Source organism: Dendrobates tinctorius, unplaced genomic scaffold, assembly GCF_039654945.1.
Source record: "Dendrobates tinctorius isolate UK_male_01 unplaced genomic scaffold, ASM3965494v1 ptg000060l, whole genome shotgun sequence".
Classification (NCBI taxonomy): Eukaryota; Metazoa; Chordata; class Amphibia; order Anura; family Dendrobatidae; genus Dendrobates; species Dendrobates tinctorius.
The window spans coordinates 57098497-57170585 of NW_027361728.1; the positions used below are offsets into that span (position 1 = coordinate 57098497).

The 72089-nt window shown below is 42.7% G+C and overlaps 1 protein-coding gene across 1 annotated transcript; it reads right to left on the bottom strand.

The window, feature by feature from the left end:
* Positions 1-19986: 19986 nt before the first annotated feature.
* LOC141092775 (interleukin-12 subunit alpha-like) lies at positions 19987-38051 on the bottom strand. The gene is made up of 5 exons (XM_073579134.1): positions 37888-38051; positions 35238-35348; positions 28664-28705; positions 25730-25831; positions 19987-20794 (listed from the first exon to the last, which is right to left on the bottom strand). The coding sequence occupies exons 1-5, from the start codon at positions 38017-38019 to the stop codon at positions 20609-20611; spliced, it is 573 nt and encodes a 190-aa protein (XP_073435235.1). The 5' UTR covers positions 38020-38051; the 3' UTR covers positions 19987-20608.
* Positions 38052-72089: the final 34038 nt, after the last annotated feature.

Here is a 72089-nt window from a genome sequence, read left to right on the forward strand (position 1 = left end):
TGGCCCATTCTCATGTCTTGGGTGGGCATCTGGGAGTAGACAAAACCCTAGAGCGTGTCCATCAAATGTTCTATTGGCCTGGGTGTCACCGAGAGATTGTTAATTATTGCTGGTCCTGTCCTACCTAATTGCTCACATTCCCCACTTCTCCAGTCTCCTAGTGGCATTAGCCATTATAGAGGTTCCATTTGACCAGATTACCATGGACCTTGCCAGTCCCTTAGTTAAGTTCATTAGTGGGCACCAATATAGCCTGGTGGTCATGGACTACGCAACATGGTACCCAGAGGTGGTACCACTGTGCAATTCCTCCGCCAGGAGTATAGCCCAAGAGCTAGTCCATATTTTCTCCCGGATGGGCCTGCCAAAGGAGATCCTGATGGACCAACAAACATCGTACATGTACAATGAGAGAGTTATGTAAAGCTTTCCAAACTGCACAACTCAGGATGTCAGTGTACCATCTGCAGATACCAGACAGGATCGTGAAGGTGATGCTGATTGTGAGGGAGAGCCTCCTTCAAGCACAAGAAGCCCAGGCAAGAGTCTACAATTGGTTGCCAAGGCTGAGACAATTTAGCCCAAGAGACAAGGTGTTTGTGTTGAGCCCCATGGTTGAAAATAAACTCCTGACCAAATGGAAGGGGTCATATGAGGTGGTCGAAAAGCTGAATGACGTCAACTACAAGGTCAACCAGCCATGGAGAAGATAGTTGTACTAGGTGTACCACATCAACCTGCTCAAACTGTGGGAGACAGGGAACTGGTGGAAGCTACGTGCCTGAGGGTCAATCCTGAAGCCAAGGTCCAGGATGTCGCAGTGGCAGAGACACTGTCATCATCCCAGAAACATCAGTGTTAAAAACTCCTTCAGCAGAACTGTGGCCTGTTTTCTGATTTGCCAGGATGTGCGCGGGTTGTTAAGCATGAAGCCTGACGGAACCGCATGTGCGGGTGAATCAAAAGCCATATTGAATTCCCACAGCCCCCCCACAAGGTGATTTGGATGAGTCAAAGAGCATCTGCTCCAGTCGCATTGACCTTGTAGCGAAGCCTGATGGAAAGTGGTGTTTCTGTAAGGACTTATAGGAAACAAAATGAGTTGTCCAAATTCTATGCATATCTGATCCCTGGGTCGATGAACTCATTGAGAGGCTACGGTCAGCCATATTCATCACCATCCTGGAGCTAATGAAAGGGTACTGGCGAATTCTCCGGTCCCAAAGTACCAAGGAGACGACGGCATTCTCTACAGTTGATGGTTTCTACTGGTATACCAGAATCCCATTTTGGCTGCAACGAGCGCCAGCTACCTTCCAGAAGGTCATGGACCGGATCCTAGTCCCTAACAAAAAGTATGCTGCAGCTTACCTGGACGATATTGTGATCTTCAGCCCGGATTGGGAAGTCATCTGCAGAAGGTCCAGGCGGTACTAGATGCACCAAGGAAGGCAGGGTTTACCATAAACCCAATGAAGTGTGCCATGGGAAAGAGGCGGCAAAATACTTGAGCTACATCGTTGAAAGTGGCGAAATAAAGCCACAAGTGAATAAGCTAGAGGCAATCCAAGATTGGCTGCAACCGGTCTCCAAGAAACAGGTTGGGGTGTTTCTGGGAATTGTAGGATACTATTAGAGATTTATCCAGAATTTTGCTATGATAGCCACACCCCTGACTGACCTTCCTAAGGGCACAAAGACATTGATGGCCAAATGGTCTTCTGAAGGAGAGATGGCGTTCCAATAGTTGAAGGTCGCCCTGTGTAAGCAGCTGGTCTTGATCGCACCGGATGTTAGTAAGAAATTTGTGGTCCAGATGGACGCCTCAGATGTCAGAATTGGAGTCTTGTTGTCTTAGGAAGTAAACAGGAAAGAACATCCAATCCCATATTTAAGTAGGAAACTTTCCTCTAGTAAGAAAAATTATGCTATTGAAGAAAAAGAATTCTTGGCCATCAAATGGGAAATGGACCCCCTGAGGTACTACCTGTTAGACCTGAAGTTCAGGCAAGTGTCAGATTATGCGCCCCTGAGATCGATGAGCGAAAGAAAGGGGAAGAATGCCCGGGTGACTAGGTGGTATCTAGAACTCCAGGACTGCAGCTTTCATGTGGAGCACAGGCCTGGGAAGCTGCATAGTAACAAAGATAATCTGTCTAGACTTCTTTGCTGGTGACTGAAGGTGCCTAATACCCCTGCTTTTGGCAGAGAGGGGGATATGTTACAAAGTCACTTGCAAAGTACTGGAGGGGAGATAAGAGTCACTGAAGTTATTAGCTTCAGTGCTGAGAGGGGTTAATCGGCCAAGTTAAGGGCTTAGCTTAGTGAACATCTGAAGAGTGGGTGTGAAGCTGTTCACCATATCTCCACCTCAGGGTTGGGTTTAGAAGGTAAATAGTCAGCATTCGGACTCTTTGGAGACAAGATTTCCAGAGCTGTGTTTATGTTAATGAGAGCTGAACCATGTGTTTATTTCCTGAGAGAGCGGATACCCGCAGCAGCATGGACTGTGCCATTTGTTATTTTTTTGGTTTCCCGTTCAGCCAGAAAGGCCACGTTTATTTTGCTAACTCTCTACTAGTTTATGCAGTACATTTAATTAAGAACTGGAAGATTTAAAGACATAGCGTTCTTGTGTCTACCTCTGTGTAGCCAAGTGACCCAATATCTCTCTCTCTCTCTCTCTATATATATAATTATACTCACCAACTGAATCCCCACAGCTTTTCCATACACTATACTTCAGTTTCCTGGCTTCCTATTCTGATGGGGCAATAAGTGACCTCTGCAGCAAATTCATGTTCAATGAATGGCTGCAGAGTTCAAGTTTTTTTTAAGGCAGAAGAAACAGTCTCCTGATTGTAAGTTGGGGGACCAGTATTTAAATCAGTGGCTGACACTAATAGCTTGGGGCCCCTGTGCAAGAAACGTGTCTGGGCCCCCCTCCCTGCCTGGTACACTGCTTATGGCAATCAGGCAATGCGACACTGGAGCCAGATCGTGCTCATTATTACTGCCCTGCAAGCAGGGGCGTATATAGCAATCACAGGGCCCCAAAGTAAAAGTTCTATTTGGGCCCCACACCTCTAAAAATATATAAATTTATATTTTTTCTTTGAGATGGAGATATATATACTGTATGTGTATGTGTAATAAATATATATACCTCCGTTAGCATTCGGTTCTGCTGGCTCCAGCACAGTCATACTTGCAGTCAGGTGACAACTAGTGTCCGCTATGTCAGTGAATAGAACCCTGCAGACGTGACTGACGCTTCAGTTGGCACATGACAGCAAGTGTGCAGAGCGCTTCCTCGTGGTTATGTGATAACTGCTGGAACTGGTAGAGCCCGACCGGTATTACAGCATATTATACATTATATGTCTGGCATCTGTATCATCTGGTATCTGCTCTATTCATTATCTACGAAACTGATGGAAATGGCCAAGCACAGTGCTCAGCAGCTCTATAGATAATGAATAGAGCAGAGGCCGACCACACACAACTTTGCTCCATCCTGGTTCTCAGAATCTCTGGGGGGCCCACAGTGGTCAAATCCCCAGTGATCACACATACACCGTACTTACATATACTGTACATAAAAACACACATACACCGTACATACATATACCATACACACATACCATACATACACACACAGATACACATACATATACCGATCATACATACACATATACCGTACATATATACACAAACATACCGTACATACACACATATACACATACATATACCGTACATGCATACATACATATACTGTACATTCAAACAGACACACATACCGAACATACACACACATACATATACCAAACATACATATACACATATACCGTATATACATACAATTATATACACTTATAGTATACACATACCATACACACATATACATACACATATACTGTACATACATGCATATACACATACATGTATACCATATATACATACAAATATATCACACACACAGATACACACATATAATGTACATACATATACATATACTGTACATGCATACACACAGACATACAAATATACCATACATACACATACCGTACATACATACACATACACACACAGAAACATACACAGATACACATACATACTGTACATACACAGATGCATACATTCACACACATACATATATAAAGCACATTCATACACACATACTAATCTGTGATGTTAGGTGTACAAATAAGCCACATAGTGCAGAGATCAGCTGGAGAGGACAGCAGACCCCACTGTGGGGGATGGAGACACAGCAGAGAGGACCGATATCAACTCCCTGCTGCTGCCATGCTGTCCCATACAGTGAGCCTCCTCCCCCGATCTCTTCTCTATGAGGAGATGCTGCTGGGTGCAGAAAAGTGGAGGGAGCAGAGGACACAGTGTAAGTTCTGCTCTTCCTCCACTGTTGTCCCCTGTGTGCTGTGTCGCCCTGTGCCCCATGACTACAGATGAGTAGTCACCATTGGAATGCTCCATGCAGGAGGACAGAGATGGCAGCCAGTGAGTGCTCTCTTCAATCTTGTGGGGAAAGCATTCATTGGCCAGGGTCTCTCCCTGCATGACACACCAACTTTTTGAACCCCTGCACTCAGCGCGCCGCTCTCTCCCCGGTTCCATGGGTATACTAAACACATGATTGTGGGAGGGAGTGAGAGTGGCTCAAATTGATGCTGCATGACACTGGGCCCCTCTCACTCCCGCCCATAATCTTGACTGAGTGGCCCCATAGCAGCTGCATTCTCTGGCACTATGGGTAGGAGCCCCCTCCACCTCTGGGCACCGGTTAGGTTGCACCGGTTGCATCGGTGGTATGTCCGCCCCTGATTTAAATATAACTTTTTTATTAACATTTTTGCACCACTCTGGGAACAGTATTCTCTTTTAGAGTAAATGAAAGCTACATTTACATTCTGTCTAGACCAGTGTTTCCTAAACTCCAGTCTTTACGGCCCCCAACACATCATGATTTCAGGATTTCCTTACTATTGCACAGGTGAGAGAATCTGTGGCAGTTTCTGATACTTTAATAATAATTCCATTTCCTGTGCAGTAGTGAGGATATCCTGAAAATGTGATCTATTGAGGGCCGTGAGGACTGGAGTTTGGGAAACACTAGTCTAGACAAACCTATGGGAAGTAAGTAAATCAGCAATGAAGATCTGTCTTCCATTCTGATTGTTTGTTACAATGCATGACTGTAGGTGGAATATATAAGACTATTTGGATCATAGCTTGCATGGACTGGATACAATGGAGCAAAATCTCAGAATGAGTATTAAGGATCTGATTTGACAAACAGGTAGCCCCAGAATTTTGGCATTTCATCATAATTTACATGTTAGCATAAATTATGAAAGAAATATACGCCAGTCACATGCTGGAGTGCATTTCTGATACTGGTGTTTGGCAGCTGAAATATTCACTTGTAATATGTTTGGTGCAACAACTCCATTCCTGTCTATGAGTGCTTGGTTTCTAGATTTGTATGCTGTTCATAAAGTTAAAAAAAAAAAACTACCAGAGGCTCACACAGGGAGAGCATGTGACTGTATTTCCTGTTTTTCCTGTGTCTGTGTATGAGAGAAGCAGCCCGCTGTAGATGCTGCACAGATAGAGACACATAATTGATTTATTCCTGATCTGTTAAGATTATCATATATTGTTCCTGATTGTTCCTGAATAAACAAGTTCTGTTGTCACATGCTTGGAGAGTATCCTGAATAATCCGCTGCCAACAGCACTGAATTTCAACAAAAATTCCACCCACAACTGCCAGGAAAATAGTTGGGGATGCAAAGAGAAACCCACAAATAACATCAGCTGAAATTCTGGACTCTCTGAAAACTAGCAGTGTGGCTGTTTCAAGATGCACTATAAGGAGGCACTTCAAGGAAAATAGGCTGCATGGCCAAGTCGCCAGAAGAAAGCCATTACTGTGCAAATGCCACAAAGTATCTCCCCTACAATACGCAAAACAGCACAGAGACAAGCCTCAAAACTTCTGGAACAAGGTAATTTGGAGTAATGAGACCAAAATTGAACTTTGTGGCCACAACCATAAACATTACATTTGAAGAGAGGTCAACAAGGCCAATGATGAAATGAACACCATTCCTACTGTAAAGCACAGAGCCACTCTGGGGAGATCTCAAGCTCGCAGTTCAGGCTAGACAGCCCAGGAATTTACAGGAACTGGAGGCTTTTTGCTAAGAAGAGTGGGCAGCTTTACCATCTGAGAAAATAAAGAACCTCATCCACAACTACCACAAAAGACTTCAAGCTGTCCTTGATGTTAGAGTCGGTTGTCATGATTTAAAAAGAGAAAACAGAGTAGTTTGACAACAAATGTCTTCACCCAACCACTAACCATGAGTGGAGAAAAAGTTATGGTGTTTTATCATTCATATTCTCTGAAAAAAGCCCAAGAAAGCAAAAATTCTGCCGGGGTATGTAAACTTTTGAGCACAACTGTATATATATATCACAAGACATTATAAAGGACTCTATTTCCTTGGGAGAATTTTTTTTATACATGTTCTCATGTTTTGTGACATACAGATGTCATTGTGCAGGAAGGGGGAAGAGGTGAACTGTGACACTACCTACCATGAATGGTGGATTCTGTTAACCCTCATTGTAATCCTGCTTGTTATGATAATACGGTGACTGCTGAAAAGGGACTTTTGCATTGACTGATAAGTCGTACAGTGAAAACTGACCTCCTGTTTCTTCATAGAGCTTAGAAAGAAGGATTCAGCTAGTCAGTTTTTAATCATGTGACGTTATAGACCTAATGGAAAACAAAATGAGCAATTGTAAGTACACATTGCTGTATAATATGGTGACTGCAATATATTAAGAGGATAGAAATTTTGATGGGAGGAGGCGTGCTTCTTTGAATAGGTTATTGAACAATAGTCAAATGTGTCCTTCTGGCATCGGAAAGATATATATCTTTGTACCATGTTAGCCAGTAGATAGAAAAATATTTAGAATTACAATTTACAAGAGCCACCAGAATGTCAAGGAATCACCTGCTACATTACAAAGCTAAATAAGAAAATAACCGGGTGCCTCTAATAGTCACCTACAACCCAAATCTGGAGGTGCTAAGAGGAGCTGCACGGAAATTACAACCTTTACTACAAAAAGATTCCCGATTACAATCCATATTTCCAGACCCCCCACTACTGTGCTTTAGGCAGCCCCCAAATCTAAGAAGTATTGTCAGAAGCTCCCTGTCCTCCCCGACAGCTGCAGGAACCTTTCCTTGCAATCAGAAAAAATGTAAAACCTGTCCATTTATAATGACCACGGACAAGATAAAGATCCCCAAGTCACATCAGGACTACAAGATCCCATGTATTTTCAGCTGCATCACATCTAATGTGGTGTACTTAATTATTTGTACTAAATGTCCAACTGGGGGTCTGTATGTGGGGGAGACAGGGCAAAAACTGAGAACAAGGATGAATTCTCATTACCACACAATAAGAGAAAAAAGAATGGATCTACCTGTGGCAAAACATTTTTGTATCAATGGCATAGCATGATGGACATTAAATTACTTGTATTAAAAGGGAACTTCAAGTCTCAGAGAGAGAGGAGTTTCTGAATACAAATTTATGAAAACTTTTGACCCTCTTAATGCAGGAATGAATATGTCTCATGGATTTATGTCTTTTTACATCAATTAAGGAATTTGCTCTTCAGACCTTCTGGGGTCATCACAACACAGAACCAGACCCCAATCAGAGGGCAATAAAACCTTCACACTGCTTATCTATGAACTGCTCCAATATTTATGCTTATCCCTCTCCCATAATGACTATTCCGCTTCTCAGCACATGTCTTATCTATTGCGTTATTTCTGTGTTGTCTTGTGTATAAATATGTAATTCTTCAGATTTTGTATTAGTCAATGCCTGATGAAGAGACCTGAGTAGTTTTGAAAGCTTGCAATGTGTTACCATCTTTTCAGTTAGCCATTAAAAGGTATCAACCACTGAGGACTCTCAATTCTAAATATTCTTCCTTCTGGCATCACAGCTCAGCGATAAGAGCCATGATGCCAGCAGCGTGACCATTGATTGGCTGCAGCAGTAACGGGCCAGTTGCAAGTTATACTTTTGCTATTATACAAAGCAATAAACTGTAGATTTTTTTCTGTATGATTTAGACAAAAACCCTTTGAGCTTACCTTAGGTAGGCAAGCATACACTGTCGGTACAGTAAAAACTATTTTCAGTGATTCAGTCTAATACATTCTTCACTGATCTTGGTGAAATTTTAGCTGGGTGCTGCTTAGTATCAAGTAAATCATAGCTAGAAGGTAATTTTCTTTCATGATGATCATTTTATGGAAAATTTTTATTGTGATTCAGTTCTTGTTGTAAATTTTTAGCATTACACTTTAATCAATTAACACATTTCTAATAGCATTTGCTATTCCTTATTCTCTAATCCTGTTTTATATGTTCATACTTATGTTCATGGCTTAGTTTTAGACATCTTAAGATGCTCAGGGCCGGCGTCAGCACCCGGCTCACCCAGGCAAGTGTTGGGGCCTTGAGCAGTCAGGGGACACACTCGCCATTGCTATGAGGGCCTGGTGCCAGCGCCCGCGAGTGGGCCTCCTACCGCTTAGTCAGGGCCCTGGTCCTTGCAATACTTACCTCTTCCCATTCCTGCGCTGCAGCTTCTTCTGACTCTGACATTTCAGGTCAGAGGGCGCGATGACCTCACGTCTTTGCGACCTCTGCCTGAACAGTCAGTGCAGAGAGCAGGAAGACAGCAACGCTGAGGAGTCTGGAGCAGAGAAGCAGCCAGCAAGGAAAGGTGAGGATTTCTTTTTTTTTTTTAAATATTTGAAGCATTATATGGAGCCCATTATACTGTATGGAGCATTATATGGGGCCCATTATATATGGAGCATCATATGGGGCCCATCATATACAGTTGTGGCCAAAAGTATTGACACCCCTGCAATTTTGTCAGATAATACTCAGTTTCTTCCTGAAAATTATAGCAAACACAAATTCTTTCTCATTATTATCTTCATTTAATTTGTCTTAAATGAAAAAACACAAAAAGAATTGTCCTAAAGCCAAATTGGATATAATTCCACACCAAACATAAAAAGAGGGTGGACAAAAGTATTGACACTGTTCAAAAAATCATGTGATGCTTCTCTAATTTGTGTAATTAACAGCACCTGTAACTTACCTGTGGCACCTAACAGGTGTTGGCAATAACTAAATCACACTTGCAGCCAGATGACATGGATTAAAGTTGACTCAGCCTCTGTCCTGTATCCTTGGGTGTACCACATTGAGCATGGAGAAAAGAAAGAAGACCAAAGAACTGTCTGAGGACTTGAGAAACCAAATTGTGAAGAAGCATGAGCAATCTCAAGGCTACAAGTCCATCTCCAAAGACCTAAATGTTCCTGTGTCTACCGTGCGCAGTGTCATCAAGAAGTTTAAAGCCCATGGCACTGTGGCTAACCTCCCTAGATGTGGACGGAAAAGAAAAATTGACAATAGATTTCAACGCAAGATTGTGCGGATGTTGGATAAAGAACCTCGACTAACATCCAAACAAGTTCAAGCTGCACTGCAGTCCGAGGGTACAACAGTGTCAACCCGTACTATCTTTCGGCGTCTGAATGAAAAGGGACGGTATGGTAGGAGACCCAGGAAGACCCCACTTCTTACCCCGAGACATAAAAAAGCCAGGCTGGAGTTTGCCAAAACTTACCTGAAAAAGCCTAAAACGTTTTGGAAGAATGTTCTCTGGTCAGATGAGACAAAAGTAGAGCTTTTTGGGCAAAGGCATCAACATAGAGTTTACAGGAGAAAAATGAGGCATTCAAAGAAAAAAACACGGTCCCTACAGTCAAACATGGCAGAGGTTCCCTGATGTTTTGGGGTTGCTTTGCTGCCTCTGGCACTGGACTGCTTGACCGTGTGCATGGCATTATGAAGTCTGAAGACTACCAACAAATTTTGCAGCATAATGTAGGGCCCAGTGTGAGAAAGCTGGGTCTCCCTCAGAGGTCATGGGTCTTCCAGCAGGACAATGATCCAAAAGACACTTCAAAAAGCACTAGAAAATGGTTTGAGAGTAAGCACTGGAGACTTCTAAGGTGGCCAGCAATGAGTCCAGACCTGAATCCCATAGAACACCTGTGGAGAGATCTAAAAATGGCAGTTTGGAGAAGGCACCCTTCTAATATCAGGGACCTGGAGCAGTTTGCCAAAGAAGAATGGTCTAAAATTCCAGCAGAGCATTGTAAGAAACTCATTGATGGTTACCGGAAGCAGTTGGTCGCAGTTATTTTGGCTAAAGGTTGTGCAACCAAGTATTAGGCTGAGGGTGCCAATACTTTTGTCTGGCCCATTTTTGGAGTTTTGTGTGAAATGATCAATGTTTTGCTCTTTGCTTCATTCTCTTTTGTGCTTTTTCATTTAAGACAAATTAAATGAAGATAATAATACCAAAGAATTTGTGATTGCAATAATTTTCAGGAAGAAACTGAGTATTATCTGACAAAATTGCAGGGGTGCCAATACTTTTGGCCACAACTGTATGGGAGCATCATATGGAGCCCATCTTATACTGGATCATCATATGGGGTCCATCATATACTGGAGCATCATATTGGGCTCATTTTACACTGGAGCATCATATGGGGCCCATCATATATTGGAGCATCATATGAGGTCCATTATATATGGCGCATCATATGGGGCCCATCATATACTGGAGCATTATATGAGGCTCATTATGTATGGAGGAAAAGAATGGGCTCATAATGTATGGAGCAATATATGTGGCTCATTATGTATGGAGCAATATATGGGGCCCATCATATACTGTATAGAGCATTATATGGGGCCTGTTATGTATGGACCAATATACGGGGTCCATTATTCTGTTTGGAGCATTATATGAGTTCCATTGTTTTGTATGAAGCAATATATGGGTCCCATAATAATGTATGGAGCAATATATAGGGCTCAAAATTCTGTATGGAGCACTATGTGATGCACATAATATTGTATGGAGAAATATATGGGGCTCATTATAACTTATGGAGCACTATGTGAGGCTCATTATACTGTATGGAGCATTATATGGGGCTCATTATTCTGTATGGAGCAATATATGGGGCTTACTATTCTGTATGGAGCACTATGTGAGTCCCATAATACTGTATGGAGCAATATATGGGGCTTACTATTCTGTATGGAGCACTATGTGATGCCCATAATACTGTATGGAGCATTATATGTGACTCATTATTCTGTATGGAGCAATATATGGGGCTCATTATTCTGCCCATAATATTGTACGGAGGACTATACTGTCCGGTTTCTGTGCTATTGATATCACCGGTCTGCAAACCCTGTCTTATGAGGAAAGGTTGCAGGATTTGGGAATGTTTAGTTTGCAAAAGATAAGACTGAGAGGAGACTTAATAGCTGTCTACAAATATCTAAAGGGCTGTCACATTGTAGAAGGATCAACTTTATTCTCATTTGCACAAGGAAAGACTAGAAGCAATGGGATGAAACTGAATGGGAGGAGACACAGATTAGATATTAGAAAAAACTTTTTGACAGTTAGAGTGATCAATGAGTGGAACAGGCTGCCATGAGAAGTGGTGAATTCTCCTTCAATGGAAGCCTTCAAACAGAGGCTGGACAGACATCTGACTGGGATGATTTAGGGAATCCTGCTTTGAGCAAGGGGTTGGACCAGATGGCCCAGGAGGTCCCTTCCAACTCTACAATTCTATGATTCTATGATTCTATGACTCATGTAATGTAAGAAGTAAGTGAAATCTTTGGCATTGCACTACATCTATATTTCTCTGCCATATCTGTTCATTTTGAATTGTGGTATGTGTTAAAGGGGCCCACTGACACTTTTGCACGGGGCCCACTAAAACCTGGAGCCGGCCCTGCTTGGGGTAATGAAATGCCTGCAAAATTCATTGCAGAATGTGCACATGGGTTCAGAAAGGAATTCATTCTCTGTGCAGAAATACTGTATAAAAGGGGGAGACAGAAGCGCACAATAGGGTCTTATCCAATGATATAAACGTTTCACAGATATGGATCCACTCACCTGGTTCAGTTGTGTGGAACACAACAACCATAAGCACAAATGGGTAGGATCCGATGAACTGCAGCAATCAGCCGGTCACTAGAATTGCATATATAGGAAGGAGAGAAGTCCGGCTTTCAGGATCGCGCTGTTCCAGTCCAAAGTACACAAGGAGTTAATCCAAGGACCAAGCAGTGATTATAACTTTCTTTTTATTCCATAAGCTCTACGCGTTTCTCCTTGTGTACTTTGGACTGGAACAGCGCGATCCTGAAAGTCCTGAAAGCCGGACTTCTCGCCTTCCTATATACAGAAATACTGTATGTTAGTTTCAGCATATTGAAATAGTACCTGGAGAATATATGGTGTCCACTAGAGGGAGCACTAATTTCAGCAGTCCACATTTTTTTTGCTTAGATTTATACAAAATCTATGTGTAGACATAGTAGAGATATTACAACTAGATATCTATGCACATTCATTGTGACTGCTGTATAAATATCGTAATGTAATAGATATAATTGCACGAGTCACAAAAAGTCTATTTAGAGCAGGCTGGCATAGCTTGTGTGCAGCAATCCTTTAAAAATACATTCTAAGGCTAGTTTCACACTTGCTTTTTTTTGCAGCGCGTTTTTCCCGCAAAAAAACGCATTAAAAAACGCATACAAATGCATACAAACGCTGCGTTTTTTTCAAGCATTTTTATGCGCATGCAGGAAAAAAACGCAGCGTTTTTGCGCGTTTGTATGCGTTTTTTGTGCGTTTGCGTTTTTTTACAGATTTTGGAAAAACCCCACAAAAATGAAAAAACAACCATTCAACAACACACAAGACCAATGGGACTTCATTGTGGGTGTGGTATGTTAATATATAGACCCTGTCTACAGTATTCTTCACATTTGCTTGATTCTTCTCGTGACCATGGATCTGCGCTGGAAGAGTTTTCACTTCAACTTGGATTTGGACATCGCGATGGCTCAGGCGTATGCAGTTGCTTGCCATGAACAAAGGAAGAGAGAGAGGCAGCGAAGACGGCGGCGTATGTGGATACATCCGATTGTTGAACTCCGGGAGAGCCGTGGGGCATACCACACCCTCTACAGCGAGCTACAGGCAAACCCGGAGAAATTTACAGATTATATCAGGATGTCCCACGAAAGTTTCATGGATTTGCTTGCTCGTGTCCAACAATCCATCCGGAGACAGGACACACAGCTCCGTCGTGCGATTCCTCCTGAGGAACGGCTACTGGTGACATTACGGTATGTTTTAAAAACCAAGGGGTGCGGTCTGCTGGGTTTTTTTTAAATTTAGTATTCAAAACCGTGGGTAATTAGTTTTCGTGAATGTACTAATATTTTATTTTATAGTTTTTTAAAATAATATACATAAATATTAATTTTACTTCTTTGTCTGTTCACAGATTCCTGGCGACTGGAGAAACCCTATCTTCACTACACTTCCAGTACCGTATTGGAATCTCTACCTTGTCTGGAATTGTTGCTGACACCTGCCGGGCTCTCTGGAATGTTCTTTGCCCAGAATTTATGCCCCTGCCCACCGCTGAAAAGTGGATGGAAATTGCTGACAAATTCTGGACAGTATGCAATTTTCCCAACTGTTTGGGAGCTGTTGATGGTAAACACATACGGATCATCAAACCCCAAAGAACGGGATCTGAGTACTATAATTACAAAAAGTACTTTTCAATAGTACTCATTGCGATTGCGGATGCCGGATGTATGTTTGTAGCAGTGGACATTGGAGCATTTGGCCGTGGTAATGACTCACAGGCTTTTAAAAACTCAGACATGGGCCGTAGGTTGTATGGCAACCAATTTAATTTCCCTATGCCACGGCCTCTTCCTCACACCGAAGCTCCGCCACTGCCCTTTGTAATGGTTGGCGATGAGGCTTTTCAAATGTGCGGAAACTTACTGAAACCCTACTCCAGCCGGGACTTGGACCACACCAAAAAAATATTTAATTACAGGCTGACCAGGGCCAGAAGAACTGTCGAGTGTGCTTTTGGGATTCTTGTTTCCAGATGGCGAATTCTGGGCACGGCCATTAATCTTAAACTTGAAACAGTCGATGAGGTGGTGAAGGCCTGTGTGGTTCTACATAACTTTGTGATGGCTAAAGAGCACCCGACCTTTGAACTGGACGATGATGCTCCTAACCCATTGCCTGAATTCACTCAGCACACTCTCAGGTCATCCGTTGAAGTTGGCCAAATGAGGGACCAATTTGCGGCCTACTTTATTTCTGATGTAGGACGGGTGCACTGGCAAGATGAAATGGTGTAATGTTTTTGTTTGTTTATGGTAATAAAAAACCTTATTTGATACCATTACTGAGTGCACTATATTTTTTAAACTCCAATTTAATAAAAAACTTCCCATGTATAACTGAATTTTATGATGTTCACACACCTGGGCAGGTAAATACACATATGAGTTAAAATGCAGCATTGCTAGTCTGCGTGAAATATATTGGAACGAGCAAAGCTGCAGGCCATGAATCAGGAAACCATTTTTTTTCAAGAGAAAATTGTGCAACTAGTTGAAAACAAAGTATGTGATTTTCTCAAAACACAACCCTCAAAACCCAACCCCAATGAAAGTCCATGGGGAATACAAGTCAGCATTGAGTGGATGAATGTAATCTGCTCCATTCCAACTTACAAGTTATTACACTAGGCCTTGGAATGACTATACTAGGCCGTGGTATTTCAAATATGAGTATAGTATGCCTTGGGCCTACTAGTATAGTCATATGTGAAATACCACGGCCTAGTATAGTCATAACAAGGCATACTCAATTTTTGCCAACTAGGATCTTGTTTCACGAAAAACAAACGGGTGAAACTTGAAACCAACAGTTTGCTTTTCATGAAACCAGATTCTAGTTGGTAAAAATAAAGTTATTACACTAGGCCTTGTAATGACTACACTAGGCCGTGGTATTTCAAATATGAGTATGTATAGTAGGCCTTGGGCTAGTAGTATAGTAATATGTGAAATACCACGGCCTAGTATAGTCATACCAAGGCCTACTGTAATAACTCGATTTTTAACAACTAGCATCTTGTTTCACAAAAAACAAACTGGTGAAACTAGAAAGAAACTTTATTTTTAAGACAAGTTTCAACAGTTTGTTTTTCATGAAACCAGATTCTAGTTGGTAAAACTAGAGTTATTACACTAGGCCTTGGAATGACTATACTAGGCCGTGGTATTTCAAATATGAGTATAGTAGGCCTTGGGCCTACTAGTATAGTCATATGTGAAATACCACGGCCTAGTATAGTCATACCAAGGCCTACTGTAATAACTCGATTTTTAACAACTAGCATCTTGTTTCACAAAAAACAAACTGGTGAAACTAGAAAGAAACTTTATTTTTAAGACAAGTTTCAACAGTTTGTTTTTCATGAAACCAGATTCTAGTTGGTAAAACTAGAGTTATTACACTAGGCCTTGGAATGACTATACTAGGCCGTGGTATTTCAAATATGAGTATAGTAGGCCTTGGGCCTACTAGTATAGTCATATGTGAAATACCACGGCCTAGTATAGTCATACCAAGGCCTACTGTAATAACTCGATTTTTAACAACTAGCATCTTGTTTCACAAAAAACAAACTGGTGAAACTAGAAAGAAACTTATTTTTAAGACAAGTTTCGACAGTTTGTTTTTCATGAAACCAGATCCAAGTTGGTAAAACTCGAGTTATTACACTAGGCCTTGGTATGACTATACTAGTCCGTGTATTATTTAACATATGACTATACTAGGCCTTGGGTTGGTTTTTAACATGTATTTACCCATCAGTGTGTGTGAGCGGCGCAAACAACATTAATGAAACTTAGTAATGGTGAACCACAAATGTAAATTTATTTTTTATCACAAAAATAAACCAAAAAATTATTTTTTCCGGCGTTTGGGGGCAGATGGTTTCAATTTGGGGGTGTGCAGGGAATATGCAACACTTGCTGTTGAAGACGGTGTTTGAGGGGAAGGGGCAACAAAACTTGTGGGGGAAGGTAGTCCAGTTAAGGGAATTAAACTAGGAACACTTGGAGGAGAGGAAATCTGTTCAGGTACATTAGTTGTAATGGCATGTCGCCGTAGGCTTGTGTGCCTGGACCGACTTTGGCCCAATGCCCGCCTTGATAGATTTCGCCTTGAACTAGGGGCAAATATTGAGTGTAGGTCCCCCGTCTGCAGGTGTGGCTGCTGCTGCTGCTGAGGTGGCGGCTGCTGCTGCTGAGGTGGCGGCTGCTGCTGAGGTGGCGGCTGCTGCTGAGGTGGCGGCTGCTGCTGAGGTGGTTGTTGCTGCTGAGGTGGCTGCTGCTGCTGAGGTGGTTGCTGCTGCTGAGGTGGTTGCTGCTGCTGCTGAGGTGGCTGCTGCTGAGGTGGCTGCTGCTGCTGAGGTGGCTGCTGCTGCTGAGGTGGCTGCTGCTGCTGCTCTTCGTTGTCAGTGCTCGTCCTTGCAGGAGGACTGGTGGCGGCAGTGATGGTCCAGGTTTGCAGAGTGGTGGTGGCAGGGCTACTACATGTTGTTGTAGCGGCAGGGCTGTTCCATGTTTGCCTAGTGGTGGCTGAGCTCCACGCATGCATGGGAGTGGCGGTGGTGCTCCAGACAGGAGCAGCGCTTGCCATGGTGGTGTCGGTGAAGTGACCAGCTGCACTCATACTTGTGGTGGGGTAACGGTGGGTGTCCTGGCTTTGAATAGAGGTGTCCGTGCAGTGGTATGCAGCACAAGTCGGTAGTGAGGTGAAGCGAGTCAATGGTGGCACAGGTGGAAAGGACACCACTGACTGCTGACCGTACCGATTATGCTGCATAGCCTGCAAGAAAGCATTGTTGCAGGCCTGCAGCACATTCAGCTGTTGATCAGGACTAAGGTGTTCAGCCATGCCCTTTTCAATCTTACTAAAAAAATGGTGTGCTGGTCTGTTGAGGTCGGCCTCCAGACGGTCAAGGCGCTGTTCTACAGAATTGAAGCGGTGTTCAAAGTGGTTAAAACCACGTTCCATGAGTGCAAAACCGCTTTCAACTCTGTCGGACAGTGACTTGAGGCTGGAATTAAATGTCTCGCTCAAATGCATAAACTCGGGCAAGACATTCCTGTCCAAGGCCCTCTGCCGCTGGCGGGTAGTGCCCGCATTACCAGTGGCAGAGACCTGGGACAGGGGAACACCTGATGGCCCAGCTTCCTGGTCACCAGCTGTGTGTGTGGTTGACCTGCAAGGTGCTTCCTGGCTGTCGGATGGCTGGGACGGGTCAGAGGACATCCGAGGAAGGACCGCTCCAGGGCCAGGTTGCAGGGTGCTGCTCCAGGTGCTGTTGAAGAAAGGAAAATCATTACTACCATGCCTTTACAAGAAGCATCAGCTGTGGATTAGAAAAACACAGATTAATAAAAATAAAAACCCAAAATTTATAATACTTACGATCTCGTGGCAAGGACCGGTCTTAGGAACTGCAACGCGTGATAGTGACGGTATCTAGTTCTGGTCCTTGACGCAGATCCACTGCGAACCTGGCCCTCAGCACGAACATCACTGTTGATGCGGTCCTTGATCGAACGCCAACGTGTTCGGACTTTGTCCACTGTTGATAAAAAAAAAACAGTGCCGTCAAGGACAACAGTCACTGCGGCACAATGTAGCAATACAATACTCAAAGCAGTCACTGTAGACCCCGATGACACTGTTGGGTTTCCTGCTAGAATACACCTAGCACGAAACCCAACAGTGCCGTCAAGGACAACAGTCACTGCGGCACAATGTAGCAATACAATACTCAAAGCAGTCACTGTAGACCCCGATGACACTGTTGGGTTTCCTGCTAGAATACACCTAGCACGAAACCCAACAGTGCCGTCAAGGACAACAGTCACTGCGGCACAATGTAGCAATACAATACTCAAAGCAGTCACTGTAGACCCCGATGACACTGTTGGGTTTCCTGCTAGAATACACCTAGCACGAAACCCAACAGTGCCGTCAAGGACAACAGTCACTGCGGCACAATGTAGCAATACAATACTCAAAGCAGTCACTGTAGACCCCGATGACACTGTTGGGTTTCCTGCTAGAATACACCTAGCACGAAACCCAACAGTGCCGTCAAGGACAACAGTCACTGCGGCACAATGTAGCAATACAATACTCAAAGCAGTCACTGTAGACCCCGATGACACTGTTGGGTTTCCTGCTAGAATACACCTAGCACGAAACCCAACAGTGCCATCAAGGACAACAGTCACTGCGGCACAATGTAGCAATACAATACTCAAAGCAGTCACTGTAGACCCCGATGACACTGTTGGGTTTCCTGCTAGAATACACCTAGCACGAAACCCAACAGTGCCGTCAAGGACAACAGTCACTGCGGCACAATGTAGCAATACAATACTCAAAGCAGTCACTGTAGACCCCGATGACACTGTTGGGTTTCCTGCTAGAATACACCTAGCACGAAACCCAACAGTGCCGTCAAGGACAACAGTCACTGCGGCACAATGTAGCAATACAATACTCAAAGCAGTCACTGTAGACCCCGATGACACTGTTGGGTTTCCTGCTAGAATACACCTAGCACGAAACCCAACAGTGCCGTCAAGGACAACAGTCACTGCGGCACAATACAGAGCAGGGAAATACTCACTAAACGCCTTTTTGGAGGATGCTGTGGCGCTGTCCCAGCCATCCATCAACGCTGCGGCCACCTCATTCCATAGCCGCCGGGTCACCACAATGTCCTTGTACAGCCGGTCACGGCTGTCCCACAACGGCAAACGCTCCTGGACCAGGCTGATGAGCTGCTCATTATCCAGGTACACGTCTTCATCTCGTTGTGGAACCTAGACAAAACACATTCATTAGAATAATCCAATTTAAATTGAATAAAAAGTTACAAAAAAAGAAACATAAAAAAGAGTAAAAATAGAAGATAAAAAATAAAGAACATTACAAATCATTTGATACTTACATTCCGTATCACCACCGGGACTTGGCTTCGCTGCTCCTGCTCTTCGCCCTCACTAGTCCCGTCCACAGAAGAGGATGATGACGATGTCTTAAAAAAGTTGAAAAAAACGTAAGAGATTTGGAGAAGCAGCAGATATACTTACCAGATGCACAAAAATAATCACCTCACGGTCTGCTTGCGCCAATTCCTGCCGCGATGGGGAATACTCTGATTCTGAAGACATACTGCATGTAAAAATAATAAAAATCATTAGTACATACATAATTTAAAAGGACAGGCATATAATGTAATATACTCACATTCTTCGCTGATATAATGGGTTCTTGGTTGACTGTCTGCTCTTCAATCTGTCAGTGTAGTAGTGGCAGAGTTCTGGCAGGCACCTCCTTTATATAGACTTTTTTTTTTTACTTTAGAAGATTATAACTAGGACAACAAGTGGACACCACCAAAAAAACACAGCGCTAAAAAAACTATAATGGCCATTTTTAGCGCAAAACGTGCGCATACGTGCGCATGCGCTTTTTTCAAGGGCCAAAAAATGCAACATGCTGCGTCTGGAAAATACCAACGCACACCCCAAAAAAACGCAGCGCATGAAAATCGCATACATGCGCTTACCAGCGCGCAGGTATGCGCACCCATGTTAAATATAGGGGAAAAAACGCATGCGCAGGTATGCATTTTTTTCCAGCGCTAAAAAACGCAAATGTGAAACCAGCCTAAGAAAAAAAAAATTACATTTAATTTCAAGTGCAATGTTTGCAGCATACTGGAAAACATAAAGATTATGAACGTAATAATAATAAAGTTATTAAGAATAAAAGAAAAAAAACACAACATTGGATCGCAGCTTTAATTTTAAAACATGGTACAGAAAAAAAATGATAAACAGAATAAATAGCAAAATCCCATGATACAATACATTAATACATTATTCAACAGCTTCAACAAAATAAATACATTCAAATAAACAAATAATATAATTAATAAATAATAATAAATAAAATAAAGATATCGTAAGTGTCAAAGTGTAAGTCGTCTTCAAGTATTTTGATATTAATACCTTAATTTTCACAGCTAATTGTACGGTCAATTAATTTAGATTTAATATTATATAAATAAATGTAGACATTAATTTGGTTGCCATTCTGCATATACAGTATGTTCAGGTCAATTTTCCACAATGAGTTTTTGGTGTGTTTGTGATCCTTTGCATTTTCACTGCTGAGAAAACGGTCTTACAGTTCCAGCAAAGAAAAACAATATATAAACCCCACATGACTATAGATTTAGTTTTGTGAAAGCTAAATATCAGGAAATAACAAAAACAAAACAGGTTATATATCTAATAGAAAAGATGCAGAAATCTGCAACATCAAAAACTCACCAAATACTCATTGTGTGAACATATCCTTAATGGCAGCTAAGTCTTCTTGTCAGTATTAACCCATTGGGGTAAAGTTAACGTTTCATCGCTTTCTGGTGCATTGGTCCTTCACCTGCCAATTGGCTAAACACTCTAGCTATAGAAATGATGCGTAATTGGAAATAGTGAATTACAGAGCACTGCATAAACTGTTTATGATGTTTCCTTCTGATTGGCTTCTCTCCATGCTCCTTCTCATCATCATCTTGTATTTTTAGAGCCTGCAAAGATAATAGTTTATTACAATTTTTCAGATTAACAGGGCAAACATGATTCGCAAAATAGTTCTAGAAACTAATAATACAACTCTTTACGTTTTTTATCCCACAACCCTAAACAGTTATTTATCACTTTTAACTCCCTCCTCCACCCTCCACTGACCCCCTCTGACTTCCCTCATCTCTGCAAAAGATTCTGCTGCACATTTGAAAAATAAGGCGAGTCTTTACTGCTCAACCATTACAAACCAAAGTATAAAAGACCATGGCTCCTTCCCCATAACTGCCCTTCCCACCATCACTGGAGGAGAGCTTACTCATCTCTTCAAATCGCACCTTGTAACTTGTGCACTTGACCCCTTCCCACCTCCTCCCCATCCTCACCAACATGCTCATCACAGCCCTAATTCATCACTTCAATAATTAACTTCTGACACGTTCCCTTTTGCTTTCAAACATGCCACTATTACACCTATCATGAAGGAACCATCCCTCAACCCGACCTCTATATCCAGCTATTGCCCCATATCGCTTCTCTCGTTTGCCTCCAAACTCCTCAAACAGCTCGTCCATGCTGATCTTTCCTCCCACCTCTCATCTAACTCACTCTTTGATAACCTACAATCTGGCTTCTGTCCTCACCATGTCATCAAAACTGCCCAAACCAAAATTACTAATTACTTGCTGCAAAGGTAACAGAAAATTCTCTATACTCCTCCTTCTAGATCTGTCCTATGCCTTTGACACAGTTGACCATTCCTTCCTACTACAGATCCTCTATTCCCATGGTGTAAAAGACCTTTCCCTCTCCTGGATCTCATCATGCCTCACTGTATGCACATTTAGTGTCTCCCACTCCAATACTACCCCCTCATCCCGTCCTCTCTGTTGGTGTCCCTCAAAGCTCTGCCCTGACACCCCTACTCTTGTCCATCTGTACCTTTGGCTTGAGACAACTCATAAGGTCCTATGCCTTCAAGTACTACCTATATGCTGATGAAACCCACATCTACCTCTTTAGCCCAGACGTCACCTATCTGCTGTCCAGAATACCAGTGTGTTTATAATTCATATCCTCCTTTTCATCAAGCTTCCTAAAGCTCATTGTGGACAAAACTAAACTCATTATCTTTCCTCCATCTCGCTTAACTCCCCTACCTGATCTATCTATCACAATAAATGACATCATGATTTCCCCTGTACCGGAAGTCCGCTGCCTCGGAGGAACCCTCGACTCTACCCTGTCCTTCAAACCGTATATCCAAGCTATTACCACATCCTGTTTCCTCCAACTCAAAAATATTTCCAGAATCCATCCTTTCCCAAACCCAGAGTCTACTAAAATATTAGTGTGTTCCCTCATCATCTCCTGCCTCTGCTAATGGAATATCCTCCTCTGTAGCCTCCCTGCTAATGCTCACGCACCTCTCCAGTACATAATTAATTCTGATGCTCGAATAATCTCCCTCTCTCATCACTACTCCACCACTTCTCACCTCTGCAAATCCATTCATTGGCTCCCAATTCCCCAATGTATCTGTCACGTGCCCCGTCCTGTGTGACACGGCCAGCAGGCCGGTAACTAATACAACAGGACACGGCACGTGTAATTGTCCAGTGTGACGCAGCCCGCAGGCCGGTAACTAATACAACAAGACAAAGGGGGATAGGGAAACATTTACAACGGTGGGCCCTGCGATAGCGAACGGGGAACGTAGAGACCTCCTGTACTCCCCTGAGTCAGTGTCCCTAACACTCCTAACCTTCCCTATGCCGGTTCCGCACCAGGCGCCACTCAGGAACCTGTAGCCCTGGCACACCCGACACCTATCCCTTGCTAGGGAGCTGGGTGGCGCAGGCACTGGCCCCACCGCTGCACTAACACCAACATAAGGAAAAGTGACAAACAGGGAAACACATAGCTTTGCTCTGATGCACTTGCTCCAGGCAACAGAGACCAACACCTGAGTGCATCTTCCTCCACCGTGTCCAACACCTGGGTGCAGCTTTACAGCAACAGTGTCCAGCACTGAGTGCCGCCTTGGAGCAACAGAGTCCAGCAGCTGTCCAGCAACCGAGTCCAGCAAACTGACTGTAGCTCTCAGTAACAGAGTCCAGCAAACTGAGTGCAGCTCTACATCATAGCTGCCACTCCGCCAAGCTTTGCAGGAGTTCTTCACTGACACCAAAGCTGCCACTCCACCATGCTTTACACAAACTCCTCACTGATACCATAGCTGCCACTCCAGGACTCTGACTAAGCTGCCCTGGACTCTCTTCCAGCTCCCCATCCAGCTCCTTCCTTCACCCAGGATGGTTGGAAAAGCCCAACAATAATATCACCAACGTGAGTGAGCACTACTGACACAATATCACCAACGTGAGTGAGCACTACTGACACACCTTTATAGAGCAAACACACCTGTTAGTGATTCCCGTGCAATTACTCTAACCACCACCGGGGGGCAAACTATCTCTAAAAACACCAGTGCAATGACCATACTGGCCACCGGGGCAAAACTATCTCTAAGCACTAGTGCAATGACCATACTGGCCACCGGGGGACAAAACCAACCCTGAGCAAAACAGCTCACAGGAAAAAAAAGGTTACTTGTGCATTTAATCTGTCAGATCCACCCTGGATCATGACAGTATCCAGTTCAAACTACTGACATTGACCTACAAAGCCATCCATAATCTGTCTCCTCCATATACTGTATCTCTGAACTAATGTCCCCATATTTTTCAGCACGTAATCTCTGGTCCTCTCAAGACCTCTTTCTCTCCTCAACACTTATACACTCCTCAACCAATCGCCTCCACAACTCTCCCCTCTGAACCAATTTGTCATTGTTAGTTTGATTACTGTATAATATATTTTGTATGTAACCCCTCTCTCATGTACAACACCATGGAATCAATGGTGCGCTACAAATGAATAATAACAAACAACAAAATAATAGCAACAAAATGGAGAAGATAACATGTCAAAACATTAACCTCCTTCATGACATCCGCCGTACATGTACGGTGCAAGTCAGAAGTAGGTGTATGGAGCGGGTTCCCTGGGTGAGGCGCCCCTTACCTGGCAGTTCATGACTATGTGTTACAGTCAGGACCTGCCTGTAATAGACATGGGTGGCGCAAAGCAAATGTTAACCTGTTAAATGCCGCTATCAAAATCTGACAGCAGCATTAACAGTGCGCTGGCATGGGGACGTGTTAGGCTGAGCACCCATCAGTGCAGGTTACTATGAGTTTCTGTTACAGCAGGGGGTCTGTTAAAGAACTCCATGTTTGCTATTACGGTGCCCCCTTGAAACTCACTCTGTGGCCAGGCTTCCATATAGATTGTGTTTTTTTTCGACATATAACTGTTAGGAACGGCGGAATGCACTAAATAAAAATAATAATAAAGTGCGTTCGCCGCTCAGGGTCCACCATGCAGTAGGTGGTATAACTGCTGCTAAGTGGTGGCAGCAAGCAATATGGCGGTATGATGCACACGGGTTCAACTTCACCCGGAGTGCGCAGAGCAGCCTCTGTTCACACACAGAGGTGCCGCAATAAAAAACATACAAAACACTGAACCTGTTAGTGACACAGGCTTCAGGTAGATGCACACATGGTATCTGGTCACAGGAGCAGAACCCAAGACAGAGGAGCTAGCAAGTATAGTCTATACTAGCGCATGGCGGAACGGCCATGCACACTTTTTATAGTAGCCGGGACCTTCCAGAAGCTTCCAGATCTCCGAGATGGACCAATGAGATCTGGAGCAGGACGTGAGCACATGACTCCTGAACTCCAGTGGGAGATCGTCTCATGAGCTTGCTCAGAAGGAGCACAGAGGAACTTAGTCTCTGGAGCGGTCTGCTGCAAAGTAATCTCTGCAGTAGATGGGCAGCAGGAGACCACAGAATGTGAGGCTCTAGATTCCTGCAGAGCAGATGCCTAACATATAACAATGCAGTATATAGCACAATCGATCAGATGAGAACAGCGTTAAGTCCCTTGAATCTCGGAAAATGGCGACAACCCCCCAAAACATTCTTTTACAATCTTTTTTTTTCACCACTAAAATAACACAGAAAATCAGACTTGTTTTGTATCACCATAATCATACTGATGAGGAGAATCATAGTGCGAGGTATTTTTTACCATTCAATGTACATCATAAAAATAATTCCCCAAATACATGTCACGTGTTTTCACAATTTCTCCCCAATTGGAATTTTTTTCCTCATTTTGCAGTACACTATGTACTAAAATGAATAGTGTTATTAAAAAGTACAAGGTTTCCAGCAAACAAGCTGTCATATATCCACATGGACAGAAAACTAAAAAAAAACTAAAAGAAATATGGCTCTAGAAAGAAACAAAAACGGAACTTGGCCGCTTCTTGAAAAGTTTACGATTTTAGGATGTTTTAGTGCAGATAGTGCCATAACAAGTAGCAAAAATGAACAATTACCTTTTAGAAAAGAAAATTGCAATTTTTAAATTTTCTTTCCCTCAATTGGTCATTTCCTGATGACACATTCCCTTTAACTCATTCTGGACTGTGAGATTTTTCATTTGTTTTTTAGTTTTTAAAGGACTTTAGTTTTTCCCTCCCCTTCTTCCAAGAACTATAACTTTTTATTTTTTCATTAATATAACCATCTAAGGGCTTGTCTTCTGTTGGATGAGCTGTAGTTTTACATAACATCATTCAATTTACCAAATAATGTAATGAAAAATGGGAAAAATGTCCAAGTGGGATGAAATGGTGAAAAAGTTTAATTTTGCCTTTGTTTTTTTATTTGCTCATTGTTTCGGTGTTTCTTTAGGCTGCAATCCATCCTGATCCATGCCTTGGAGAAGTTGCAGATTGAAGTATGTGATGTTGGCCATTTAACTCTTTTCTTTGCAAGCTGCTCTTAGAGTAACACTCACCTGCATCATGCTGGTTACTGTTTTGTCAAGGGAGGGATTCAAGCCCTTCAGGTGTTTCATGTTCAGTTTTAGGTCAGAATAAATTGCTTTTAGACACTTGTCCTAAGGAAAGGAGACATATATAGTTCATATTTAAAGAACAATGCAAATCTTTCACTCGAAAAAACCTGCCCATCAAATATCACTGCAGTGTCATATTCATTAAAGGGAATCTGTCAGAGCTTTTCAAATATCCATTTTTTTCTAATGCAGGATTACATAACTAATTTAACAATATAGTCAATCTATTGGCAGAGTTCTCAGGATGGGGTTGAGTATGGACAGATATTTTCTGTAGTAAATGAATTATGTGTGCAGAGACTGGGGAGCGTCCATAACACTGCACAGAGGGCACATGGGCATATTCATGTGATCGAGACAGACAGCGTTTTTCATGCAGCTGTCTAACTGTATTATTGCCGAGAGCACACAGTGAGAGCTTCTTCTGTGACAATGAGTGAATGCTGACTTTTACTCTGCATGCCTCAGCCAGTCAGCGTTTCTCTATGAAGCTGTCTGGCTGCATGGTGCAGCCATTAGACACAGTGACAGAAGAAACGTTCACTGCCCGACAGCCTTGTTACATGTAGGTGTCTGCCTTAACTTTGGCAGAGAAGGAAATAGTACAGGTAGACAGCTGCATATAGCACTGTGTCTTCCTCATATAAACATTCTGATTTGCTCTCTGAGCATTGTTATGAGCGCTCGTCGATCGCAGCACACATGACCCATTTACTACAGAAAATATCTGTGCAAGTTTGACCACAATAGGAAAAACCTACCTCTGGATGAACTATATCAATATGGAATAAAGGTCATCCTGAAGTAGAAAAATAATGCATTTTTAAAAATGAATTGCTTTTGGAAAGATTATTAGTTTTACAAAATCTTTTACACGGATTGTATTTATTCTTGTGGTAAAACTCCTCCTTTAAGTGCTCTGGGAGTGTCAAAGCACTTCCAAGGCATCAACTTCCCTGGCTATATTACTTGTCCAGCTGCACTCTCCTCAACTGACAGCTCATTGGCTTTGTCATTTGCCTGGATTCGAACCCTTGTTCCTGTGTACTGTGGTAGACTTCTCTTTCCGCTCGGCCACAACTGATAAAACCTTTTCTTTGGGTCTTTTAATTCTGTTAGTTTTGTTTCTGTTTGGGTAACAGGTGTTTTTCATCTACTCAGTCTGCCCTATCACCTTTTGGGTGCAGCTTTATATACCTTGCCCTGCTGTTGCTTCCTGCTGGTGATAGTCTTTGTTGGATTAATTCACTTGCTGTAGTTTGTGTTTGTTGCAGTGGTTTTATGTGTAATTCCTTTTTCTCCTAGGGAACTGCTACTCTAGTGAATCTAGGAGCTGCTAGGGACATTCAGGGTGAGCCCATTGTGTGCCACTGCATTATTTTAAGGTGCCAACCTCCGCGGTAAGGCAGTGACAGACCAGAGTCAGAGGAGGGCTTTTTCCTAGTCTGAACAGGGATCTGTCAGCTTCAGGTGTTTGTCCCTCTGCTTTGTATGCTACTCGTATGAATGTGCTTTAGCAGTAATAACAGTCTTGACAACAGAAATACAATTTAAACACTACTCTCAGGGCTTGTTTTAATATTTTTAGATTCTCTACATCATTTAAAAAAAGCAAAAACATTTATTCCTTTTTTTTCCCAGGAAGTATATGTGACGTTGAGGTGTGGTTCAGCAGGTTTCTGCATCATCAATATTTAGTTTCATCTCCTCCCTCCCACCCCACTGTGATGGACAACCAAGACCTTGCTGAAGACTGGGCAAATATACTATACTAGATTATGGCCCGATGCTATCGCATCGAGAGGATGCGATAGCATCACACCTCTTGCCATGTTAACCCTCAACACACACACTCCTCTCACCTTTCACCATCTCCACTCACTCTTTCACTCCACATACGACCCCTTCTCTCACTCCATCTCTCATACTCACGCCATCATCGCCGCTGCTCCACGATCCCCGACATCTTCTTCCGCCGGCGCCATCCTGGATCCAGACGTTGTCCACGCCGGCGACATGTTCTTGCGGCGACGCCATCTTGAGTATCTTGAAATCCCGCGATAGTCAAGATGGCGTCGCCGGAAGAACATGTTGCCGGAGTGGTCGACGTCGGGATCCAAAATGGCGTCGGCGAAATCTCGCGAGTTTTCGCCGATGCCATTTTGGATCCCGACGTCGTCCTCACCGGCGACATGTTCTTGCGGCGACGCCATCTTGACTATCGCGGGATTTCGCCGATCCAAAATGGCGTCGCCGCAAGAACATGTCGCCGGCGTGGAGGACGTCTGCATCCAGGATGGCGCCGGCGGAAGAAGATGTCGGGGATCGTGGATCAGCGGCGATGACGGCGTGAGTATGAGAGACGGAGTGAGAGAAAGGGTCGTATGTGGAGTGAAAGAGTGAGTGGAGATGGTGAAAGGTGAGAGGAGTGTGTGTGTTGAGGGTTAACATGGAAAGAGGTGTGCGGTGACGTCACCGGTTACAACTGGACGGAAGTTGTTACAACCGGAAGTTGCTTAGGGCATTTATTATTATAGATTATAACATTATAACATAGATATAACACACACATACAGATTATTGTGTTAGATTTGGTGGCAGATCCTCTTCAGAGGGGTTGTCTACTACTTTGATATTAGAGACCTATCTATCACTTGAGTAGGAGCTGAGCTGCAGTACCTGGGAGTAGACACTAAACCTGCATATACCTGGCTGCCGGCAGAGGCGATAGCTTATTGGTGGGCACACCGGGTGACTGACCCCAAGTGATCTTATACTGATGACCTACTTTAACAATAGGTCATCATTATTATCAAACTAATGGACAAGCCCTTTACAGTGAAACTTGTTCATTGGCAGCAGATGTGACCATACCTCATCAATATCTGTTCTGTTCATCTGTGAGCACAAACATGTCTGCAATGAGAGAAGGAAAAATTATCACGTACAGAGTATTAGATCAGGTCTAAATAAACCTTAAAAAGAATGGGTTTTTTTCTTTATTTTTTAGCTAAGTGCACCCAAATGTTTCTTTGGTCTGTGTGCTGCCTACTTAAAAAGGGAACTTGTCATATCAAGACACACCATTTACATGCAGATTTAGGGTTAATCTGCAGTTAAAGGTGGTAAAATCCTGCCTTACTGCAAGCTCGTCTACAGGGAGAAAATGAACTTGTATCCTTCCTTCATCCAATCATTTTCAGTCATAGCAGCTGTACAGGGAGCAGTCAGTGCTCACTATAATGTGGGCGCACTGATATCAGTCCCCAGAACATTGATTGACAGCTTGCTCTACAGCGAGTGTGCGCAGTGTATGTGTGTAGAGCAGGATGTCAATCAAAGTGCTGGAGCGTGATAACAGTGCGCTCACTGTATAGTGAGCGATGACTATAACAACCCAGTGTACCGCCCCTATGGCTGACAGTGATCAGTTACCGGGAGGTATTAGTTCATTTTCTCTCTGTACCTGTGCTTCCTACCAGGCAGGCATGATTTTAACACTATTAACCTTCAGATTAACCCCCTGCAGGTAAATAGCATTTCTTGACATGACAGGTTCCCTTTAAAGGACAGCACACAGACAACCAATAAGCACCTGGAGTCAATGATGTCCACAATCTTGCATGTAGCCTAGGTAGCTATAGATTGAGCTAAGGTAGCTTAGGCTTGGCTGGTTTAAAACTTTATGCTTGATACCTTTGACAAGGAATACTTATACATATATTAGTGGTTGCCTTAAAGTTGATAAAACTGCACTATTAGTCTGCAGTCTCTATTCCTTTGTTCATATTCAGACCCCTGATATTCAGGTTGTCTTGTGGGAGAGTCATTCCCTGTTATAGGCCATGGATGTGAGGTCTGTGTCTATCCTCCATGCAGTGCTCGTATCACCATAACTTCAATCCTGCACTTTCTTCAGGTGTTTTCCTCCTTTTCAATAGCCTATTTTCTATGCCCTCCTTTGGATACCTTCTCTTTTCTACACACTATGGAAATCTGGGTAAGGCCGGGGTCACACTAACCGACGCAAAATACGGTCCGTAGTTTACAGGCGTAATATGGATGAATGACCCCTAAATAGTGCTCCGTATGTCATCCGTAAGCAAGGTGTGGTCGCGTATTTTGCACATGTCTGCATCCGTATGTAATCCGTATGCAATCCGTATGGCGAGATTTTCTCGCCGCCTTGCAAAATGGACATATAATGGAGTCCTATGACTGGGTTTCGAACAGAAACGAAATAATAGATATAGACACATAGAATGCATATATATATATATATACAGTGGGGAAAAAAAGTATTTAGTCAGTCAGCAATAGTGCAAGTTCCACCACTTAAAAAGATGAGAGGCGTCTGTAATTTACATCATAGGTAGACCTCAACTATGGGAGACAAACTGAGAAAAAAAAATCCAGAAAATCACATTGTCTTTTTTTTTTTCATTTTATTTGCATATTATGGTGGAAAATAAGTATTTGGTCAGAAACAAAATTTCATCTCAATACTTTGTGATATATCCTTTGTTGGCAATGACAGAGGTCAAACGTTTTCTGTAAGTCTTCACAAGGTTGCCACACACTGTTGTTGGTATGTTGGCCCATTCCTCCATGCAGATCTCCTCTAGAGCAGTGATGTTTTTGGCTTTTCGCTTGGCAACATGGACTTTCAACTCCCTCCAAAGGTTTTCTATAGGGTTGAGATCTGGAGACTGGCTAGGCCACTCCAGGACCTTGAAATGCTTCTTACGAAGCCACTCCTTCGTTGCCCTGGCGGTGTGCTTTGGATCATTGTCATGTTGAAAGACCCAGCCACGTTTCATCTTCAATGCCCTTGCTGATGGAAGGAGGTTTGCACTCAAAATCTCACGATACATGGCCCCATTCATTCTTTCATGTACCCGGATCAGTCGTCCTGGCCCCTTTGCAGAGAAACAGCCCCAAAGCATGATGTTTCCACCACCATGCTTTACAGTAGGTATGGTGTTTGATGGATGCAACTCAGTATTCTTTTTCCTCCAAACACGACAAGTTGTGTTTCTACCAAACAGTTCCAGTTTGGTTTCATCAGACCATAGGACATTCTCCCAAAACTCCTCTGGATCATCCAAATGCTCTCTAGCAAACTTCAGACGGGCCCGGACATGTACAGGCTTAAGCAGTGGGACACGTCTGGCACTGCAGGATCTGAGTCCATGGTGGCGTAGTGTGTTACTTATGGTAGGCCTTGTTACATTGGTCCCAGCTCTCTGCAGTTCATTCACTAGGTCCCCCCGCGTGGTTCTGGGATTTTTGCTCACCGTTCTTGTGATCATTCTGACCCCACGGGGTGGGATTTTGCGTGGAGCACCAGATCGAGGGAGATTATCAGTGGTCTTGTATGTCTTCCATTTTCTAATTATTGCTCCCACAGTTGATTTCTTCACTCCAAGCTGGTTGGCTATTGCAGATTCAGTCTTCCCAGCCTGGTGCAGGGCTACAATTTTGTTTCTGGTGTCCTTTGACAGCTCTTTGGTCTTCACCATAGTGGAGTTTGGAGTCAGACTGTTTGAGGGTGTGCACAGGTGTCTTTTTATACTGATAACAAGTTTAAACAGGTGCCATTACTACAGGTAATGAGTGGAGGAAAGAGGAGACTCTTAAAGAAGAAGTTACAGGTCTGTGAGAGCCAGAAATCTTGATTGCTTGTTTCTGACCAAATACTTATTTTCCACCATAATATGCAAATAAAATGAAAAAAAAAACAGACAATGTGATTTTCTGGATTTTTTTTTCTCAGTTTGTCTCCCATAGTTGAGGTCTACCTATGATGTAAATTACAGACGCCTCTCATCTTTTTAAGTGGTGGAACTTGCACTATTGCTGACTGACTAAATACTTTTTTTCCCCACTGTATATATATCCAACAATGTAGACCAGCTCACTCCTGTGAACCACCTGGGACCTCAGCTGACCTGGTTAACTCCTTTGTGCCCGGATCTGGATGTAGGAGTCCATCCATACAAATGTGAACAACGACAGAGCAAAATCCAGCAATAACGTGAGCAATCCAGGATGCTGTTAAAAAAAAATTTTCTCTTTCTTTTTATTCATAAATCCATTAAAATACAATGGTCCAAGCAGTTCAAAACAGCAATAACGCAGGAAAGTAGTGCAGATAGGGCTACACCCTGGACCGTGAAGAAGGCGGGTATTACCGCTGAAACGCGTAGCCCTATCTGCACTACTTTCCTGCGTTATTGCTGTTTTGAACTGCTTGGACCATTGTATTTTAATGGATTTATCAATAAAAAGAAAGAGAAAAATTTTTTTTAACAGCATCCTGGATTGCTCACCTTATTGCTGGACTTTGCTCTGTCGTTGTTCATATATATATATATATATATATATATATATATATATATATATATACACATACACACAAGTCATTGAGACACATATATATATATATATATTTATATTTCACATAGTTCTTCATAGCAGAATAGGCGCTTTTTCAATTGCCGGCCTCTATCAAATTATTCCCCAACCCGACATGAAATGACACATGGTTTACATTCAGTAAAGCATTTCATTTCATGTTTTTTAATATGTCCCTGACTAATAATTAGATGATGGTTTGTGTGCAAAATTTGGGAGTTGTAGTTGTTTTTTTAAGGGGTTAATTTGTTGTTAAAAAATGTGTGGGTTTCCCATTGCCCTGTAGCGGTGGCGAATGGGTTAATCTTACAAAGGGTTAATGTCACCTTACCATCGAATGGTGACATTAACCCTTTGTTATATTAACCCATTCGCCACCACTATAGGGCAATGGGAAGCCCACGCATTTTTTAACAACGAATTAACCCCTTAAAATAACAACTACAACTCCCAAATTTTGCACACAAACCATCATCTAATTATTAGTCAGGGACATATTAAAAAACATGAAATTAAATGCTTTACTGAATGTAAACCATGTGTCATTTCATGTCGGGTTGGGGAATAATTTGATAGAAGCCGGCAATTGAAAAAGCGCCTATTCTGCTATGAAGGACTATGTGAAATATAAATATATATGTGTGTGTCTCAATGACATGTACTGTATATATATATATATATATATATTCTATGTGTCTATATCTATTCTTTCGTTTCTTTATTAAACCTGTCAGTGTGAGTTTACTGTATAGCGCACTGAATTGCCGGCTTTTCTAAAAGACACCTGGCGCGTATTTCTCGCAAGTCACACGTGTGGTCCGTGTGTAATCCGTATTTTTAGCACACCCATAGACTTTCATTGGCGTACTACAGGCGTAGTACGCTGACAATTGCAGCATGCTGTGATTGGCACGGACCGTAGAATACGGACGAGAAATATACGGCTGTTGGGAGCAAACCCATAGAGAATCATTGGTCCGTGTGTAATGCGTGCTTTTAACGCCTCTCACTCGTCTGTATTCCTCGCCAGTGTGACCCCGGCCTAAACCCTCCTTACTACTATCTCTAAGGCCTTCTTCACATGTTCGTATAAAATTGGAATTGGAAAAAGCAGTACCGGTGTTAATGTGCCATCAGTGTTTTTCTGGTTTTGATAAAGAAAGAACAAAATTACAAAGCTAGTCCTATACTTTGCAATGTCATTTGTGTGGTGTACAGTTTTTTTTTTAGACCCATAGACTTGTATTGGCCCTTGCCATCCGTGCGGCCGGAATAAAACACGTCTCCATGTGATTCACACGGACTCACAGTCCATGAGAAAACACGCACAAATCAACATCACCATAGGTTATTATAATATATGCATGAGGTATCCGTAAAAAACCTATGCCACAAGTACTGGAAACACAGACATGTGAAGGAGGCCTAACACTGAGGATGGGGAGAGCCTTCAGAACCAGAAGCTCTGATGGATTCGTAACATTTTTGCAGAGCACTTAGGCTGGTTTCACATTTGCGTTTTTTAGCGCTGGAAAAAAACGCTAACCTGCGCATGCGTTTTTTCCCCTATATTTAACATGGGTGCGCATACCTGCGCGCTTGTAAGCGCATGTATGCGATTTTCATGCGCTGCGTTTTTTTGGGGTGTGCGATTGGATTTTCCAGACGCATCATGTTGCATTTTTTGGCCCTGCAAAAAAGCGCATGCGCACATATGCGCACGTTTTGCGCTAAAAATGGCCATTATAGCCTATGGATGCGCATATGTGCGCACTGGCATGCTCATGTAAGCGTTTTTTTGCATATGCGTTTTTTTTTTTAACCATGGAATTTAGGGGTTTGGGTTAGAGTTAGGGTTAGTTAAGGGGGTTTAGGGTTAGGGTTAGGGTCAGGGTTAGGGTTGGGTTTTGGGTCAGGGTTAGGGTTAAGTATGGTTTGGTTAAGGGTTAGGGTCAGGGTTAGGGTCAGGATTAGGGTTAAGTATGGTTTTGTTAAGGGTTAGGGTCAGGGTTAGGGTTAGGGTCAGGGTTAGGGTTAGGGTTAGGGTCAGGGTTAGGGTTAGGGTCAGGGTTAGGGTTAAGTATGGTTTTGTTAAGGATTAGGGTCAGGGTTAGGGTCAGGATTAGGGTTAAGTATGGTTTGGTTAAGGGTTAGGGTCAGGGTTAGGGTTAGGGTCAGGGTTAGGGTTAGGGTTAGGGTCAGGGTTAGGGTTAGGGTCAGGGTTAGGGTTAAGTATGGTTTTGTTAAGGGTTAGGGTCAGGGTTAGGGTTAGGGTCAGGGTTAGGGTTAGGGTCAGGGTTAGGGTCAGGGTTAGGGTTAGGGTTAGGGTCAGGGTTAGGGTTAGGGTTAGTTAGGGTTTAGGGTTTGGGTTAGGGTTAAGTATGATTTGGTTAAGGGTTAGGGTCAGGGTTAGGGTTAGGGTCAGGGTTAGGGTTAGGGTTAGGGTCAGGGTTAGGGTTAGGGTTAGGGTCAGGGTTAGGGTTAGTAAAGTCATGGTTTGGGTAGTGTGAGGGGCCACCTAAAAATGTTGGAAAAAAACGCAAACGCGGTAAAAACGCACTAAAAACGCATACAAACGCTTAAAAACGCTGCGTTTTTTTCATGCATGCTCATAAAAATGCTTGAAAAAATCGCAGCAGTTGTATGCTTTTGTATGCGTTTTTTCAATGCGTTTTTTTGCGGGAAAAACGCGCTGCAAAAAAAAGCAAGTGTGAAACTAGCCTTAGCTAGATAAAAGACAGTCTGCAGCAGAAAATTGGTAGAAAATGTTTAATGAAAATTATTTAGAAAGTTGATTAACACTACATTTAAGAAGCAAATGAAAAATGAAAGCAAAAACCTGTGCAAATGTGTACATGGCTTTTAGTATTTGCTGCTTATTTTTAGGTAAGAAGATCTGCAAGCATCGCAATTATCTGAAGTAACCCTATTCAAACAGATGTAACCGATCTTCAGTTACAGGAACCATAATTATAGTTACACTAGAATGAACCACTCATTTGTAAAGATGATTGAACGATAAGGCTCTTACCTGGGACTGCCTTCTGGCGAGACATGCTTCTACTGTGTTCATAGTGTTGGCTGTCACATCTACTATAGAAACGGTTTCAGAGGAGCAGTTGAATGCTCCATGTATATCCTCCTAATGAAAGCAAGAGAGATTTCATCACACCAGACATATCAGTGATTGCACACACATATTATATCCATAGCTATGATATTAACCCCTGACTGCCAGCTGACGGAATAGTACATCAGTTGGCAGTATCCCCAACTTTGATGAGGGCTCCGGCGGTGAGCCCACATCAAAGCCGGGACATGTCAGCTGTTTTGAACTGCTGACATGTGCCCGCAATAAGCGCGAGTGGAATTGCGATCCACTTGCGCCAAATAAAAAGTTAAATGCCACTGTCAAACTCTGACAGCTTCATTTAAATGGCGCTTCCGGCCGTCGGTCCGGAAATACCAGCACCGCTGACCCCGTCACATGATAGGGAGTCATCGGTGCGTCAGCATAATAACCAGATGTCTCCTTGAGACCTCTATGGTTGTTGATGCTGGATTGCTGTGAGCGCCACCCTGTGGTTGGCGCTCATAGCAATGTTGTCATTCTGCTACATAGAGGCAATCTGAGCATCGCCTCTATGTAGCAGAGCCGATCAAGCTATGGCAGCTTCTAGCCTCCCATGGAGGCAATTAAAGCATGTCAAAAATTATAAAAAAGTAATATGAAAAAAATAAAAAACCATAAAAGTTTAAATCACCCTCCTTTCGCCCTATTCAAAATAAAACAATCAAAATAAAATCAAACATAGACATAATAGGTATTGCCTTGTTCAGAATCGCCCGATCTATCAATAAAAAGAAAGGTTTAACCTGATCACTAAATGGAGTAGCAAGAAAAAAAATCAAAACGCCAGAATTCCTTTTTTTTGTTGCTGCGACATTGCATTAAAATTCAATAACGGGCGATCAAAAAAAGTATTTTTACAAAAGTGGTATCATTAAAAACGTCAACTTGGCGAGCAAAAAATAAGCCCTCACCCAACCTGAGATCACAAAAAATGGAGATGCTACGGATCTTGGAAAATGGCACAATTTTTAATTTTTTTTTAGCAGAATTTGGAACTTTTTTTCACCACTTAGATAAAAAGAACCTAGACATGTTTGGTGTCTATGGACTCGTAATGACCTGGAGAATCATAATGGCAGGTCAGTTTTAGCATTTAGTGAACCTAGTAAAAAAAAGTCAAACAAAAAACAAGTGTGGGATTGCACTTTTTTTGCAATTTCACCGCACTTGGAATTTTTTTCCCCATTTTCTGTTTACATGACATGGTAAAATCAATGGTGTCGTTCAAAAGTACAACTTGTCCTGCAAAAAATAAATTCTCACATAGACATATTGATAGAAAAATAAAAAAGTTATGGCTCTGGAAAGAAGGGGAGCGAAAAACGAAAACGTAAAACCAAAAAAAGCTCCTGTCATTAAGGGGTTAAAAACTCCCAATCAGTCCACATTCAATCACACAGGACCGAAGCATATTCAATATATTCAATGTAAATTATATAAAAATCTGTTTCCTAATACTGATTATACCCATAGAAATACCTGTCACCTCCTCAATCTCACCACTCTTTATTAATATGTATCAGTGTATGGGTGTGTGTGTCACTGCCCCATTTTTTCTATTAAAAAAAAGTTCTCTAAAAAGGGCAGACAACTGTGAGAATGGTGGATGGTGGAATATACATCACTGACTGGAATTGATACTACGCTTTTCAAGTGTTTTCCTGTAAAAGTACGCACACATAAAAGAGGAAGCGCACGTACTACGGTATATATATGGAATCATAAATATATCAAATAGCATACACAAATCTAGATGTAAAAGGCAATATCTGCAGGGGAAAAACAAGCCTTGATGCAATGATGGAAGCAGCATCCATTTAGACATACAGCTTATGCAGGATCAAAACTTAAGGTCCATAGTTCACTTTCACCAAATAGCACGGACAGACTCCTACTTCGTCAGGCGATGCCCCTATCCACTCCTGTATTTTATATACTGGATGGCAATTATATATATATATATATATATATATATATATACTGTATATGTTATTACTAGGTAAATTGCTACATCAAAGGCGTATAATCCAGCCAAGGAAAACACCTCCCACAAGGTGTCTAAGGCCAAGTTCACACGGTCAGCATTTGGTCAGTATTTTACATAATTATTAATGATGACAGAGTATGCTCATTACTCGAGTTTTCCGAGCATGCACGTGTGATCTCCGAGTATTTTGGCGTGCTCGGAGATTTAGTTTTCGTCGTCTTATCTGCATGATTTGTGGCTACTAGACAGCCTGAATACATGTGAGGAATGCCTGTTTGTTAGGAAATCCTCACATGTATTCAGGCTGTCTAGCAGCCACAAATCATGCAGCTGCGGCGACACAAATTAAATCTCCGAGCGCGCCCAAAATATTTGGAGAACACCCGAGCATGCTCGGAAAACTCGAGTAACGAGTATACTCGCTCATCACTAATTAGTATTTGTAATCAACGCTTAGTTGCCAATTATCTTGCCAATCAAAGTATTTAATATATTATATTGAAGACAAGCAAATACAGCTGGAAGTTGTTACCATGCTTCACTTTAGTTATTCTTTCTTACCTGTAGTTTTCCGATGGTCTCTGTGACCACATTCACTAGGTTCTTGGAGATATTGTAGCACCTTACAAAGTCAATGGGTTGTCGGACTGGTTTACTCTCTACAACCAATGTCTGGCCAATCACCAAGAGCATCCAAATGATGGCGCAGCCTGCCGGTGTAAGGGGAGAGGTGATCAATGTCTATAGACTTGAAACTGCCATTGATTGCATCTTGGTCATATTCACTTGCATGGGAATGAGCTGCAATATCAGAGAAAGCCCAAACTATGTGAATCCCACCTGACAAGGAGAAACAAAATCTTTCTTCACAACTCTTTCTGTTTTTGTGTTATTGTAGCATTGCATTTTAATTAACGTGCAGCATTCTCAAGCATTTTTCTCCATTGGCTTCTCTATAGGATTTCCAAAATGCAGGCAGGGGCTGATGGGACTACTACTCCCAGCAGCCTACAAGTGCTGCTGCTAATAATGTCAATGACATCAGCACTAGTCAGTGAGGCTGAACTCACAGCAGCTCATTCTCCCAGGGGTTCTCAGCCTGGACGGTCGCATCTTGGCACCGTCCAGGTTGAAAACTGTTTATCCCCAGACATAAAATACAGCGTGGCACAGAAAGTTGGACAAGTGAGGGATATTGTTGTTTTTTATTTTTGTTTTATTACAGTATACGTTGGTTTCAATGGAATGGGCGTTAGATGAGTATAACTGTGTTTGCTATTTTTAAATAAAAATGGAAAAATGTGTTTTGGTTTATTTCTAATAAAGGACTTTATTCTGGCTGTGTCTTTATTTACCATACAACTATAGGATTAGTAATGGATAGGTGTCTTACAGACGCCTCTCCATTAGTAATCCGTGGGCTTGATTTCACCAGACAATACAAAGGTGACATCAACCCCACAAATATTACCCCATTTGCCATCACTATAGGGCAAGTGGGAAGAGCCGGGCAAAGCGCCAGAATTGATGCATCTAATAGATGTGCCTTTCTGGGCAGCTGAAGGCTGCTATTTTTAGGCTAGGGGGCCAATATCCATGGCCTCTTACCAGTGTGAGAATACCAGCCCCAGCTGTCAGCTTTAGCAAGGCTGGTTGTCAAAAATGGGGGCGACCCCACACCATTTTTTTGCATTATTTATTTAAATATGGTAATTTAAAAAAACAGTGTGGGGACCCCTCTATTCTTGATAACCAGCCTTGCTGAAACTGACAGCTGAAGATTGCAACCTGCAGCTGTCAGTTTTGCCTGGCTGGTTATCAAAAATACAGGGGAACCCACAATGTTTTTTAAATTTATAGATTTATAGCACAGATGCTAGCTGGTGAATATTGCCATCATCTGCACCAGCTCTCGCTGTTATCAGTTGAATTCAACTCTCAACATTAACCCCTGCTAGTGCTGATCCCAGGCAGAGCAGGGGAGAATGATGAGAGCTGTCTTCAGCACCCGGTGCCACGGAACAGTGCAAACAGTAACGCTGATTCCCACAGGAGCATGATAACATGCAAAGAGGGCTGACTAGTCTGGGAACTAACGTGCCATCGGCTAGTCAAAGCCCTCATTAGGAAAAGCGGAGATCATAAATGCTTTTCTTTAAAGCATATACTGAACTGAATTATGTTATACAGACATGGGTTCATAGGTGAATGCTGCTGGATTGGAGGGCATGGGGGACCAGACAGGTTCCCTTTACGTTAGATCAGTTGCAGTCATATGCAAGAAGTGGCCCAAATAGTTATATATAACTAGAGAAATCTAAATCAATACTCCAGTGAAAATCAGAAAAAAAGAAAAAACATTGCCACCTAGTGGTCTTCATTAAATTTAGCCCTAAATGCAAAATTATAGCATGAACTTAAAGGCATATAGAAAAGTAGTAGATTTAATATATAAATGCCTCAGAATTAAAAAAATATATATATATATTTAGTTCATAGTGATCAAAGTGTCATAGTAACATTGTGGTTACCGCCCTCTGCCTTAACCCATCGAGTAGGGGAGGGTGATCATGACATATGACGCTGAGATGGAGGGCGGTGACATTCATTGCCTTGATGGTGAGCGCCATTTATCCGCCGCACCTGAGGTAAATTATGGACTGACTGCCTGGATCACCGCATACCTCTCTAGGAAGAAGTTAGTGAAATGTGCGTCAGGGAATCCTGTATGTAGCTGGCCACTACTACTGAGCATTGGTAAAACATCATGTATGGGTTGTTTGTATTCGCATGAACTTGATGCAGGGCATTGTGCAATACATGTGGTCAATCTAATAAGAAGTAAGAGTTTTATATTTATATATATATATATATATATATATATATATATATATATATATATGTAGCAGCATTGATCACTATGAACAAAATGGTTGTTTTTTGGTAGAAGACCTTTTAGCCCTCCGCTTTTTCTGAGTTTTCACAGGAGTACTGATCTAGATTTCTCTAGCTATGTATAACTAGGTGGACCACTTCTTGTATATGAGTGCAACTGATCTCACTTAAGCACTGTGCGCTTTATTTTGAAATGATCAAGTTTGATTAACTAAAATCCGAGAATCATGTCATATTTTCTGTGAAATCATATCTACAGCTGTTATTCAATATTCGTATATTTTTCATCACTTATGTAATGTGAAATTTCATTATGATAATGTAGAATTGTGAGTTCAGTGTCGAAGCGTAGCTGCGCGAAACGGCCGTGGTGCTCTGTTCCTCCCCTGCTCACTCCCTGCCCTCTCCACTCTGCTCATCTATGTGCCAATGAGCTGGAAATAAAGGACTCTGTGACTCGCATACCGGGGGAGTGCCACTCTTCATGTTTCTTGATTATGTCTTTAACTTTATGCTCTATTGCTCTATTACATTTTGTCTCTGGACATACTGCATAATGTGTTTCTGAATTGCACCACTCTATAGCCTTGATTTTACTGTGTAAGGCTATGTACCCACGTATGCAGAAAATTCTTGACTGAAAACGGGACTCCTTCCCAGAAAACGCGCTTTTTTTGCACATTTTTTATGCGTTTTTTTCCAGAGCGTCCCCAGACTCATAGAAAATAGTTAGAAATGCGGATTTTTCCGCGAAATTAATGAGCATGCTGCGTTTTTTACCCCGATGCTCTTTTTTCGGAAGAAAAACGCATCAGTATGCACAAAAAGTGCAGAATTCATTAAAATGAATGGGGTGCTTCTTGTAAGCGTTTTTGCTGGTAAAAACGCTTAAAAAACGCGGGAAAAAAACGCTTACGTGGGCACATACCCTAATACTGTTTTCTTTAAAAATAAAGTTTTGACATTTTTTTAAAATACAGTCCCCGTTCTCTGATAGGATTACATGAGTAATACAATTGTAACACTGAGGATGAGAATTTACGAAATCTCATCAATGTGCTCCACGGAAATCTGCAGCAAAAATTGGTCAGAGCTGGGATTTTGACATTTTTAGCATCTCCATTTTTTTATACTAAGGATTCCACGATTTTCAGTACATGGAAGAGAAACCTGCAAAGTTTACACAACAAAATCCAGACGTTGCTCCAGCAACCCAAAAGATCCAGTGAAATATATATACGGTACATATGCTCTATTCATATTTAGCTAAATATTTCAACTTTATGTAAGGGCCCTCTTAAGCCTGAAAGACCATTATATAGGGATGGATCATTGTTCTTAAAATGAGTGAATAAAGTATACAGTTTTAGGCTAAGTTCACACTTATACAGGGCTCTACACTCCCATCGAAATCCCCCAAAAAATGCATTTCCACACATTTTCCAGGAGACTGGACCTTCTCATTAAATACTTGTTTTGCTATACCATAGAAATGTATCACATGACACTGTATATGCATATGGCATCTTTTTCAGGTGTTTTCTGCCTGGTACATGCCTGAAAAAGCAGTTTAAAAGGCAAAAATCATATGCACTACAACCTAAAAAATACTTGTTCCCTCTAACCTCGTAAACTACTTCAGTTCTTCAAAGTAATGAAGTGGTTAAAAGTTTTCACCAGTACTGTCTTATGGCGTCTTTTCCTATTTCTAATGAAATATGAAAAAAAAAACGCCAATGTCAAAGACGACGCAAAAAACGTCCTAGAAGACGTCTAAAAAAAACTCTTCAGGAATAAACAAGCGCATATACCCTTAGTAAGAAATCATTTTTCTTCTGGTATTAGTTGTGCAGCATTGCACAGTTATTTTCAGATTTTTAGTTATGGCACCGCATAATGCATACAAAGAAAAAGATTTTTTAATTTGATTTTATGTCAGAATTGTTCAATGTGTTGTAATGGAATAAAAATGCCTTGTTAAAAAAAAAAGAGTAAATAACTAAAACTGAAACATTTTGGTGGTCTGTGTATAGTTAGCACCTTTGGTATAAAACCCCTAAAGTCTTGGCATACCGGTTAACTTCAAAAGTCTCGTAACTGGTTAAATAAGGCCAGGTTCATATAGCGTTATGGCAGTCCGTTTGACGGATGCGCTATGTGATTGCGCTAGCGGAGCTGCTCCATCTGCGCTAGTCGTGACGGACCATCGAACGCTGCAGACCGCGTCCGAGGGTCCATCACAGAATGACAGCACATCGCTAACGCATGCCGATTGTGACACGCGCTAGCGATGCGCTCGGTTATGGCAGTCTATGGGTGCGTTAACGGATGTGTTACATCGCGGTAATACCACTTTGTAAGGCAATCCGTTAAAAGGACTGCCATAACGCTATGTGAACCTGGCCTAAGAACTCTGGTTATGTCAGTAGAAATATACCTGTTCTATAGGGATCCTGAGTCTAAAACTCTAATAAGGAAGCAGCATGAAGACCAAAGAGCTCTCCAAACACATCACAGACAAAATTGTGGAGAAGCATAGCGCACAGAACTGTGAAAATTACACTGCAGAGATTACAGAACACCAGGCACTTGCAATAAATGTCATTTTTACTTGGTCTAAATGCCAATGTTCTCCTGTACTTACCTTTATTGTGTTTATTCACCTATCTGTTCCCAAGATATAGCCCTACTTTGCATTTTTGCACCCTGTGTATAAATCTAGTCTTGTTAGGAAAAGAGGCATGATCTTTTAAGTGGTTTTCCCCATAAAGAAAGTACATTTTAATCAATAGATGTTTGAATTATAATTGGATGTGTTAAAAAAATGTTCCAGTGCTGAGCTAATCTTATAAATGTGCCCCTGCTGTGTACTGTGTAATGGCAGTGTCTGACCGTACAGGAACATGGTCTGATCATATCTCATCTCCTGGGCAGGGCAGGAAGCAAAAGAGTATACAGACAGGACAGCATTGGGATCGCAGTTGCTGCTTTCTGAAAGGAAAAACATTTCCCTGCTTGTTTTTAAATAGTCAAGGAAATGTTTTATCACAAAGAAAAAATCATCTGTGATCACATGCTATCCAGCCTGCATATTTTTCTCCTCCCCTGGCCACTAGCTGTGGTATGTGCCAACTACCAACTGGAGCAGCTAGACATGGTCAGACATAGCCATTACACAGCACATAGCAGGGGCACATATATAAGATTATCTCAGCACAGGAACATTATTTTAGCACAATCAATTGTGGAACGTATTACTCTTCCAAGATCTACTAATTAAATGTATTTTATGAGAATCACGCTCCCCTGACTTTACCAGACTAGATTTATATACAATGCACATGAGTGAAGAGGAGGCCAAATTAGGATCAGAGAACTGAAGGAACAAAAAAAACAATTTAAGATTTATAGTAGGTGAACATATTTATGACAAGTGAGAGATTCTCTTTAAGGACTTGAAGGACTTCTGTACACTAACACATCCATCAAGTCACTGTATAGATAATAATATATAATTATGAATAAATACAGTTATATCAGTATATCAAATATTATTGATGTGTTCTGGAAATTAGATAATAATTACAGGTAAATAATATCTAATCATACATCAGAAGTCCATATACCGCAGGACAGGAGGGCACAGACAAAAGTGACTTACTCCATAGTGTAGGCTGGCTTTTTAGCACTCGGGGTCTCATCATGATCCTCCTTGGCGATAGGATGGGTGACTGTGGAGTTGCTGCAGCTAAGGTTGAGACTAGCTAGCTGTGTAATGCTGTTCTGGCTTTATACAGTGAAGTGGTAGTCCTAGGACTTCCCCAACCTTTTCCTAGCAGATACTAACATCTGTGTCAATGTGAAACAGGGCTAAGATGACTACTTATCATCAGGCAAGCACCCTGCAAGGGTTTACTCTGAGAGGACTTTACCGTGTCTCTGGCTAAGCAGGAGAAAGGTCTTATTTGCCTTAACATAAACACAGATGTATCTTCATATTCCAAACTTCAACACTTTAAATATGGGAAAAAACTATTAGAAAATATGTCCAAATTTAGGAGAGAGAAAATTAAAGAGTATGGACCCAATTTTACAAAAAAGTGTAATTTGCCAAAATAATTAAATAAACGCTCCCAGCAAAATTGTATTTTGATAATTCTTTCTAAATATGTATGTGATGTAGTGTAGTTAAAATATGTACCCCTTGTCATTTTCCCTGATTTTCAGCACTGCTGAGCTCCTCTTCTGGGTCACGTAACTTCAAATCAGATTCACCGGATCACACAGGGGTTGTTGTGGGGACCGGAAGTTGCTTTCACAATTTAAGTATACTGTTCCTTGTCCTAACCCTCCATAGGCTTACATTTATATACAGTGGCTTGCGAAAGTATTCATCCCTTGGCTTTTTACCTATTTTGTTACGTTACAACCTGTTTTTAAATATTTTTCTAATCCGATTTGTGTGTGATACATGACTTCTAAATAGTCTAGGTTGGTGAAGTCAAGTGATAAAAATATATGCAGAAATTAAATTTATGGGATTAAATAACTTAAAATTGGTGTGTGAATTTGTATTCACCCCTTTTGCGATGAAGCCCCTAAACATTTCTGGTGGAAGCAATTACCTTCCTAAGTCACACGTTTAGTGAAAGAAAGTCCCTCCACCTATGTGCAATCTGAGTGTCCCATGTTCTCTCAGTATACACACCTTTTCTAAAAGGCCACAGAGACTGCAAAACCATTAAGCAAGAGGCACCACTAACCAAACAACACCATGAGGACCAAGGAGATCTCCAGGGTTGGGTTATAACAATATATCCCAATCTCTGATGATCCCCTGGAGCACCATCAAATCCATTATTAGCAAATGGAAAGAACATGGTGCCACAGCAAAACTGCCAACAGAGGGCTGCCCACAAAAGCTGTCAACACATGCAAGGAGAACATTAATCAGAGAGGTAGCACAGAGACCAAACATAACCCTGAAGGAGCTGCAGAATTCCCAAGCAGAGACTGGAGTATCTGTCCATACGACCACAATAAGCTGTGCACACCATAGAGGTGGCCTTTATGGAAGTGTTGACAGAAAAAATCCTTTACTTACACAAAAAACTTGTAAGGCTCATTTTGAGTTTTCCTAAAGACATGTGGGAGACTTCCCAAATGTATGGAGGAAGGTGATGTGGCCAGATTAGATGAAATTTGAAATTTTTGGCCACTAAGGTAAGCACTATATCTGGCACCACACCAACACAGCTCATCACTACAAGAACACCATCTCCACAATGAAACATGGTGGTGGCAGCAGAAGCAGGGATAATGGTCCAAGTTGAGGGGAAAATGGATATTCTTGAGAAAAATCTGTTTTAGTCTGTCAGTGATTTGAGACTGGGATTAATGTTCACCTTCCAACAAGACAATGACCTAAAGCGTACTGCTAAAGCAACACTCGAGTGGTTTAAAGGGAAATGTGTAAATGTTTTGGTGTGGCCTAGTCAGAGACCAGACCTTAATCCTATAGAGAATGTATGGCCAAACTTAAAGATTACTATTCACCTGAGGAAACCATCTAACTTGAAGGAGCTGCAGCAGTTTTGCCTTGAGAAATGGGCAAAAATCCCAGTGGTCAGATGTAGTATGATGGCCTCCACACAGTATGATGGCTTCCACAGGACTCACCCCCACAGTATGATGTGATGATCCCCACAGCACGCCGAAGAGTTTGAAGCCCCACATACTGTACATGTATTGTTCAACATCTTTATCAATGATTTAGATGAAGGAATTGAGGGTACACTGATTAAATTTGCTGATGACACAAAGTTAGGAGGGATAGCTAATACTAGAGAAGAGAGGATTCAAAAAGATATAAATAAACTGGAGCAGTGGGCAGCAACTAACAGAATGGTTTTTAACAGGGAAAAATGCAAAGTACTACATCTGGGCAATAAAAAAGGCATATACAGAATGGGAGGAATAGGGCTAAGCAACAGCACATGTGAAAAAGACTTGGGTATACTAATAGATCACAGACTGAATATGAGTCAACAGTGTGATGCAGCAGCCAAAAAGTCAAATATAATTCTGGGATGTATTAACAGAAGCATACAGTCTAGATAACGTAAAGTCATTATCCCCCTCTACTCCTCTTTGGTCAGACCTCTTCTGGAATACTGTGTCCAGTTTTGGGCCCCACATTTTAAAAAGACATCAACAAACTGGAGCAAGTTCAGAGAAGAGCGACCAGAATGGTGACTGGTCTGAAAACCATGTTCTATGAGGAACAGTTAAAGGATTTGGGAATGTTTAGCTTGCAAAAAAGAAGACTGAGAGGAGACTTAATGTCACGTGGACCCGTCTTGTGTGACACGACCCGCAGGTCGGTAACTGAACCAACAAGACAAGGCACGTGTAACTGTCCTGTGTGACACGTCCCAAAGGCCGGTAACTGAAACAGCAAGACACAGGGAAAGGTGCAACAGTTACAACGGTAGGCCCAGCAATAGGGAATGGGGACGTGGAGACCTCCTGCACTCCCCTGAGTCAGTGTCCCTCCATTCCTAACAATCCCTAGGCCGGTTCCGCACCGGGCACGATCAGGATACCTGTCGCCCTAGCACACCCTACACCTATCCCTTGCTAGGGAGCTGGGTGGTGCAGGCACTGGCCCCACCGCTGTACTAATACACACCAGGGAAAAATACAAACGGGGGGAAACACAAAAAGACTTATCTTGCTCTGCTGCAGCACCAGGCAGCAGAGTGCATCACCGGATTAACTTTTCGCAGTGGCTCGACACCTCAGAGCCAGCTGCCACCTTCACCATCTCACTCTGCTGCGGACACCGGGCAGCCAGAGTTCAACACCAGTTTCAGCAGTGGCTCCAACCTTCATGCCAGCTCCTAACTTCACCAGGTTTCTGCAGTGGCTTCACACCTCAGCCAGCTGCTCCCTTCACCGTGGTTGGAATCCCCAAAAGACGCTATCACCAACACCTGCTCATAGACCATGTGACCCTATATAGGAAAAGGGAATGTTCAAAAGATCAGGGGCCAAAAACTGCTATAACCCCAGTGACCACCGGAGGCAAAAGGCAAAGCAAAGAAAACGTCAAGTGCAATGACCCTAACTGCCACCGGGGGCAAAACTAGAACTGAATCCACGCAGTGAGGAAAAAATAGGTTACAAGTGCTTTTATCTGTCATGATCCAGCATGGATCATGACACTTAATAGCTGTCTACAAATATCTCAAGGGCTGTCACAATGTAGAAGGATCATCCTTATTTTCATGAGCACATGTAAACACGAGAATGAGATTAAACTGAATGGGAGGAGACGCAGATTAGTTATTAGAAAAAACTTTTTTACAGTGAGGGCGATCAATGAGGGCGTCACGAGAGGTGATGAGTTCTCCTTCAATAGAAGTCTTCAAACAGAGGCTGGGCAGACATCTGTCTGGAATGATTTAGTGAATCCTGCTTTGAGCCCCATCCAACTCTACCATTCTATGATTCTATGAATCTACAATATAATGACCCAACAGTCACCTACACACAAACTGATGCACCCACAGTATGATGCCCACCTCAGTCAACCCCTCATGCCTCTACAAAGTACTATGGCCCCCACAAAGTATGATAGCCCCCATATCCACCCCCATAGAGTACCATGACCCACACAGCCTTTTACACAGTATAATGGCACCACAGACCCCTACACACAGTATGATGGGCCCCACAGTCCCCCACATAGTATTGTGCCCCACTATCTCAACTGTACAGTATGATGTGTGCACAGCTACCCTCCTACAGTATGACTTTCCCACAAACTCCCTCACAATATGATAGCCCCAAAAGACCCCTCCAGTATAATCACTCCCACATAATATAATATTAATAGTAAGGTGCCCTCACAAAACCCAGTATGCTTTCCTGATAAATCTCCACACAGTATCTTAGCCCCCACACAGTATAATAGACCCACAGACCTCCACACATAGTATGATGGCCTCCACAGTCCCCACATACAAAATGATGACCCTCATAGCCCCCATCAGTATGATGGTCCCCACAGCCCCATCACACATAATTTTGGTCCCTTTATCCTGCCACAAAATATAATGGTCCCCATAGCTCCCCCTACATTATGATGCTCCCCACACAGTATGGTGGCCTCCAATATTTCCTTCTATGAGTACTGAATGACAAAAGAAACGGACTGTCTGTGTTGCGTATGGACTGAGATTTCATGCAGCAGGGGTAACATGGTAATGTCGTATCATCTGCTGCACGAAGACTCAGCCACAGGCTGAAGCTATTGGTTCCCTATTGTACCACTGTATCCAACTGTATTTGCAGCCTGAGGATGTAGATACCGTTGAAATTGAGATATCAGGTTTGAGGGCGATGTCATTTGGTGCCACAATGAAATATTATTTGAAGCTGCAGAAAAAAATGCGCTAAAAACAAACTGGGTTGTCACTTGTTTGGTAGGAAAAAATCATTGGCCCTGTGAATGTATGACGTCACCAAACTACGGGCTCTCTTCAAGAAAGAAAGAATGTTGTTTTCCTACCAAACGGATGTTATAGCAGACGTAAACGTCTGGAATGCTGCCAACACGGTTTGTTTTTTGTGTCAAGCACGGATCCAAGACACTGAGTGAATTGCATCTTTAGCCTTTTCGATAAGATACATCATCCAGCACGGATCATCATGACTGAATTATACTTATGCAGCTGTACAGGTAGGCTTTTATTAATTCATTATCATTTTCAGTGATTCAAGTTATTCTTACCGCATATCTTTTGGTTTATCTAAAAATACATTGTTTTTTCTTTTAACTGTATGGGTTAAATGTCATAAGGACGTTTATTGTTGTGGTTTTTATAACTGAAGCAATACCAATTTTGTCTCTTTTTGGTTTGCTTGACCATATCTTCTTTTAACTTTCAAGCAACTTCCAAGCAATTTATTTATTAGTCCCACAATTGAATTTTGACCCCCAACATAATACACAATATTACAAAATAGGCTTTATGGGCATCCATGCATCGCAAACCCAAGGACCTTCATTAGTCCTTTGGCTAGCAATCTATTAACATCTAAAGGATTGTGAGTCTGGATGGGATGAAGTGATCAGTAGCTGTGCCTGTGCGACCACCTTGACCTACATATATACAGAGTCTTTGTGACACATTTATACCTAAAAACTGCAAGGCTATTATTGTATATACACAGGGTGGTCCAAAAGTAGGTGGACAGAAAATAATATTTAATTTGATTGATATGTAAAATTATATTTACTAACACAAGCATGACATTGACAATTAAATTTTATGCTGAACAATAATACAAAAGCCCTTACATTTTATGAACGCAGGTGCTCAAACTGTTTTCCATCACAATTTGCACAGCTTTGAAGTCTGCCTCTTACGCTTCGACAAACATTTTTGCACAAGTCTCTTTGGGTATTAATTTCTTGAAATGCATCTCTTATGTAATTTTTGAAATCACTGACACTTTTTGGTTTTCGACTATAAACTTTGTCCTTGAGTACTCCCCAAAAGAAAAAATCCATTGGGATCAAGTCTGGTGAACGTGCCGGCCAATCAAGTGGGCCTCTTTGGCCAATCCAAGTATTAGGAAATGTTTCATCAAGATACTCGCGGACTACTCTTGAATAATGTGGAGGGGCCCCATCTTGTTGGAAATAAAGGTCATTTGAATTAGGCTGTTGCTGCAACTGGGGAATAACTTGATTCATTAGAATTTCGAGATACTTATCTCCTGTGACTGCTCCATGAAAAAAAATGGTACAAAAACACCAAAACTTGAAATCCCACCCCAAACATTGACACCAGGCTCATTTAGTTATTGCTCTAATGTTAAATGCATGTTCTCGTTATACCAGTAAATACAATTATGTCTGTTAATATGGCCAGATAATTTGAAAGAAGCTTCATCACTCCACATAATGTTATCTAAAACTACTGGATTTTCTTCAGTTTTGTTAAGCATAATCTCACTAAATTGAAGCCGCCTGTCTGGATCATCCTCCAATAAACCATGAATTAGACGTGGACGATAAGCTTTCCACCCAATAGATTTCAGGATTCACATGATGGAAGCTCGTGAAATTCCCAATTCTAAAGAGACTCTTCTGGTGGATGTTTTTGGACTCTGAATAAATGTTTCAGCAACAAGTTGTTTGTTATTTTCTGTACAGGCTGTTTTGGGTCGACCAGTTCCTGGAGCATTAAGGATTGAGCAAGTGGCATCGAATTTGTCACGAATGCGGTAAATGGTTTGTCTCTTTGGGGCTTGAGTACCAAATGTTTCAACCCAATTTGCTCTGTTTCAGCATTTTGAGATTTCCAATACTCTTTAAAAATCCATTTTCTCTGATTTGTATTTAAATTATTTGCCATTATGGATAATCTAAATTATCTGAAAACAGATTTGTGGGAGACTTATCTGTGAAAACTGGATGTGTGAAACTGACACAATTGCCCTTAGCAACCAATCAGATTCCATTCCACCTTTCATTTTCCAAAGAGTCTGTGAAGAATGAAAAGTGGAATCTGATTGGTTGCTAAGGGCAACTGTGTCAGTTTCACTTTACACCATGTTTGATAAATCTCCCCTTTCATAACCCTATTACACATACTGTACTGTCCACCTACTTTTGGACCACCCTGTATACTGTATGCCACTAAAACAGCTCTGAACTGTTGAGACAAGGACTCCTCAAGGAATCCTGAAGACCTGTGAAGATGTCCTATGCTATGTGGCACCAATATATAAACAGCAAATGATGCATATAGCAAGGTGGAGCCACAAGGATCAGACTTGTTTTTCCAATATATCCTACAGATGATTGATCGGATTGAGATATGGGGCATTTGGAGGGCAAGTTATCATCTTGAACTCATATCCTTCAAACCATTCAACAATTTTTACAGTGTGGCAGGACAAATTATTTTGATGAAACAGGTCATGGCCATTTAGAATACCACTGCCATGAAAGAGTACACTTGGTCTGCAGCAATGTTTAGCTAACAGAAGCAAGCTAACTACATAAAAAAGTAACAGAACCAAGCTCACTATACAGATATAGTAACAAAACCAAGCTAACTGCACAGATATCAGCAAACCAACTTTGCTGCATGGGTATCAAGGATCAAGGATCAGAACTATGCTTTCCACATAGATAGTGTCAAAAATTACTTTATTATGTCAAAAATTACTTTATTATGTAGATATATTAATATAATTACATTTTATGCTGTAGGTAACAGAACTGAGCTTTACATATACTGTAACAAAGCAAAACTTACCTGATATGGTAAAAGAACAAGACTCAAAAGGTGCTTATGCTACAGTTATATAATACAAAGCAGCACAGTGAAAGTAGCAGACTAAGGCCGGGGTCACGCGAGAAACTTGCATGAGTCTCGTTTCTCAATACCCGGCACTGCCGCCAGCATTCGGACCGGAGAGCTCAGTTGCATAGAAATACATGCAGGCACACACTCCAGTCCCAAGTGCTGGCGGCAGTGCCGGGGATTGAAACGCAAGTGTGACCCCGGCCTAAGGATGTATTTCCACTGGTTAATTATTTGAAGCATGTTTTCCTAATAGGGCTTGTTTTCAACTTGTTTTTGGTTCAAAGGTTTTCATCATTGAATGATGTCCTATGTGCACAGAACGATCTATTAACAATCATTCTGTGCACATCGGAAGCACAGTTGATACGTCTAAACAGAATATGAAGCGATCACTGATTGGCTCATATGTACTTGATCAGTGGTTGTTTGCAGCCTCAGGTGCGCCAATGTAAATGAGTGCCTAAAGCACTGAGGGCCCCAATTTCAAGATTTCCAACATATTTAGAATAATCTTGTTATCCTGATGCAATAATGTGTTCTCTCTATAACATACTGTAGACATGTATTGAAGTTGGTCATTAAGCCAATGCTATTAATCTATTACCTCTTAATTGTTGTTTTGTACCCAAAATTGGGCATAATGATATGTCCTAGAGATCGTTAAGGCACAGAGGCTGGAGCCTAGCTGTGATTGACAGAAGCAAAACTTTCTTGAACAGAAGTTATGTGAGACTTCTAAAAATTAAAATGTTTCAAAATATATCTATAAAAAGATAACAATCCCAAAAACCTATACCTCCGTAAAAAAGTATCAACTTTTTTTTTTCATAATAAAGCAAACATGAAAATGTAAAAGGGAGACTGTAACGGTAGAATATGAAATGCACAGATTTCACTGTAGGGCAGCTTGTGCTGAGAAGGAGCATACATGTAGTTAGAATATAAACGTGCTACTTTTCTTGTAAACGATCCTTTAAGTAATATTCTATGCAAGTGATTGTGTACTCTGGGCGGTCAGGAGCAATCTAAGGCTATGTGCCCACGTAGCGTTTTATTCCGGACACTAAAATCCGGACTCCTTCCTAGAAACCGATTATGATCGCGATTTTGCCGCGATTTTCGCGTGCAATATTCAAGCACTTTCCAATCGCTTGGAAAGTGATTGACAGGTTGGTCACACTCGTCAAACATAGTGTTTGACAAGTGTGACCAGCTTTTTACTATTGAGGCCGCCTATGCGGCATCAATAGTAAAAAATAGAATGTTAAAATGCTAAAAAAAAATAAAAAAATCGGGGTATATTTACCTTCCGGCGTCCCGCGCTGCCATCCCGGGCCTTAGCGTTCCCAGTGATGCCTTGCGAGACCTGTGATGACGTTGGTCTCGCGTTGCTATAGCGATCTCACGAGACCGCTAGAGTCACACGAGACTACGTCATCACAGGACCATGCCGCAAGGCATTACTGGGAACGCTGTGGCCCGGGATGGCAGCGCGGGACGTCGGAAGGTAAATATACCCCGATTTTCTATTTTTTATTCTTTTTTTTTACAGAGGTATGGTACCCAGGGCCCGGAGGACAGTCTCCTCTCCTCCACACCGTGGGTACCAAACGCACATGAGACGCTTAACTTCCCGCATGGTGGGCATAGCCACATGCGGGAAGTAAGCGATTCTCATGCATTCCTGTGGGTGCAGAATCTCGGCAATTCTTTGCGATTCCTCACAAAAGAATGACCATGCTGCGATTTTTTCCGCGATGCGATTCCGTCGCCGAAAAAAGCGCAGCATTAGCACAGCATGTGCAGAATGCCATGGGAATGCATGGGGGGCATTCTGTACACAATTTTTAAACGTTTTCGCAGCGTTTTTGAGCCGAAAATCACGGCAAAAACGCTTAAAAATCGCTACGTGGGCACACAGCCTATCTCTGATTGTATGGCCACCAGGCTCCTCGTCTTGCTTCATTGATTGACTTCTTACTTAAATTGTGGCAGCAATGTCAACTGAATTTCTAGCATGCACAGATTACCCCATTATTATACCCATTGGGATGGATGGCTATCTTCAATGAAAACCTGTTCTGTGCATGCACCAATACTGGGGCAGTCTGCGTTTCTGTCGGTGCATCATGCGTGTAAGCAGTCTAGTTTACTTATTGAGCCAGCACTGCTTTCTAGTCCTATTCCTACCTTCTACTGTAACGGACTATAGTTATTCTGGCAGGGGTAATGTAATTTTAGGTAAAATGTAATGAGTCGTTTTGCAGAGTGACTTCACTTAAAGGGAATCTGTCACCCATTTTTAGTGATATCATGTAAAGATATCACCCAATTGTGCATCCCATAAGGATTCTATTAGGACTTTTGATTTCCCCCGAGCCCGCACCTTTGATGCATAAATACTTTTTTTATCTTGGTGGAGATGTATGGAAATAGCCGCAGTCTGGTCCGATTGGCCTCCCCCCCCCCCTCGGCTTGCTGAACGTAATCTTCATCTGTGAAGTTTTCCACGCTTGCGCATTGAACAGGCCTCCTGCACTTGCGCAGTATGCTTTGCCCAACTGTGGGCAAAGCATATAATCGGTACTGCGCATGCGCCGATATTTTTCAGTGCGGTCTATGTCCCGGAAGTCTTCACATGCAGGACACACTTCCGGGACATAGACCGCACTGAAAAATACAAGCATATGCGCCGTACCGATTATATGCTTTGCCCACAGTTGGGCAAAGCATACTGCGCAAGCGCAGGAGGCCTTTTCAATGCGTAAGCGCGGAAAACTACGGCATCTGTGATATTCCCAGATGAAGATTACGTTCAGCAAGCCGAGGAGGAGGGGGGAAGGCGAATAAGCCCCGCCCATCGGACCGCGGCGATTTCCATACATCTCCACCAAGATAAAAAAGATATTTATGCATCAACGGTGTGGGGTCGGGGGGAATCAAAAGTCCTAATAGAATCCTTATGGGACGCACAATTGGGTGATATCTTTACATGATATCACTAAAAATGGGTGACAGATTCCCTTTAAAGTGATAATGCCAGACAGTAACGTAAAACTCTAATGCTTTGGGTTCCTATCTTTTTTTTACCACAGATGAATTTCCATTGCTCGTTTCATCTGTGACATAAAACATGTCACTATATGTGAGAAGAAACCAATGTTTTTAGTTCTATACAGGTTTCCTACTTAATTCTCTTTTGCATTTAATTTATTTTTTGTTGTTATACTTGCTGTATTCTTTTTCCTACACCAATAATTGCATTTTCATAATGAACTCACCAGTGTACATAAGTTATTGTAAATGTATGTACAGTTGTGGCCAAAAGTATTGACACCCCTGCAATTCTGTCAGATAATACTCAGTTTCTTCCTGAAAATGATTGCAAACACAAATTCTTTGGTATTATTATCTTCATTTAATTTGTCTTAACTAAAAAAACACAAAAAGAATTGTCCTAAAGCCAAATTGGATATAATTCCACACCAAACTTAAAAAAGAGGGTGGACAAAAGTATTGGCACTGTTCGAAATATCATGTGATGCTTCTCTAATTTGTGTAATTAACAGCACCTGTAACTTACCTGTGGCACCTAACAGGTGTTGGCAATAACTAAATCACACTTGCAGCCAGTTGACATGGATTAAAGTTGACTCAATCTCTGTCCTGTGTCCTTGTGTGTATCACATTGAGCATGGAGAAAAGAAAGAAGACCAAAGAACTGTCTGAGGACTTGAGAAACCAAATTGTGAGGAAACATGAGCAATCTCAAGACTACAAGTTCATCTCCAAAGACCTGAATGTTCCTGTGTCTACCGTTGCGCAGTGTCAACAAGAAGTTTAAAGCCCATGGCACTGTGGCTAACCTCCCTAGATGTGGACGGAAAGGAAAAATTTACAAGAGATTTCAACGCAAGATTGTGCGGATGTTGGATAAAGAACCTCGACTAACATCCAAACAAGTTCAAGCTGCCCTGCAGTCCGGGGGGTACAACAGTGTCAACCCGTACTATCCGTCGGCGTCTGAATGAAAAGGGACTGTATGGTAGGAGACCAAGGAAGACCCCACTTCTTACCCTGAGACATAAAAAAGTCAGGCTGGAGATTGCCAAAACTTACCTGAAAACGCCTAAAATGTTTTGGAAGAATGTTCTCTGGTCACATGAGACAAAAGTAGAGCTTTTTGGGCAAAGTCATCAACATAGAGTTTACAGGAGAAAAAAGAGGCATTCAAAGAAAAGAACACGGTCCCTACAGTCAAACATGGCGGAGGTTCCCTGATGTTTTGGGGTTGCTTTGCTGCCTCTGGCACTGGACTGCTTGACCGTGTGCATGGCATTATGAAGTCTGAAGACTACCAACAAATTTTGCAGCATAATGTAGGGCCCAGTGTGAGAAAGCTGGGTTTCCCTCAGAGGTCATGGATCTTCCAGCAGGACAATGACCCAAAACACACTACAAAAAGCACTAGAAAATAGTTTGAGAGAAAGCACTGGAGACTTCTAAGGTGGCCAGCAATGAGTCCAGACCTGAATCCCATAGAACACCTGTGGAGAGACCTAAAAATGGCAGTTTGGAGACGGCACCCTTCAAATATCAGGGACCTGGAGCAGTTTGCCAAAGAAGAATGGTCTAAAATTCCAGCAGAGCATTGTAAGAAACTCATTGATGGTTACCGGAAGCAGTTGGTCGCAGTTATTTTGGCTAAAGGTTGTGCAACCAAGTATTAGGCTGAGGGTGCCAATACTTTTGTCTGGCCCATTTTTGGAGTTTTGTGTGAAATGATCAATGTTTTGCTTTTTGCTTCATTCTCTTATGTTTTTTCATTTAAGACAAATTAAATGAAGATAATAATACCAAAGAATTTGTGTTTGCAATCATTTTCAGGAAGAAACTGAGTATTATCTGACAGAATTGCAGGGGTGTCAATACTTTTGGCCAACACTGTATATTTATATTGTAACGCTATGGCCAGTGCCTCTGCATCGTTCCCCCTCCATGCAGGGACGCTGGCATACTCACTGCCCCAGCAACACGGTGTGGTCCCCTGTGTGCTCCATGTCTCCTTCTTTCTTGTGTTGCCGGTGGCTCTATCCTGTACTTAAAGGGCCATCCCATGCACATAGTTAAATGTCCCCAGCCAATAGCTGGGATGCATTTAGTAACAGAGTACACCTGCAAGATGACATTCAGCACATAGCTGGGAGTCATCTTGTTTAAAAGGCACCATGCCCAATATGGAGGTGCCAAGCAACACATTGAGTCATTAGGCAATGTTGTGTTCTACAAGTGAAGTTGTTAGGTCCCCTGGTCCTGGAGTGGCAAGTGTAATCTGCCTGAATCCCTGGTCCTAGTGTGGCCAGTCCTGAACTTGAAGCCCCTGGTTCCAGTGTTGGCAGTCCTGAATCCAAAGTCCCTGGTTCTAGTGCGGCCAGTCCTGAACCCAAAGTCCTTGGTCCCAGTGCTGCTAGTTCTGGACTCACAGTCCCTGGTCCCAGTGCGGTCAGTCCTGAACCTGGAATCCTGGTCCTAGTGGGGCCAGTGTCTGAACCACGTCCCCGGTGCATGTGCAGCCAGACCCTGAATCAGTGTCCGAGACCTGTGTGTCTGAACGTGTGCCTGAGTACCCTGTATATCCAGACTGCTACAACCAGTCTCTGAACACGGAAACTGCTTCAGCATCACCTGTATCCTGAAGCCACTTTGGCAGTACCTGAATCAGTCCTATCTCTGGGTGTCACTAATCGTTCTGTCTGAGGATCCTGAACCTATTATTCTGAACGGTGCCTGAGTCCGTGTCTGTAACCGCTTTGCAGTGGATCTAGAAACTATTAGTCTGAACGGAGTCCAAGTACTTATCCGTGTCGGTGTACCTGACCCCTGGGATCAGCAGCTGCAGTACCGAGTACTGCCTAGGAGTGGTACCTGCAGTCAAGTCTGACTCCACCATCAAGACCTCCATTGAACACCTGGTAGTCGCTTTTCTACGCTCATCCTAGGTAAGCCTGGCCTTGTGGCAAAGTGGGTTCGCGAAACCACGTGCGCCACCCACGAGCATATATATATATATATATACAGTATATACACACACACACAATTATATACTCACAAGGTAATAATGTAGAGCAGCCTACAGACACTCCCCAGAGAATCCTGTGAGTAACGTCGCTTTGGTGAAGTCCATGAAAAATAGCACTAAGTAAATAGCCTATATCTCGGGATAAATATGGCAGACTTAAAACCCCACTGCACCAAAAAAAATTAAAAAATCACAATACTCATGGAAGCAGCCGTAATAAAATAAAAGCAAAAAACTGCCTTTTTTGGCCTGGTGACAGTTTTTCTTTAAACAATATTCCTGACAATATCATTTTTCACTGTTTCACCAATGTTGATGCTTCTGTTTACCATATAGAAAGGTCCATAACTACAACTACCAATCAATGTATGCAGCAGAGATGTGTTTGACTGACCGGCACCAGCGTTGAAAATTAAACTATGGATTGACCAATGTCAGTGTAACAAGGTGGCCCAGGGTGGTAGTCCCAGCCGAGTCAACTAACCCACAGTCAGTATACATCCCGGTACCTTGTACAGAAATAGGCAGGACGGACGCAATCCAAACAGCTGCAGTCCAACAGGGAAACGGTTTAATAAAAGGGATGAATAAAGTGCAGCACTAACTTCCTGCTCTCTCCCTAACGACATCCATGGCCGTACCCACAGCAGCCATGGAGGACAAAAGATAGTCCTTATTCTGGAATCTGGACACTTGTAGTCCCTTCAGCGGGGCACTCACATAGTCCTAGTGCCCGTTGCGCTGCTCAAAAGTCTGGGGCAGCACCCTTTCCCCTACTTCGGTCTGGCAAGGCTCCCAGCTGCAGCTGAGCATCTACCCAGGGCAAACATGCCTGGGTTCTGATCAGGAAGCAGGAGCTTCCTGCTCAATAGAGGCTGCTAGCTCAGCCCACAAAGTTAACCCCTGATATCCCTAACCCTACAACAGTACATACAATAGGGGAATACAAGAACATTACACATGACATTGCAAACACAGCACACTAATATATAGAATACAGTAACATACAAAACCATCTAGGACCTATTTTTGTGATAAGTAACATACAGATACATAACATTAATACAGTGAAGCGCCCATAGGAGAGAGCGGGTAGGTGAGGGTTCCAGCCACCTCCTTACACCAGCATTAGCACTACATTGCGGACTGACCAGATGTAATGTTCACTGTAGCCTGTAGACTACATGGCATCATTAAAAAAGATAATAATCATATTTTCAATCCTTCCATTAATTTCTATTTTTGACCATAATCTGTTTGGTCAGAGAAGTATCACACTGATCCTCAACAATTGCTTAAAAGTATCCCTGATTGTTTTTCCAGTTTTATTAACCCCTTCCTGACATCCGACGTACTATCCCGTCCACGGTACCCGGGCCCGTATGACCGTGGACGGGATAGTACGTCGGGCCCTTTAATGCGATACCGCTACTAAAGTCGCGGTGATCGCATTAAAATTCCGACACCATCTCACCTTAGGAAAGATGGCGTCGGCATCCCGGGCTGCGATCCCGCCCCCCCAGCATCCAGAGCGCTGTGATTGGCTGTTCAATTCTGAACAGCCGATCGCAGCGTTTCTCATTGTTTCAGCCAATCAGCTTGGCTGAAACAATGATGTCCTAGGCTGGGATCGAGTACCGATGTACTCGATCCTAGAGCCGGTGCCTGGCAACGCCAGGCACCGGCAAAAAGCACCCGGATTGGCGCGATCGCCGATCTGATCGATCGCGCCAATCGCAGTGCACAGCGGCACTATATCGCCGCTGTGCCCTGCCAGTACCGGCCAGGATCGGGCGTGCAGGAGTTGGCTGGCGCGATCGATTAGATCGGCGATCGCGCCAACCACAGGGCACAGCTGCGGTCACCATGTGACCGCTCTGTGCACTGCTGGTGACCTGGGCATGACCTGCCTAGTAATCGGAGCTGTGAGCTCCGATTCTAGGCAGCTGCCATGGTCACCAGGCAGATCAGGGATTGGTGGGATCGATGTAATCATTTGATCCCACCAATGACAGGTCACAGCAGCGATGTGACCGCTCTGTGACCTGCCCCCTGACCTGCCTCTGACCTGTCTGACCTGTCTGCAGGGGTCCTCACTCTAGCTGAGGATTCCTGCAGAGAGGTCGGACGCAGCAAGAGCTCCTGTGCTGGGTATTGTGGTGCCACAGCTTGTAGCATCACAATCCCTGCAGAAGAAAGAAGAAGAAGAAAGAAAACTACAATTGTAAGTGTTAATTGATCCCTGATCCCCTGCCCAATCTATCTTCACCCCCCCAATCTATCCAAGCTTGTGCCTGCCGCTTTTCATTTTTTTCACCCCCCTTTGTGCCACCTAACTACAACCCTAACTGTTGATCCCTGCCCAATCTCTCTTCATCCACCCCAATCCCCCCATCCCCCTTCCCCCTATTTTTACCCCCCTCCACCCCACTTTTGCGCCACCTCCGTGCGCAGCCGCCGAGCGTTGATTGATGACGCAGTTCACCGATCAACACTTGAGCTCGCTTTTTTTCCTTAGCCCCTCCGTACACACATCCCGCAGCTGCGAAACTTGGATAAGTGACACAGTTCACTTATCAGAGTTTGCCGTTTTCCTTTTTTTTTTTTCCACCCCCCCCCCCTTGCGCCACCCCGTGCACACATCCAGCAGCCTAGATTTGATAAGTGACACTTATCAGCTAGGGCCTGCTGTTTTAGACTTTTTTCCACAGCTTTTTCTTTACAGAAAGTTTACACCAATCACCCCCCCCCCTCACGTACACATACAGTTTTCAATAAAGTGTACACCCAAGCACCATATTTACACAAAAATGTCATCAAATTCATCCCAACAGCGCTATACAATGGAGGAGGCATGTGCTATACTTGCCTCCGAAACTGATAGCGATTTGGATGACGATCCGACTTTTCTTTATTTTTCGGATTCTTCATCCTCTTCTTCTTCCTCTTCCCCCTCCTCATCTTCCTCCTCGGGTCCTGCTGAACCGCCACGCAGACGCTCCAGGACAGAAGATGAGGCAGCGCCCACCATGCCTGCAGCTGACCCAGTGCTCTCCGTATGGACCTCGCCCCCCGAAAATTACGAGCCACTGATTCCTGATTTTGTGGCAGAATCAGGAATCAAGTTTAACACCACCGGCCTCACAGAAATTGACTTTTTCAAAGTCTTTTTCTCTGAGGATTTTGTTAACCTCATGGTGGAGCAAACTAATTTGTACGCTCGTCAATTTTTGGAGCAAAACCCGCGTTCAACATTTTCAAACTGGTCTCCTGTAGACGCAGTTGAAATGACGCAGTTTTGGGGCCTGGTCCTCCATATGGGGATACTGAAGAAGCCGGAAATTCGGCAATATTGGAGTGTTGATATTTTATACAACACTCCAGTGTTCCGAATGGTCATGGCCCGGACGCGTTTTGAGGCCATCCACAAGTTTCTGCATTATACTGATAATGCAGAGTGTCCCGCACAAGATGACCCCAACTTTGACCGTCTGTTCAAAGTTCGGCCGGTCATCGAACACTTCAACAAAAAGTTTGCTGAAGTGTACGTGCCCCAAAGGGACATCTGCGTGGATGAGTCCTTGGTTCACTTCAAGGGAAGGCTGCGATTCCGTCAATACCTGCCCAGTAAGAGGGCCAGGTACGGAATCAAACTCTATAAGTTGTGTGAGAGTACCTCAGGGTACACCCACAAGTTTAGAGTTTACGAAGGGAAGGACACCCGGATTGAACCCCCTGAGTGTCCTCCTTTCCTGGGAGTGAGTGGGAAAATTGTGTGGGATTTGGTGCACCCACTGCTGGATAAAGGTTATCACCTCTACACTGATAACTTTTATACCAGCATCCCACTCTATAAATCCCTCTCTGAGCGACGTACCGCAGCCTGCGGTACTGTCCGCAAAAATCAGAGAGGCCTCCCGAAGACGCTACTTGGGCAGATGCTCCGAAAAGGTGAGAGCAGAGCCCAATGTAGCGACCACCTTCTGGTGGTCAAGTACAAGGACAAGAGAGATGTCCATCTCTTGACCACCATACACGGTGATGGCAGTACCCTCTGCACTGTACGGGGTACCTCTACACAGGTCCTCAAACCGACATGTGTAGTGGGGTACAACAAAAAAAATGGGGGGAGTTGATCTCTCCGATCAACTCCTCCAACCGTACAATGCATTGAGGAAGGCCAAGGTGTGGTACAAAAAGCTGGCCGTGCACATCGTCCAAATGGCAATGCTCAACGCATTCCTGCTGTCACAATGTGCATGCCCCAGCGATACGTCGTACCTTCATTTCCAGGAGGTAGTGGTTAAGGCCATGATGTTTGGCGCTCAGGAAGGAGCGGGCCCCAGTACTTCAGGAACTGAAGGTGCTCGTATTGTCCCAGGTCAGCATTTTCCGGGGGTGGTCCGCCAACCCAAAAAAAAGGTAAGCCGCAAAAAAGGTGTCGAGTGTGTTACAAAAAAGGAATACGCAGGGACACCATTTACCAGTGCGACACCTGCCCCGAAAAACCTGGCCTGTGCATGAAGGATTGCTTCAAATTGTACCACACCTCCATGCACTACTAATTTACATTAGATTAGTTGGGGGCACATCTACATTTGTTCATTGGGGGTCTAGTATCCAAAATGATGTCATATGTGGGTTTTTTTCCTGTTTAGGCACATCAGGGACTCTGCAAATGGAACATGACGCCAGCAGACCATCAAAGTCTGCATTCCAAAACAACACTACTTCCCTTTCGAGCCCCAACGTGTGTCTAAACAGTTTTTTCCCACATGTGGGGTACCAGAATACCCAGGACAAATTGGACAACGACTTTTGGGGTCTAATTTCTCCTGTTACTCTTGGGAAAATTAAAAGTTGGGGACTAAATGATCATTTATGTGGGAATAAAACAGGATTTTATATTTTCACGCCTGGGCATTATAATCTTTAGTGAAACACTTGGGGGTTCAAATTGCTCACCACATATCTAGATAAGTTCCTTAGGGGGTCTAGTTTCCAAAATGGGGTCACTTATGGGGGGTTTCTACTGTTTAGGAACATCAAGGGCTCTGCAAATGGAACATGACGCCCGCAGACCATTCCATCAAAGTCTGCTTTCCAAAACGTCATTACTTCCCTTTCGAGCCCTGACGTGTGCCCAAACAGTAGTTTTCTCCCACATGTGGGGTATCAGGGTACTCAGGACAAATTGGACAACAACTTTTGGGGTCCAATTTCTCCTGTTACTCTTGGGAAAATTAAAAATTGGGGACTAAATGATCATTTATGTGGGAACAAAACAGGATTTTATATTTTCACGCCTGGGCATTATAATCTTTAGTGAAACACTTGGGGGTTCAAAGTGCTCACCACACATCTAGATAAGTTCCTTAGGGGGTCTAGTTTCCAAAATGGGGTCACTTGTGGGGGGTTTCCACTGTTTAGGCACATCAGACGCTCGTCAAACGTGACATGGCGTCCGATCTCAATTCCAGCCAATTTTAGGTTGAAAAAGTCAAACGGGGCTCCTTCCCTTCTGAGCCCTGCCATGTGCCTAAACAGTGGTTCCCCCCACATATTGGGTATCAGCGTACTCAGGACAAATTTGACAACAACCTTTGGGGGAAAACAAAATATTGGGGACTAAATGATCATGTTTGTGGAAAAAATATGATTTTTTATTTTCACGCCCGGGTGTTATAAACTTCTGTGAAGCCCTTGGGGGTTCAAAGTGGTCACCACACATCTAGATAAGTTCCTTAGGGGGTCTAGTTTCCAAAATGGGGTCACTTGTGGGGGGTTTCCACTGTTTAGGCACATCAGACGCTCGTCAAACGTGACATGGCGTCCGATCTCAATTCCAGCCAATTTTAGGTTGAAAAAGTCAAACGGGGCTCCTTCCCTTCTGAGCCCTGCCATGTGCCTAAACAGTGGTTCCCCCCCACATATTGGGTATCAGCGTACTCAGGACAAATTTGACAACAACCTTTGGGGTCCAATTTCTCCTGTTACCCTTGGGAAAACAAAATATTGGGGACTAAATGATCATGTTTGTGGAAAAAATATGATTTTTTATTTTCACGCCCGGGTGTTATAAACTTCTGTGAAGCCCTTGGGGGTTCAAAGTGGTCACCACACATCTAGATAAGTTCCTTAGGGGGTCTAGTTTCCAAAATGGGGTCACTTGTGGGGGGTTTCCACAGTTTAGGCACATCAGACGCTCGTCAAACGTGACATGGCGTCCGATCTCAATTCCAGCCAATTTTAGGTTGAAAAAGTCAAACGGGGCTCCTTCCCTTCTGAGCCCTGCCATGTGCCTAAGCAGTGGTTCCCCCCCACATATTGGGTATCAGCGTACTCAGGACAAATTTGACAACAACCTTTGGAGTCCAATTTCTCCTGTTACCCTTGGGAAAACAAAATATTGGGGACTAAATGATCATGTTTGTGGAAAAAATATGATTTTTTATTTTCACGCCCGGGTGTTATAAACTTCTGTGAAGCCCTTGGGGGTTCAAAGTGGTCACCACACATCTAGATAAGTTCCTTAGGGGGTCTAGTTTCCAAAATGGGGTCACTTGTGGGGGGTTTCCACTGTTTAGGCACATCAGACGCTCGTCAAACGCGACATGGCGTCCGATCTCAATTCCAGCCAATTTTAGGTTGAAAAAGTCAAACGGGGCTCCTTCCCTTCTGAGCCCTGCCATGTGCACAAAAAGTGGTTCCCCCCCACATATTGGGTATCAGCGTACTCAGGACAAATTTGACAAGAACCTTTGGGGTCCAATTTCTCCTGTTACCCTTGGGAAAACAAAATATTGGGGACTAAATTATCATGTTTGTGGAAAAAATATGATTTTTTATTTTCACGCCCGGGTGATATAAACTTCTGTGAAGCCCTTGGGGGTTCAAAGTGGTCACCACACATCTAGATAAGTTCCTTAGGGGGTCTAGTTTCCAAAATGGGGTCACTTGTGGGGGGTTTCCACTGTTTAGGCACATCAGACGCTCGTCAAACGTGACATGGCGTCCGATCTCAATTCCAGCCAATTTTAGGTTGAAAAAGTCAAACGGGGCTCCTTCCCTTCTGAGCCCTGCCATGTGCCTAAACAGTGGTTACCCCCCACATATTGGGTATCAGCGTACTCAGGAAAAATTTGACAACAACCTTTGGGGTCCAATTTCTCCTGTTACCCTTGGGAAAACAAAATATTGGGGACTAAATGATCATGTTTGTGGAAAAAATATGATTTTTTATTTTCACGCCCGGGTGTTATAAACTTCTGTGAAGCCCTTGGGGGTTCAAAGTGGTCAACACACATCTAGATAAGTTCCTTAGGGGGTCTAGTTTCCAAAATGGGGTCACTTGTGGGGGGTTTCCACTGTTTAGGCACATCAGACACTCGTCAAACGCGACATGGCGTCCGATCTCAATTCCAGCCAATTTTAGGTTGAAAAAGTCAAACGGGGCTCCTTCCCTTCTGAGCCCTGCCATGTGCCCAAACAGTGGTTCCCCCCCATATATTGGGTATCAGCGTACTCAGGACAAATTTGACAACAACTTTTGGGGTCCAATTTCTCCTGTTACCCTTGGGAAAATAAAAAAATTGTTGCTAAAATATTATTTTTGTGACTAAAAAGTTAAATGTTCATTTTTTCCTTCCACGTTGCTTCTGCTCCTGTGAAGTACTTGAAGGGTTAATAATCTTCTTGAATGTAGTTTTGAGTAGCTTCAGGGGTGCAGTTTTTAGAATGGTGTCACTTTTGGGTATTTTCTGCCATATAGACCCCTCAAAGTGACTTCAAATGTGAGGTGGTCCCTAAAAAAAATGGTTTTGTAAGTTTTGTTGTAAAAATTAGAAATCGCTTGTCAAATTTTAACCCTTATAACTTCCTAACAAAAAAAAATGTTGTTTCCCAAATTGTGCTGATGTAAAGTAGACATGTGGGAAATGTTATTTAGTAACTATTTTGTGTCAGATATTTCTCTGTTTTAAGGGCATACAAATTCAAAGTTTGAAAATTGCAAAATTTTCAAAATTTTTGCCATATTTCTGTTTTTTTCATAAATAAATGCAAGTTATAGCGAAAATTTTTTACCACTAAAGTGAAGTACAATATGTCACGAGAAAACAATCTCAGAATCGCCTAGATCCGTTGAGGCGTTCCAGAGTTATAACCTCATAAAGGGACAGTGGTCAGAATTGTAAAAATTGGCTCGGTCATGAACGTGCAAACCACCCTTGGGGGTGAAGGGGTTAAAGGGGTATTTATATTTAATTATTTAAACAAGATGCTGACAATGAATATTATCACATAGTTTTTTTTCAAGAATAATAATTTTGCAGGGCCCATAGAAACTAATCCTTAGAAACTGGAAACTCCCTGATAGCAGATATGTCAAGTGTCAGTGTACCGTATCTAAAAGTCTCTAGTGTTACTCACTTAAAAATACATTATTTGAGGGAGTTTTGAGATTTCATCTCTAAGATCCCTGATTAATCCTTCTAATCCTGCAATATTGATGAAATTGTCAACATCTATTTGTAGATGACAGACTGTTAGAAAAACTTATTTCAGGATTATAAGTGTGCAGAAATAAAATTTGCCACCTTCTTACAAAAAAGATCTAACTTTATTATTATTATTTATTTTTAGAGCACCATGGATTCTATCATGCTGTACATGAGAGAGGGTTATGTACAAAATAAAAATATTAATTTCAGTAAACAATCTAACAATGACAGACTGGTACAGAGGGGAAAGGACTTACAGTCTATCGGAAATTGGGGAAGGAAACGGTAGGTTGGAGGGTTGGCAGCTCTGGTGGTGGTGAGGTGGCATCGGGGTTAATCCTGAAGTGAGATGGTAGCTGGATCAGGGCAGGCTGTAAACTTTCTTGAAGAGATGTGTTTTCAAGTTATGTCTGAAAGTTCTGAAACTGGCAGATTGTTGGCCATGTTGGGGCACATAATTCCAAAGTATGGGGGAAACTCAGGAAAAATCTTGGCAATTGGGTGAGGAATGTATAAGCATGGAGGAGAGAAGGAGGTCTTGAGAAAATCAGAAATTATGTGTTGGAAGGTAATGGGAGATTAGTTTGTAGATATATGGAGGAGACAGATTGTTGACAGCTTTGTAGGTCAATGTTACCAGTTTGAACTGGATACTTTGGGAATTGGGAGTCAATGAAGGGATTTGCATAAGGGGAGAAGTGGAGGAATAGTGAGGCGAGAGATGGATTAGAACAGAAGAGAGATGTGTTAGAAGGGAGGGCACAGAGGAGAATGTTGCCGTAGTTAAGGAGGGAGATGATGAGGTCATGCACTAACATTTTAAGTAGATTCAGAGTTGAGGAAAAGACAGATTCTGGAAATATTTTTGAGCTGAAGGCGGCAGGAGGTGGCAAGAGCTTGGAAGTGTGGTTTGAAGGACGGCAGAGTCAAGGTAGCGGATTTGCAGTACAGGGGAAAGCGAGTGAGATGGAGGAAAGTTGATCAGTTCAGTTTTGTCCGCGTTGAGCTTTAGGAAGCAAGATGAGATGAAGGAGGATTTGACTGATAGACACTCAGGGATTTTGGACAGCAGTGAGGTGATGTGGGGTTAGAGAGGTAGATCTGATTATCATCAGCATAAACTGTAGATAGTACTGGAAGCCATGGAACTATATGAGTTGTTCCCGGCCAAAGGTACAGATTGAGAAGAGTAAAGGTCCCAGGACAGAGCCTTTGGGGTCACCAACAGAGTGGGTGGAATGAGGAGGTAGTGTGGGAGTGGGAAATGCTAAATGTGTGGTTGCAGAGGTAAGAGGAGATCCAGGGGAGGGCATGGTCTTTTATGCCAAGGGCAGATAGAATTTGTAATAGGAAGGAGTGGTCAACTGTGTCAAAGCCAGAAGACTGGTCTAGATGGAGAAGTATAGAAAAGTGTCTGTTAAAATTGGCAGTAAGTCATTTGGTCAGGGCAGTTTCGGCAGAGTAGTGGGGATGGAAGCCAGATTGTAGATCATCAAAGAGTGAGTTTTATGAGAGACAGGAAGAAAGTTAAGCATGGACAAGCAATTTGAGGACTTTGAGGCAACCAGGAGCAGCAATATGGGACAATAGCTGGACGTAGGGGTCGAGTCGAGGGATGGCTTCCTCAGGATTCAGGATAAGTGGGAGTGGCATATTTGAAAGCAAAAGGTACCAGAGGTTAGAAATAGGTTGAAAAGATGGATTAGGGCTGAGATGAGCATGGTGGTGAGGTTGGAGAGGAAATGGAATATAGGATGGGGTCGGTTAGCCACTCCTTTTCCCTTTAAATCTGGGCTCTGTTACTAATCGTCGACAGAGCTAGCATTTGCTGCATGGCTATCGGTGGGAGAGGAGTACATATGAGGAGAGTTGAAGGAGTTACTAGTGACTGTTGCTTGGTTTGTATGCGTGGTAATTCCTTATCCTTCTCTGTTTTTGTTTATTCCCCCTACCTTCACACCCCAGTGCATTCCTCTGTTACTTGTGAGTGAATATTTTGTATGCCTGGAGTTTTCTGTTAACCCATGGTCGTGTTGCCTTGTTTGTCGGGGTGGCGTATTTTGGTGCACAGTAGCGCCCTCTCTTCCCTGGGTGGGGGTGGAGAACAGACGGAGGGTTAACTTAGGAGACAAGGCAAGGGTGGAGGCCCTGGCATCTTCATCATCTGAAGTATCCCGGGGAACAGGGTGAGCTAGGGTGCCCTCTAATGTTAGGGACAGGGGAGGAGCACCTGGTCCTGGGTCACCCAGTTGCTGTGTTGTAACAGTGCGATTTGGAGAGCAGATGAGTGAGTTATACTTCAGTGATGGTGGGGAGGAAGGCTATGGGTGAGGGGCAGTGGTAGAAAGGTAGTAAAGACTTTCCTTATTTCGTCGACTTTATTTTTGAAATGTGCGGCAGAGACTTTTGCAGAGATGAGGGAGGTCAGAGGAGGGAGTTAAAGGTGTTGCATAACTGTTTAGGGTTGTGCGATAAAAAAGATATAAAGTTTGTGAAATAGATCGGTTTAGCAGAGGTGAGGGACGATTTGAATATGAAAGTTGCTGTTTTGAATGCAGTAAATTCTTCTTGAGAGTGTGATTTATTCCAACACCACTCCGCGACCCTGGACACTTGCGAAAGCTTTTTAGTGGTTATTGTGCCAGGGTTGTCTATGGATCCGTTGCACTCTGCCGTGCACAAAAGGGGCAACCAAGCCAATAGCTGACGCAAGTCTTGCGTTGTAGAAAGCTGTGGCACTGTCTGTCGTGGAGTGATATGAAGCGGTATAATAGAGTCGGCGAACTTATGCATATCTAAACAATTAGCTCACACCACTTAATGTGAAATGAGAATGAAAGTAGAAATATTTGATGTATTCATGTTTTACCATACAGACACTGAAACTTTAGGTGAAGGTTTATTGTAGCAACGGAAATTGTTCATTGCTGAATAACTTCTCCTTTTGTGGTTAAACACAGTTTTGTAAAACAAAGCAAAAGACTCACAAAGTTACATTACTACTAAGCAGGAATAATTTGTTTGGTTTAGTAGCAAAACTTTTTTGCAGAACTTGTTCTCTGCGTCTAGTAGTCCTAACCACCTAACCACAATGTCTTAAGGTGTCATCTGTGGAAGAGATATCATTCAGAAACTGCTATCTCGTAAGGATATTCCATGACTATTTACACTCTTGAGAACTTTCTGCCAACATTGTGATGTAATGTTTACAATTGGAATAAGAAAGCACCGGGTTAAAACTATGTGTACAATGTATCTTTGATGGCTTTATTGGGAGAGGATTGTTGTCATATTCCTTGTCTGATGTAGGATTCTCGCTGCTCCACAGTTCTGGGTCTTTCCTTGATTCTTTTTTTTTTTTTTTTTGAACCATAATTTTTATTGAAGTATAACAATAAAAATAAAAATTGAACATACAGATTATGGACAGTATCAATCATTTTCACTTTCATCCAGTCAGTTATCTTTAATAATAAGCAATTGTCTATTTTCTGGCTTCCAGTTTCAAAATTTAACAATCATTATGCAACATTGAAACCACAATGGTTGAACCTCTACCTATACACCAGACAGACCCGAGCTCCAGCATTCCCCTTGTCCTAATCTCGCCTGGAATCAGAGTACTCCAGCCATTTTCCCCATGTAACTTCAAACTTGTACCCTCTATTATTGCTGATTGCTATCATCTTTTCCATACTACAATTATATCGCATCTTGGCCCTTATTTCTTGAGCAGTCGGAACCTGTGAAGTTTTCCATTTGCTCGCAATGCACACTCTTACCACTGTCAAAAATTGTATGGTTATTATTGCATCGTTATGGTCAATATCTTCCAGACCTATGGACAACAAGGCAGTTTCGGGCCCCAACTCCACACCATAGCCCAGTATCAAGCTTAAACACTGTTGTGTCTCCGCCCTGACAGGTTAAATCAGCCCACACTCCCACCAGACGTGAAGCAACGAGCCCGGCTGTTTGTTACACCTCCAGCACGTGTCTGATAATTGAGGATATATTTTCTGTAAACGTGCTGGCGTATAATACCATCTGTACAGAATTTTCCTTGATATTTCCAAGTGATTAATACAATGGGACATTTTTTTGTGTATTTGAAAAGAGTAATCCCATTGTTCTTCCCGGAAATGTGTTTTCAAATCAATTTCCCATTTCCCCACAAAAGGTAGGGAGTGCGGGCCGCCCATGTCATTCAAGACCTCATACGCACTTGATATTCCCCCCTTGTGTCTTTGTTAACCTCAAAAAAGTTTTCATATGGTGAGACCAATTCCTGTTGTTCTGTTTTAACACTTGATAATAAGTGTCTAATTTGGAGGTATTTGTAAAAATCCCTCTTATGTACCCCAAACATTCTAACGAGATCACCAAACTGTCTGAGATCCGAATTATTCATAACATCTCCAACTTTAAGTAGTCCTTTCGAGATCCAGTCTCCCAGATCCAAATTCTGGATCAAGTTACCCACTACATTCATTGGAAGCGTATGTATTGTTGTAGGGAGTAATTTCTGTCCTATCTTCTGCGTTAACCAAATGTTCGTGCCTGCTCGTATTGTGGGGTGTCTTGGCAATTGCTCTTTTTTGGCCAAACGGAGATGCCACATATATGAGACTATAGAGGGATGCCCCACTATTTGCGCTTCCAGTTTTACCCAGGCCTTTGAAGCGTTCCCATCCCACCAGTATCTTAGTTGATCTAACAACGTAGCACGGTAGTATGCGCGTACACATGGGCATCCTAGCCCCCCAAATTTTATTGGCAAAAACAAGAATTTCGCTGATACTCTCGCTCTTTGTTGGTTACATATGTAATTCATTAAAGCGGATTGGAGCCTATGGAGGGTATGAAGTGGGACTTGGATAGGCAAGTTGCGAAAATAATATAAAATTTGGGGTAATACCATCATTTTTACCACTGCTATCCGGCCTAACCAGGATATCATTGCCTTGGAAAATGACTGCGACTCCTTATGGATATTCTGCAGTAAACGTGCATAATTTATTTTCCCCAGATTTTTGATCGGGTAAGTTAATTGAATCCCTAAGTATGGAATTGAGTCAGCCCTCCAAGTAAAAGGATATTGTTCCATTAGTTTCTGTTTTGTAGCCTGTGGAATACCCATATCAAGAATTAAACATTTACTTAAATTAATTTTGTAATAGCTAGCTTGCCCGTATTGGGTAATTAGTCTGAATATATGGGGCAGGGAGACCTCAGGATTCGTGATGCATAATATGACGTCGTCAGCAAATAGACCTATCTTATTTTCCACAGTGCCCACTCTGATCCCAGAAATTTCTTTCTCCATTCTTATAGCCTGGGCAAATGGTTCCATCAATAAGACGAATATCAATGGGGAGAGAGGGCACCCCTGCCTCGTTCTGTTTGTGATATTAAACCCCGGAGACAGATACCCATTTGCATATACATGGGCCGAAGGCCCAGAGTATAGTGCCATAATGGAAGACAGAATGGGTCCCCCGAATCCAAAACATCTAAGCGTCCTTTCCATAAATCCCCAGTGGATTCTGTCAAACGCCTTCTCCGCATCCAATGACAGGAGCAGAGAAGGCGTACGACCCCCCTCCACCTCAGCGATTAAATCGACAAGGCGTCTGGTTCCGTCACTGGTTTGCCTATTTTTGACAAATCCAACTTGATCCCAGTGGACAAACTCGGGAAGGATGTGTAGGAGTCTTAGAGAGAGTACTTTAGCGAATAGTTTGACGTCCGTGTTCAAAAGCGAAATTGGCCGAAAGTTTGCCGGGGTATTTGGATCCTTTCCTGGCTTGGACAGGGTGATAATATGAGCATTCAGCATTTCTGCTGGAAAGGCACCATTCTTGGTAGCTTCGTTGAACACTCTCACCAAATAAGGTG

Excerpts from the sequence above, each read along its gene's own strand:
- LOC141092775 (XM_073579134.1), bottom strand. The coding sequence starts at position 38,019 with ATGCTCTTGGTGATTGGCCAGACATTGGTTGTAGAGAGTAAACCAGTC. Across the intron at positions 28,706-35,237 it reads TCGCCAGAAGGCAGTCCCAG|ACATGTTTGTGCTCACAGAT; the intron begins GTAAGAGCCTTA and ends CTCTCATTGCAG. Across the intron at positions 25,832-28,663 it reads ACAGAACAGATATTGATGAG|GACAAGTGTCTAAAAGCAAT; the intron begins GTATGGTCACAT and ends TCCTTTCCTTAG.